This window comes from Populus alba, chromosome 8, assembly GCF_005239225.2.
Source record: "Populus alba chromosome 8, ASM523922v2, whole genome shotgun sequence".
NCBI classification, from domain to species: domain Eukaryota; kingdom Viridiplantae; phylum Streptophyta; class Magnoliopsida; order Malpighiales; family Salicaceae; genus Populus; species Populus alba.
In genome coordinates, this window is record NC_133291.1 from 5,529,228 (window position 1) to 5,591,417 (window position 62,190).

Consider the following 62,190-nt stretch of genomic DNA (forward strand, 5'->3'; position numbering starts at 1 on the left):
TTCCCTGTGGCATGAGCCTGAATACCAGTGAAGTCCTGCAACAGAAAAGTTTAGTGAGCAGCCTAAATGTGAAAATCAATTGTAAAAACTGGAACAATTTTAAACACAAGATGCATGACATTAATCAGTTTCAATAAAAATATTTATACCTCCCACCACTGTTAGTACCCGATGAGAAATCAGGAGCAGCTCTATATGAGGCAGCAGGACGAAGTCCAGCAGTCGTGTGGCTAAGTGTCTTGCCAGTAATGAGTAAGAGATCAACTGGAGCTGAACCACAATCAGCTAAGTACCAGCGACCATTTGGGTCACAAACCTAGGGGAGAAAAGCATTTAAGATGGTATAAAACAGATTGTCACTATTACACTAAAACACCTGTCAGAGTGTCGCAAATGAATAATGTTACTCATGGCTTGGGGGAAAAGGAAAAAAGGAAACTTTAGAATTAATTTGAAGCCAGCACAAGTTTGATACTTAGTCAGGAAAAATTCTCCAACACTAAAGAACAATATTTGTTAGATATCAGGAGTACATGTTGTTTAAAAGACAGTAGAATACCTGCAGACCAGGACTGTCTGAGGAAATCAAAGTCAACAATCCCTTCTCAACTTCACCATTAGCCGCTGGCTTCCCTGCCCCAATAGCCCCTTTTCCATTGTGCAAAGAAGTATGAGAATAGGTGGCAACAAGCACCGAAGAAGACACCTCGCCAGCTGGCAATGGGGTATCATCAAGCAACTGGTTGAAAACACTGCAGTCAACATAATTTGCAAGCTTCATATCATTCATAAGAATCTTAACCAACACAAGCTTTCAAAATTAAATATCCACCACCGTCATCATCCTTACTCGCTTCTTAAACGAAGATGTCTTGCTATTGCACATAAAGCAGAGCGCGCTGCCTTTCCCATACACCTAAATATTTCAGCCATACATGGCGGAGACGAGTCCCAATCTTCCACTGGCCTGCAACACATTTATAAATTATAACACCTAATTACCCACTCGAAGTTTTAACCTTCACACTAATTACACACAGAACCATTTAAAGTTTCCAACTTTACACCAATCGCACACTTCTAATCAAAATACACACTAATTAAACAAGCATTTTTACCTTCCAGCTCTGTACATATAAACCCCGCGGCCGCTACAACCTTTAACGACACCGTTTTGAGACCGACTCCTAAAATACAGCCTTGCAGCCTCGAGGCCACATCGCATAAGCGAGGCTTCTTCACTCCCCAATTCAATAACAGCAGCGTTGTGCCTCATTAAAGACCCCGAAAGCGCATCCACCGCCCGCACGTAGGCCCCGCCAGGAGCCCCATCGTAGGGAGAGATATCAGAGAGCCGGACCCTAGCCAGTGTGGGAGCTGGGTCAGCGGAGTGGTGAGCTGCGGATGCTATAGGGAAATTACATGATCGAGGGCTGGTGGTGGGAGACGGTGAGAGGAGGAGGAGAGAGGGGCCAGAGAAGAGGGGGTTGGGATTGAGTGTGGGAGGGAGTAGCTGGGATCTATGGCGGAAGTGGAGAGAGGGACAGGGTGTGGTGGTAGTGCAGTGGAGGTTTGCTGGTGTTTGGTGTTGGTGGTGGCGGTGGTGATGATGTTGGATCATCATCATCAAAACCATTAATCATTGTTTTGTGTTTAACTAAGCTTGTTTGATTTTTGATGGGGAATGGTAGAAGAAAATTAGGGTTTTGAATTTGAAGTCGTTGTTTATGTTGTTTTTTTCCTCCAAATGACAGTAGTGTGGTAAAAGCTAATAATCTTTTTCTTTCTTCCCGGGGGAGGGGGTGGGTGTTTGGTTTTGTTGATTATGGATTGTGCTGAAGCGTTGGCTGAGAAGTGTTTGTTAATTTCATTTCTGAGGTTTTAGAATTTAGATTTTGTTACGAGAAGAAGAACATACACACGAGAGCGGAGGCGAGGTGAGGTGAGGAGGGTGCATGGAGGGAGGGAGGGAGGATGAGGGACCTCTATGTTTTACACCTCTTTTATTACTAGTTTTTGTTTTTTCAGCAATTAAACTAAAACAATTCCTCATTCTTCTTTTATCCGAAATAAATTGTGCAAACCGGCTATTATTTTATTTTTTAAATTTATTTTTAATATTAACCTATCAAAATAATTTAAAAACACTAAAAAATTTAATTTTTTAAAAATATTTTTAAAATATAAAAATGAACAGGTCTAAATCAGACTTAAGCTAAATAATTAAATTAATTAAGATTCAATTAGATTATAACACAAAATCGAATACATGTGGATCACTAATAATCTAGTCATCTCTAATAAAAGAATTTCTAATAAACCTAAAATTTGTTATCTAGACGGCCAATCTGACCTTCCAATTTTTTAGACAAAATTGTGCAATACTGGCTACAAGATAGTAGGTTCCAGCAATGAGAGTTTTTTTCTTCTTTTCTTAAATGATAAAGAATATTTTGAGGTTGTCTTTTCGGCATTTTCAAATTAAGTAGACTTTAGACAAATCGCAAGCTTTAATGAATGTTTTTAAGAGAAATCTCGGTTAAAATATCTCGGAATATCGAAATCAAGGATAACCAAAGCTTGTATTTTCCTAATGAAGTTAAAAGAAACTAAAATATTGTACTTTTCAAAAGGAAAAAATGAGTGCTTTTTTTTTTTTTTTTAATCCGAGCATAAAAGAAATCTTTTTTCTTGTCAGCATAAGTCCGGAACCCAACCCCAATTGGAAGCAGGTGGCATACACAGATAACTGCAGCTGTGTAGATGCTTAAAAAAGAAGCAAGCATGCGTTGACCGATTGATTTTGTTTGACTTTGATGTTTTATGTGTTATCTCTCTTGACTGCGGGACTATCGCTGCCTCATTTCTCTTGACTGTCTTTTGACAAGGAAACATGTGGGGATGGCTGTGAAGAGTACTGCAAAATCGAGATACCCAGAGGTGTTGTTACCTTCTTCATCATTCAGTCGTCAAGAGACTGGTTAGATTGAAGCAATCAAAAGCCAGGAGGAAGCAGCTGCAGCACCTGCTTCCGCTCCATATCGGGCTAGACGAATGAGGCGACACTAGAATATAGAAGGAGACTTCTTTGTAGGTAACTTAACAATAAGAGATTATAACTTAACAACTGATGATTTTTCTTTAACAAAAAAAAAAAAAAAAAAAGCTGGTCTAACAATAAGAGATAATACGGTCTTTCTCTTTCAACAGTGAATCTTTGTTCTAAGACTTTTATCAAACACATTGTCTGCAGTTTGTGTTCGAATGGAAGTCTCCTCCGAAGAAAAAGATCTACTGGTACGCTCGAACAAAAAGATCAAAACAAATAATATTCTCCAAGGCAGCGACATGGATACATCTGATTCTATGAATGTAGAGAATGATGCGAGGGGAACTTTCAGCTACAAAGAGTCTCTCATTGGATCGGCTTTTCAAGGACAATCAGATTTCTCTATTCCAGAGCAGGAAGATTTTGCGTCTGATGATGATGAGGAGGATGAAGAGGAGGAGGATTGCCCAGTTATTAGGCTCTCTATGGAGGAGAAAAAAAGAATCAGAGAACCATGGCGCCAAACCTTAATCATAAAGGTGTTGGGGCGTCGTGTCAGTTATACCTTCTTACTGAAGCGACTACAAATCATGTGGAAGATTCAAGGTGATATGAACTTGGTGGATCTCGGTAATGATTTCTTCCTAGCTAGATTTTCTAACAAAGAAGACCGGGAGTTTGCCATGTCTGGGGGACCTTGGATGGTGGCAGACCACTATCTTACAATGCGATCTTGGCACCCAAATTTCGACCCTAACGTGGCAACCATTGAAAAAGTAGCAGTGTGGATTAGGCTACCAGATTTGGCAATGGAGTATTATGATACCGCAGTGTTATGGAAGATTGGGAACCATATCGGAAAGACTTTGAAGGTGGACAGAACAACCTCTGTGGGCATGCGTGGAAACTATGCACGCATATGTGTGGAGGTAGATCTCACTAAACCATTGTTATCCAAATTCAAACTAAGACGTAGAATTCGACGCATTAGCTATGAAGGGTTGCACATGATTTGTTTTGGTTGTGGTCAATATGGACACAAACATGATATGTGCCCCTTTTCCATGAATAAGGAGGATCGTAACGATGAGCAGCAAGTCTCATCGAATAATGGGAAGGGAAGAGATCCAACAGTTCCAGCTGAGGATACAGTGGTCAGACCAGAGGTGGCGGAGAATTACGGACAGTGGATGGTGGCTCGTAGGGTGGGGCGAAAGTTTAGTATGAAAACAGATTCCAATCAACTCCGATTGCCCCAATCTTTGGAAAATCTCTCACAAGGTGGTAAGAGGAGTAGCCTACGAGAGAAACTTAAGGAAACAGCAATTGGGGGAGGATCACGCTTTAATGCGCTTAATGGTTTATATGTAGAATCCCACGATTTAGGGAGTCGGGAATTGCGGGCAGAGATCCCAGGACCAAGCAAGCCAACGGGTGACAACAGATTTTGTAAGGAAACTATAGACATGGTGAATTTTAAACATGAGGAGAGAATAAAGGCACAGGGTAAGTGGGTGCCTAACAGAAAGCATGAGGTTGGTGGTTCTAATATGCAGCAGACTAATCATGAGTTACAACCAGGCAGAAAGATTAATTCACAGAGGAATACCCAGTTGCCAGACCATGTTCATAACGAACGCACCCCTGTTCAAAAACAAATTATCTTGAGAAACCCAAATCAATCCGCCTCTAATATGAAGAAGAAACTCCTTACTGCAAATGAAGAGATAGAGATTGTGGGTGTTCTTCGTGGAAAAGATTTGAATGTTGAGCCTTTCAAATCTCATTCCCGGCGACCTCCAGATTGTGAGCCAGTGTTAGAGGTAACTTTGGGGGAGTCCACAAATATTGAGGTCAGCGAGGAACCAGAAGAGGATGAAGACACGAGAATGGCTGAAGACGAAGATGAGACAACTGAGGTATTGGTTCGTGGCCATATGGGCTGCACGTAATTTCTCTATTTTTATCCTAATTTATGATGAAGATTATGTTTTGGAATTGTAGGGGTGCGGGCAGTAATCGTTTTTGTTCCTTAGTGTTGAATTATAAGCGAATCCATAATTTTAATGTGTTAGCTGTGGTTGAAACGAGAGTTAGTGGTTTAATAGCCGATCGAGTGATTGGGAAATTGAATTTTGAAAACAGTGTTAGAGTTGAAGCAGTGGGAAGGTCGGGTGGCATCTGGTTATTATGGAATGGTTCTAAGGTTGATTTGAAAGTGTTAAAAACCGCCAGACACCTCATCCATGTGGTCTTTGATGAAGGGGGTCCATGTCCTTGGCTATGTAGCTTTGTATATGCCAACCCGAATGATCAATTAAAGAGAGCTTGTTTTGAGGATATCAAGGATTTAGCGAGCTCTATTTCATTACCGTGGATGATTGTAGGTGATTTTAATGAGGTTATGGGGGCGGCAGAAAAGAAAGGGGTGCACCAATTGATATGAGGAGATGTTTGAGGTTTAATAAGTGGGTGCAAGAGTGTGGGTTTATTGATTTGGGTAGTTTGGGGCCAACATTTACCTGGAGAGGGGCAGAAAATAGAGGTTACGGGAGAGTATTTGAGAGGTTAGATAGAGGATTTAGTAATCAATCTTTCAGAATCCAGTTCCCAGAGCTTAATATACGTGTACTGCCTAGGGTGAAATCAGATCATCACCCATTGTTAGCTGATTTTATGACCAAGTGTGACAATGGTCAGAAACTTGTTAGGCCCTTTCGTTTTGAAGTGGCTTGGACAACACATGATTCCTTTGCGGATCTGTTAAAGTCTGGATGGAGGTCTGGTTCAAACTTCATTACTGCCTTAGATAATCTAACTTTGAAGTTGAAGGATTGGAATAGGGAAGTTTTTGGGAGTATTTTTCAGCGTAAGAAGAGAGTTCTGGCTAGGCTTGGAGGTGTTCAAAAGCATTTGAATGGGGGACATAACAGTTTTTTAATTAATCTGGAGAAGACTTTGTTGAAGGAATACAATCGGATTTTACAACAGGAAGAAATTTTTTGGGCCCAAAAGTCTCGGTGTAATTGGATTAATTTTGGGGATAGAAACACATCTTACTTCCATACAAAAACTATTATTAGGAGACAGAGGAACAGGATTGGGTGTCTGAAAGATTCTAGTAACAATTGGGTGTGGGAAGAGGATCAACTCAAAAAGTTGGCAGTAGATTTTTATAAACACTTGTTCACGGGAGATGAGGTTTCAAATGATGATATTTCCTTTTTTTCGGCTTTCCCTGACTTGGAGAATAGTCACAGTTCTGGTCTTCTTGAAAAGGTTTCGGATGAGGAGATTCGCAAGGCTGTTTTTGATATGAAGCCTCTTAAAGCTCCCGGCCCTGATGGTTTCCAACCTTATTTCTTCCAGACTCAATGGAGTGTTGTGGGGGGTGATTTATGTAGGTTCATTAAGGAGGTTTTTGCCAACAAACAGGAGGTTGCGGAGGTGAATTATTCATACCTGGTGCTCATTCCCAAAGTTCCGAAACCTGAATATATCCACCAATTCAGGCCAATAGGGTTATGTAATGTAATTTACAAAACCCTCACAAAAATTTTGGTGAACAGGTTAAAGCCACTTATGCAGAAGCTTGTTTCTATGAACCAAAGCAGCTTTGTTCCTGGTAGGCAGATTGTTGATAATATCGTTATAGCACAGGAAATTATTCACTCTATGCGGAATTTAAAAAGGAAAAAGGGGGTGATGGCTATTAAAGTGGATTTGGAAAAAGCCTATGATAGGCTCCGTTGGGATTTTATTAGAGACACCCTTACATTAACTGGAATTCCAAGCAGCACAGTGGATCTTATTATGAAGTGCATTGAAACTACATCTTTAAGCGTCTTGTGGAATGGGAGTCCTTCTGAAAAATTCCTCCCTACTAGAGGAATTCGTCAAGGGATCCTTTATCTCCTTATATTTTTGTGTTGTGTATGGAGCGTTTGTCTCAATTGATTCATAGGGAAGTTAGCCTGGGTAATTGGAAACCATTTCAAATTGGTAGAGAAGGTCCAAAAATTTCCCATTTATGCTTTGCTGATGATATGCTTTTGTTTGCAGAAGCAAGTGAGGGGCAATTGGATAAAGTTCTTGAATGTCTTAATCTGTTTTGTTCTGCCTCTGGTCAACGAGTGAGTGTTGAAAAGACCAAGATGTTTTTCTCTAAAGGTGTTTCACGTTCTGTTGTTAGATCACTTAGTTTCAGGAGTGGGTTTGCTGTTACTCAAGACTTGGGCAAATATCTGGGGGTCCCTCTTCTTCATCAACGCATTACCAAGCAAACATATGGTTATATTATAGAGAGCTTGCATCAGAAATTGGCGACATGGAAATGTAAACAGTTGTCTCTTGCTGGTAGAATCACTTTATGTAAGTCAATTCTAGCTACTGTTCCTTTATATCCTATGCCATCCAGTTTATTACCCAAGTCCATTTGCTTTGAAATTGAAAAAATATGCTGAGGATTTATTTGGGGGGACAGCATTGAGGCTAAACGAACTCATCTTGTTAACTGGAAAACTCTTTGTCAACCAAGAGATGAGGGAGGTCTGGGGCTGAGAGGAATGCACTCTATGAACCGAGCTTTTATAATGAAGCTGGGATGGGGTATCATTAACGACAATACTAGTCTATGGGCTTCAGTTTTCAGAAGTAAGTATATCAGATCTAGTGATACCATTCCTAAAGTTCAAGCTAAGCAGAAAGATTCTCCTCTTTGGAAAGCGATATGCAAGGAATGGTCTCATGTGATTAAAGGCATTTCTTGGGCTATTGGCAATGGAGAAAACGTCAAGTTCTGGGAGGATGAGTGGTTGGATGGCTTTGGTTCTCTTGCTAGATATGCGTCTCAGGATCTATCTGAGGAATTGCTCAACAAGTCAGTGGCAGAAATGGTTTCCAGCAACAATCAGTGGAGATGGGATGTTTTTGCACACCTCTTGCCAATGAATATTGTGATGACTCTAGCTAGCTATCCCCCTCCACATAGGGAGCCAAATGAGGACCAGCTCTTTTGGAACCTTTCCATGAATGGTGAGTTCACTATTAAATCAGCTTATTTCTCTCTTATCAACTCTTGTGATAATCGGACCCATTTGAAGCCTTTATGGCGACTTGTTTGGAGATGGAGAGGTCCTGAAAGAATTAGATCTTTCCTTTGGCTTGTTGTCCATAATAGAGCTATGACCAATGAGATTAGATATAAAAGACATATGAGTAGTTCCCCTAATTGTCATTGTGATAGCGGTGATATTGAGACCATTTTACATGTGTTAAGGGACTGCAGATGGGCTCGGGAAGTGTGGCTGAAAATCTTGAATCCTTGTGATACTGATGGTTTTTTTGCTGTGGATTTACATGTATGGTTGTTGTCTAACTTGTCAAGCATAGTTATTACAAAGGAAGGTTGGTGTTGGTCAATCTTGTTTGGTGTTACTGTGTGGTTCCTTTGGAAGTACAGGAATTGTCGCATTTTTAGGGAGACTCCAGAAGTGGCAGGGCATCCTTTAATGGCTATTTGGGGTTTGACAAAAGAGATAATGGGCGCTGGACACCATGAGGAGCTTAATACTTTGATTTCTAAGAAGATGAATGTTGTGGGATGGAAATACCCCCCTTCGAATTGGATGAAATTAAATGTAGATGGATGTAGTAAAGGCAACCCAGGTTTAGCAGCGGCGGGAGGATTAATTAGGGATTGCATGGGCTCTTGGATTAGAGGTTTTTCTATTAATACTGGGATTTGTACTTCAGTTCGTGCTGAGTTATGGGCGGTGATTACAGGGCTAGAGTTGGCTTGGTCTTTAGGCTTTCGCAAGATTATTTTGGAATCTGATTCATTGGTTGTGGTGGATCTGCTCTTGAAACAATCCGTGAAAGCTGATGCTAACTTTGCCTTGGTTAACAGAGCTCGTGAAGCTCTAAGTAGAGATTGGGAAGTCCAAGTGCAACATTCATACAGGGAGGCGAATGCTGCTGCTGATTGGCTTGCTAACTATGGGCTCTCCAGGAATCCCCTTTTTAAGGAGGATTCGACTATCAATGACCCTCCAGAGGGCTTGTATTGGTTTTTATACTATGACTTGATTGGAACGGTGTTCCCTCGTTTAATTTAATTTTGGGCTTTAGCCCCGATTTATAACAAAAAAAAAAAAAAAAAACTTAACAATAGTCTCTCCCTCTCTCGTTCCCTTTTCTGGGTATAGCTGAAACGTAATGCGAGGCTTATATTTTCAGACCAATTTAGTGTTTGATGATGCTGGTGTTCATTCTATAAGTTTTGTTATGGGATGAGGCAACGTAGTTTATTTTCTTTCTGATTCGTTTTGCAGATCACACATGCATAGATTGCGATGCCTGCCGTTGGATGGCTCCAGGAATCCTTCTATATTGATTCTGGGGAGGAACGCCTCAAAGCTCTTCAGGTGCCTTTGCAATTTGATTCTTTAGTTGCTGTTTTAGCTAACTTATGTAGGTCATTTACTTTTCAGACAAAATTTCCTATCAGCATCTGAATACATCGCCCCTCCCCCATCCATAGTTGACTAGTTTGGGAACCAGTTATCTGCCTTGGTTGTTCAAGGAAATACTATATGATCTTTAAGAGTTCTCTTCTAGGAGAGTTATAAAAAGTTAGTGGATGCGTATAAGTTGGCTGCTAGTTTTTGGATGTCCACTGGGGCGTGGCGGCGGCACTCCCTTCACGGAGGAAGAAATGCAACAATGGATTCTTCTGGAAGGAGGGCTTTAAGGCTTCAAATCGAAAATGGTTTTGAAGTTATTGATGATGACCTGGAGTGGAAGTTGGCTAAGCTTTTATACTACATTTTTGTCCACATCAATTTTTCATTCAATCAAAGGAAGATTCTACTGCATGGAGGATGAGAAGAGTAAGAGATATGCTTGTCTGCACAAGTTGAGTTTCTGGATTTTCTAGTGCATTCTTAAGCCAGGGGTTTACGTACTTTGCCGACTTTATTCCATTTTTTCTGATCTTCTGCCCCCGATTTCTGTCTGTAGCTCAAAGGGCTTTGCCTCATTTTATCCAACTGTAGCAAACCTTTTAGCTTGTCTTTGATCGGCTTGATAAAAGTTTGACCTTTAACATTACTGATTGCACAGAATTTGATCCAACTGTACTGGTCTAACTGTTAACCTTAAAATGTTTTACATTTTAGGCCTTACTTTCTTGTCCAACGAGTTCAGTCCATACCGAGAAACCTGCCCCAGATTTGTTCAAGCACAGAAGACATTTCCTACACCAATTGATCAGCAGAAAAACACCGGTAGCTTTTCTTCTGCATTCATATTTTGTACATATACACTATCACTCGAAAATTCAAAAATGTCGCTTGAGCATCTATATCAGGTCCTGGTTTAATCATGACAAGCACCGTATAATAGCCTCTGTACCAATTGTTCCAATCAAGCTGCATAAAAAGAGATCGCTTCTTTTCCTTCTTCATAAAAAGTAGTATTATCTTGGTGGATCTAAACTTTTTTCCTTATTTTCCTAAACGAAATGAAAGCAAATCGTACTCATTCCCTTTTCCCTTCTTATTTCCTCGAATCTTTTTCTCTGTCTCGCTTTCTGTATATCTTCCATGGTCAACCTTTTTCTGTTTTTGGAAACAAATTTCTCTGAAAACATAGGTTGTACCACTGTAGTAATTGCTTCGTGTTCGCATAGCAGCGCTTTAAGCATACTGATATATTGCTTCCAGTTAATTTCTGCATTAGACATCAATGACAGTGTCTCTATCTCATGGTTGGTGCAAGGATCAGTCTGCTTATTCTACAAGCCACTGAAGATATTCTTCACTGGGGACCATCTTCTGATGACAGAAACAGGGCTGAACATTTGCGAGAGATGCAATAAATGTTGAGGCAGTTTAAGGTCAATTATCCAAATTAGAAGGCAAAACCAATTGTTCCAACCAGATGGTCATAGTTAGCATGAAAACAACACTAAAAAAATGAAAACTAACATCACTAAACAATAATAACTGGTGTGATATAATATTCCTTGAGTAGAATTGGTACTAGTTCCTGGAGAAGAGTAAAACTTTTCGAAAAGATAAATTTTCACAACAAGGACTATATCGCAGCCAAGGGTATCATTCTTTGAGCACAATACGTTTCTAATAGCTTCTATCTAAACAATCATATTTTATTATCATGCTTTCTATTAAATGTGCACTCAATCATACGGGTGTTTGGACATAACTAGTTGTGATTGGGCTTGACAAGCCGCATGTTGGGTCCAGTGCTTGGCAAACCCAGCCATAGATGGGTTTGGCAATATACCTGGGCCAGGCATGTTATGTATGACATTAAATAAACTTAAGAAATGATTAAATTTAACACCATCAATTTTATAGAGTTTTAAATAAAATTATATATGAGTTATTTATCAATAAATAGGCTTAATAAAACAAGTCTATACTTTATTAAGATCATTACATATATTAAAGTCTTTCATGGCCAATCATTGTTTCATCTTTTAGCTTGATAAATGAGTGAAATACAACTTATAAAGCAACATAAAATATCACAAAGATTAAGTTACACCCGACCTCTTTTCTCTATAAAAGGATAATTTATAAGTTATAAATACACCATGAAATCTTTAGAATAAATGTTCACGATTTTCATTCTCTACTGCATATATACTTTAAGAGTATCTTTCTTTAAAATATTATTGTATTTTTTCTATTTAAAATGATACTTATTTAAATATGGAAGAGTTTTTTCCTCTAATAAAATAGATATTTTTTAGTTAGTTTCTTTCATTATCCAAGGAGAAAATTGTTTACTATTTATTTTGGTTGAATATCAGCTAATTTGCTTCATTTTGAAAGTAATTCAAGTAATCACATTTTTTTCATCTATTTAATTATTTTTATAACAATAGAAGATGAATGATGGATTAGAGGAAGCAAGACAGGGGATGTTGACAGCGTGACTAACAGAATTAATTGCCAAAGGAAACGTCATGGAAAAGATAATAACATCAATATCAACACCATGAACGTGGAGATCAATGAAACTGACATCATCTCCCAGATGCATCAGTCGTGCCCAAAGTATTGCATCATATTTGGATTTCATTGCCCATTTTCACAGTACTTGTTTGGACTTGAAATGTTCGCTTTTCCAGGGACATATGAAGTCAATAGCAGGACTCACAAATTCCTCAATTTCGTGCATGATTCTTTGGTTAGACAATTCCTATAGCAGTTAGCATTCAGAGGTTTAGACTATATGTGGAATCCTCAACAGAACTGGGAGCTTGATCTCGAATGTGAATTTCACGGTTTCGATTCCGCTGTAATTTGCCGGTAGCCATCTTCTCTGGCAATTCTTTTTTCTGTTATTAGTTTGGATAGATGCTTTCTCAAGCTGCCCCTCCCAAGAGAAAACATAATTTGGCCCTCTCTAAGAGAGATCTCTGTGCTGCACTGAGGTTGTTGATGATATTATTCAGCCTCGTCTCTCTCTGCCCTTCCATTGAGAATTTTGTTATGTTTTGGTGTCAGGGGCTCAAAAACCTTGAACTTTCTGGTTTGATCAACCTCGGTGACGTTGAAGTGTTGAACATTCTGTATCATGGCGAGAATCAGGAGTGCCACATTGATCTAATCGCTTGCAAGAAGAACATTGAGGTGGTGAAGCTGTGATGACCTTGCTTAACAAAAAGAGCATGTAAAGACCCTTATTTAATCCCGAAATCCCTTCCCTTGGGCGTGTTCTGCCTAGACGAGTTCAAGTCAAGGACCTGAAAATCTCCGTTTAAAGACTGGTGAAAGGCACCATTGATACTCCAGATGCGCTCCCGCTCAAATATGCAGCCTCCGAAACTTTCTATTTGAGATTTCTGAGCGCACCAAGAGCTGCTGTAAGACTTTTCTCAACACAAAAGCTCGGTACCTTTTGTTTTCTAAGAAAATCCTTGCTTTGTATGATATGATCGCTTGTTTCCTTGAAGATTTGATATGCTCAAACTTGCTTTGCTGCTATCAAAAACTTGAAGCTAAGAGTCAATCGATCAGGATGTAAAGATGTTTTTTTCCTGGCAGGAAAAAGATACGACTGTTTGTGGATGGCTTGCTTGGAATAATAGACTGGGTTGATGATGAAATTGAAAAGATCTTCGCACCGACGCTAATGCACATGGCTAAAAGACAAGATTGTTGCATATCTCATGGTAAATGTTGACGGCATGACGTTGAGAGGCAATGAAAATGAGGACCACGCAAGGACCGGAGATCGAAAGGCACTCCGAGCACTTAAATCCACAAAATTTAATTTCAAATCCACGTAAAAATGAATGAATAAACATTTTATCAATTACAAAGTGCAATTTCGGCACTCTGCAAGCTTATGGAGCTGAGAGCCGTTATCTTGCGGAGTGGCAGCAGCATCACCGGCAAATGTGCTTTCTACAAACATGTTGATCAACCACAAGCCACTACAGATATAAAAAATGCATATCAAGAATTAATAATATAGTGCCGTGTAGCGAAGCAGATTCTTCAACGCTGCTGGCTTTTATATATTCACATAATGTATAAAGCAAGTGTCCTCGTTAACAGGCAAAATCAATGCGGGAACTGGAGTTTTGTACGTGCATGGGGAAAACAGATAAAAAAGAGGCTAAAGGTAGATTTCCAAGCATGATATAAAATTCTGAGGAGCTTGAGAAGCAATTTATGGGAGGGAAAACACAAACTGTCCTTTTTCTTCGTAAATGAGTGTGTGCTCAGAAGAAACCACGACAGCAGCAAAACAAAATCATAACATTGATTCTTACAAAGGTAGTATTTTTTTTTACATTCTATGCTTTGTAATGAATGAATGACAAGTAACAAATTTGTATTCTGTGAAACACTCGAAAACCTCTCTTGTCATGAGCAGAAAACCCTGAAAAAACCTCGCCACTCAAGCTGAAGAAGCAAATAAATTGGAGAACACTGGAGCTATGATAAATAACAATGCAGGGAAATAAATATCGAGAAAATGGAATACCATGAAACAAAATTGATGGAAAAGAAAATAGTGCATTCACAGAATGAGATGTGGAGACAGCAGCAGGATCCAAACCTGTAAAAATGAGTGCATCTGTTTCAATTTATGCTAGTGGAGCAGGTATACTACGTAGCAGGTAAAAGTTTGTACTGATAAGAGTCTCTCATAAAAAAAAATCATTCTTACCTGATACTACTTTTGCATCCTCCCTGAATTTAGCCTTCCAACTAAAAGACGACATCAAAAAACATTTTCTTTGAGAAGCACACTCTGTAAAGGAAAACATATAGAAAACTAGAGAAGAAAGCGAACTGGCCAATTCAATCAGGCATCAACTTTTGGGGGCAAATGCAGCTAGAGCACTAGCATGTGCAGGCGAGAGGTTACTTAATAGAGGTTGCATTTGATGACCATAGAGTGAAACCAGGTGTGAGAAAGCTCTTCCTACTTGAGCCTTGACTTCAGGTGTTTCAACTGGAGAAACCACAACCTGAGCAAAAAGATTGACCAACTCTGGAACAAGTGCAAGGATCTGCTTTTCGTATATAAAGAAAGAAAAACAAAGAGCACAGCTTTAGTGATCGAAACACAACTAAAAAAGCAGATAAGATTAGTATATGTCTGTGTACTGTTACTTTCACCACCTCATAAACTATTTCAATGATCTAATAAGTTCACCAAACAATCTATTAGCTGTATCCATCTGAATGATGTGTACACACAGATACAAAATTACCTGTTTGATTGGATGACAAAACAAGAGTATAGACACAACTGTAGACAGCCATGGACTCTTCACGATCTTCTTTTAATGGAAGAACTTTCAGGAAAACTGGAAGGACCTGAGAAGATTAACCCAAGAGATTTAGCAGTCAAGATTTATGAGGAAGAAATAAGTAAGAATATTAATGGAACAGACTGGAATGTTAAACCTGATTTAATGGTACAGACTGGGGATGCGCCATTATCATCCTTGCAACTGCACCAGCTGCATTATCCCTGACAGCGTCATCTGGCTCTGACTCTCCAAATAATGGGAAGAGCCCGCGCAATGTATCACCATAATATCTGGTGTTGGTGAAAGAAAAAAACTCCAGCAACATAAATGAATGGGCTATGTAATGATGAAATCAGCAACAAAATAGTTCCTTCTACCTTTTAAGACAACTTTCAACATAATTAATCACTCACAAATAAACTGTAGTCCCACACTATCCAGCAGCCACAACATAAATGTAGATTACAAAAGGCAGAGCTCTTAACTATCAATCATGGCAACATAGAAAAAAGAGGGGAAATGGGTAAGTTTATTGGGTTATGCATGCATAAGGATACTTCAAAGTTGACCCCCACCATTTTTTGCACAATTCTCCAACACAAAATGCAGCATTCCTCCTGTTAGTTGCATTAGATGATGCGAGTTCTTTGATTGCTAAGGGCATCACTCTCTCTGAAATATGAGACAAGCTTTCAGAAAATATAGAAAAAATATCAGAACTGCCAAATAACCAAACCTTGAATGAACAAAAAAGTGTCATGTTGCAATAAAAGTACATCAACATAATCCGCAATTGGAGCACCCATGCCTGAGCAACTTCTGCAAGGCAAGCAACCACCATAGTTCGATCTTGCAGAGGGCGTGAAGCTTTCTGCACTTTCCAACCATCAAAATGATAAGAACCCAAACGAGTCTTAGCACAAGATGACAACTAACTTGCCAAGAGGATCAATTAATAACACACCGCAAATTTCATCAAAAGGTTCAAATAGGTTTGCAAAGATGGGTGCAAAATGAGAGCCCATGGACTCTGCGAATGCAGGAAGAATGTCAGAAACAGCATCCATAAGCACTTCATCATGTTCCGTGTCATCATCTTCCATATCACTATCGTCTTCCAACTGCTGACAGGCTGACTCCTCTTTTAGCAATAGCAAAAGTCGCATCAACAAGCCGAGACATATCTATGATCAAATCACATTAAGAGCACAGCCCATTAAGATGTTTTATCTGCATCTAAGAACTTTAATTTCACGAGAGAGGGAGAGGGAGAGGGAGAGGGAGAGGGAGAGGGGGGGGGGGGAGCAAATACAGCCATGCTTACACGGTTCAATAGCTGCATAACCATAATCCTTGATGATCTCTGCCACACTCGTACAAGCTTGAGCAACTACTTCCTTGTCATCATCTCCGGTCATAGTTTTGATGTAAATATCCATCACAGTATCTGCTTGTATGAAGATATGTTAATTGGAATTTATTCACCACTTAAAACCAGGATATTTGTTCCTGGCAGATACAGACTTTATAAGCCACTATCAAGCCATGTCCTCACCAAGCATTTCTCTTGCTTTTGCCGGTCCATCCTGCATAACAAGAAAGCAAGATTAACATTTTACTAGTACAGACAACCAAACCATCACAGTCAGAATTGAAGAGAAGTGTATTTGGAAACTAGTTGTATGTCTTTTCACTTCATCTTGTACCAAGGATAGACTGGAATTAAGTTGAGAATAAGGTCAGCAACATAACAAGGGAGGACATGGAAGAACTCATACAAACCAAAATGGCTCCACCGATCTATTTTCTTTTCAGGTTTTTATCCCAAGAAACAAATTAAATTCCAACTGAAAACAAAAATAAAAAATGCATGGCCAGATTGTATGAAAAGTGCAAGTTGTTATGTAATATTCACAAGTCATCTGTCCATGGTGTGGCAAAGGGAAAAGAGATGGGGCTACATTAAGACAAGAAAAAGTAAAAGATATTTTCTAAAAACATCAAAGAAAGACAACAATAAGTAAAGGGCTAATGCATACTCACATTTTGACTCTGGAAGATTGGCATGTGCTGCAGTCAAAAATAGCTGTATGGAATCACATAATGGGATTAGTATGATTTCGGCGAGACTTAGTGTGTTATCTATTGTAATCATAGAATATTCATTCAATCTCTAACATCTTTGCTATGAACAATACAGGCTTACAGAGCTTAAATCCCACAGGCAGCGTGTGATAAGACAAGTCATGCAAGAATTAATAGCAATAACAAACATCAGGGTGACACGCTAAAATTTGTCTCTAATCTTTCAATCTCTTTTGAATTGCCAAGGAAAAAAAGATGCCCACATTTTTGTTAAAGTTCCCATCCACTCTCCTCTCCTAAGAAAATGACTTGTTTTTCATATAATTATTGTTATTGCTATCTCATGGTGATCTGCTTCCACTTAAACAATCAAAAGAGTTCAATTCGATAACAGACATTAGTTTGAATGGGGAAATGGAGCAGCTGGGTATGCATTAACACAATATCATCAACAAGCCATATGGTTGTCACTCACACTTCAAAGCAATGATAGCCTGAAGCCGAACATCTTCATGGAAATACCCTGAATGTCTCACCAGAATCCTTGATGTCTCCTCCAAATAGCTTAAAACAATTAAAGAATTCAAGATGTAATACTTTATTTGTTATTTAAAATTCAAACCTCAGCATGATGATAACGGAAAATAATTCTGGGAATAAGGAGGATAGAAAATGGATACGGAGAATAAGAACTCTTTGTGTGAAGTGCATATAAGCCAAGTGCTTGAGTTGCAGCTGCCTTTTCATCCAGCACTCCTGTTCTTACACTGATATTCCGAACTCTTGGCTCATCATGAGCTTCATCATCAGATGAGACTCCACCAAATCCATTGATATTTCCATCATCAGATTCAATGATGTCCACTGCAGAACCATCATCAAGATTGCAGGAAGCAAATGCCAGGGGTACAACATGAGGAAGATACTGTTCAAAAAAATATCATTACATGTGAACATGGATTTATGCAAAGGACCATACAAGTTTATTTCCATGGAAATAATTAAACCTGTGCAAAGCTATCATCCATAATTTCTGCTACATTGCTAAAGAATCCATGAGTATACTCCCGAAGCTCACTGAACTCCAATCCAAAACCCTGAGAAAATACAGAAAAAATTAAATTTCTAAAAGAACATGCTGCAATTGTTAAAGAGAAATGGTAATGTCATTACAGAAATTGCAGCTTCCATGAAAGGGGGTAGAATTGGTTCCATCCTCACTCTCCCAGCAGACATGGCCACTATTCCTACAAGCTCAGTAGCCCTTGCTCGTGATCGGAGATCTTCATCGTTGGTAAGCACCATGAAGGATTTCATTAACTCAAGAACCCTTTCAGAATAAGGAATGAAAGCTTGCTCAGCAGCAGATGCAACTGAACCGATTGCAGACTGCAAAAACATTACTTGGTAAAATTTATAAATATAACCAAAAACAAAAGGCACAGAAGTTAATTACTAATTCAGTTTAATCACATGATTTGCCAGAGCACATGAGATGCATCTTCCTTACCATGCATGTCTCCTGCAAATTACGAGGGCTATTTTGGAGGGCTGCAAGAAGCTTCTGCATCAAAGGATCAAGGAAAGGAAGAATTTCTTCACCCATGTCCTCACAAAATGCTGCTAAAGCGTAGTATGACTTTTCCTATCCAAAATCAAATAAAGAAGATCATATGGAGTAAAAGAGTACTGTTTATACAAGTGCTGTGCAAAATGTGATTTGCATGATAACTTGATGGTATTCTTATGTTTACCTTTACTTCATCCGATGCATCCTCAATAGCATTTAAAATGCAGGGAAGAACACTTTCATAGTGGGACATGATTTCAGGCTGTAAATGCTCTGCAAATTGACCAATGCAAATGATGAAGCCCTCTAACCATTTGTTCTGGATCCCTCAAAGCCCCTAAGACAATATGAAGAATGGGTTCCAATTTATCTTTCATCAACTCCAGACAACCCTCTGAAACAACACCTAAAGCTGTAACAGAAGCTTCCCGGAACTTTGGGTTTGCACTCTGACTACTTAGAGAAGCAAACTCAAAGACAGGAGGAAAGACTTGCTTTGAGAGGTTCAAAGACATAGTGTCAATCACTTCTGCAGCGGCTCGATCAGGAGCGAGATCATCATCTTCAACAGAATCAGTTGATTCTGCAAGCAAGGGGCACATCACTTGCAGAATGGGGATGACCAGCTTATACTTTTTCAGGGAACTGTATTTGTACTTTGCCAGCCATGAAATTATCTGAATAGCCTGATATGAAAAAAGCAGAGGAAGTGGGGACAAGATTGAGAAAAAAAGGAGGAATTTCTGTGTCTCAACTACACATGTCAACTAAATTCAGATGTCTAAGCACACATGTTTTGATCCACCTATCTAACCTGATGACGTGTGTTGGATTCCAAATTTTGACTAGAGCAAACTTCAAGAGAGAACTGCACAATGGATTTAACAGAATCTCCAAGAAGAGGTGCGGGAGATTCAATCAGCTCATCAAAGATTTCAAAAGCAATTATTGCAACATCCTCATCACCAGATGAAAGGCATTGTCTAGCCACGTTTAAAATGCTTGGAATGAACTGGCGAAATTTGACCTGCACATATACATGGCTTGAATCAACGCTTGAAAATAGTGAGGGACAAAAATGAGCCTCTCCAGTGTCAGAAAATTAGTCATCTCTTTTAAATTGCTTTTGCCTAGGATATTTAGACCTTTCAAGATTGCTGCTGAGTATTGAATAATCCAAAGCAGAGTGCAGGCGTTGTGATTGATCCAACTCCTATTTTTTTACTTGCTCACTTAGAGTTGTATTTATTCCCATTATGTGATTGCATCATTGCTAAGATTACCTATTATCTAAAGGAGAGGGATTGAAAGGAAAACAGTGGTTCATTTGGGGCTGTTCAGGGTTCAAGGACCATCTAAACAGTAATTGTGAATAGCAAGGAGCTAATTTGAACTTTGATATGTTTTATTCTAGACATTAAGAGTCTTGGTTGAAATATTATGCATTTCATTTTTGAAGCATGGTAATAATACAGTGATGTGCAAAGTAATGTCAAAAGACAAATACTACAACAGATGACAGAGGACACAAGACAGGTGCACATGGAGTAAAAAGATAAACCAGAAAATCAACAATTAAAAAGTAGTTGTCTAGATTCTGCTACGAGCATAAAAACTGACCACTTCATCCCCGTCATTTGTAAACTCGAGAAAAGATCCCACTGCCCTGGTAAAACATAATAAATTTTAGCAAGCAACCATACAATATTTGTTTGTTGATGAAAACAGGAGCACCAAAAACATCTAAAAAACGCTCAGCCATTACTTGAGAGCAGCAATTCTAACACGGTTGCTAGTATCATCCTGCAGACACTTGAGCAACAGAGCTTGCAAATCTGCGAAATGAGGTTGAAATGCATTCCCGATAGTTTCAGTTAAAGAGCTGAAAAGGATCAGTGCCACCTTACATCACCAAAACAAAACACAACCAATAAGTAATCCTTTCAATTCTGGTAAAACAGTAGAGACACATAAATTATCACAGAGAGTGGGAGAGAGAAAATTACACACACACACACACACTTGTTATAAGTAGGAACAAAAATGTATTGCCCTGATCATGCTCAACAATTCTTGATCAGGCTAATCTTGCATCAAAGTATCAACCAGGTAAAACAATGAATGCGAAAAGAAAATGTTCTTACTTCTCTATGATCTTCCTGTGCACTTTGGCTACATTGGAACAAAAAGGGCAACAAATCAGGCCACTCTCCAGCCGGAACTGCGTATTTGGCAATTATACTCACCACATTCGCACTAGCTCTCCTTACTGGAGGACTACAAGATTGAAATAACAATAATTAAAACATTTTTCCATGATTATTATTCATCAGATTAAAGAAGTGAAATTGAATAATCAATACCTGTGTTCCATGGTGATGCTTTCAATGAGAGATTGCTTGACGAGGAGTTTGAGTGGAGGAGAGAGTTTGGCCCAGTGGCCAGTGATCTTCTTGCGGAGGAGGACGGCGGCGAGTTGGCGAACATTGGGAGTTTTAGCGGTGCGAAGATGTTGAGCAAGGGCGGGGACCACTTGAGGATCTTTGGCTAGCCTCTTAATTTGCTCCTCTGCTTGCCTTCTGGCATCGTTGTCTGGCATCAAGAATTGAATCAGCAGCAGTTCAAGTGACTGTGACATCCTTCCTTCTCTCTCAGTGTAGTGTGCTGTGCTGTGCTGTGTTGTGCTGTGTTCTGTTTCTGTAAAAAGGAGAAGAGATGGCGGAAGGGTATGGCTATTGCAGTAAAAGGGTTTTTGGTATGGGTTTTGCTTTGCTTGGTATTTAGGAAGTATTTGGCAGTTGGTACAAAACGATTGTCTATAATTTGATTTTTATTATTTTTTAAAAATAAAAAATATAATTTTAAGTATAAAATATTTTAAAATATAATATTTCAAAACAAACTCTTAGTTGAGGTGGTTTAAATATTTTTTTCTTAAAATAATTATTTTAGTCCTAGGTTTTCAACCTGATTTTTTTGAGAAGATGGATGATAGTTTTATGTTAACGGTTAGGCTAACATTATTATGTCTTAAAAAGTTTTGGATGCTAATTTGATTGATATAAGATCGAAATAAGTAACATGATTGGGTCAACTTCTTTTATGATTAATAGTTAAAAGAATAAAATAAATGATTAACAATTAAACTTTAATTTAAGTAAATTTAGATTCAAAATAATTACTAGAGACAATAATAACATGCGCGTGCGAAAGTGGAAATAAAATGAATTGTTGGATTTCTGTATGTTTTCAGTTACATATCTATTGAGTTTGTTAATAATAACCTTACTTGATTATAGAAATTTATGCAAATGATTACATATTTTGATGGCGATGCCTGTAAAGTTTTTTTTTATTATTATTAAATTCTATTTCAATCACTTTTGTAATTTTAAATTAATCGAGTTGTCATTAGAATAATGAAATATAATGATTTGGAGAAAATTTTATATAATTTAGAAGGTAATTAAGATAGTGGCAGTGTTGTACTTCATTTTAAAGGAAATTTCAACTGTTAAATATGATATTTTTATTAAAATAATTTAAAAATATATTTTTTTAAAAAAATAATTTTCTTAAACTCCTGTTGAAACGCCCCACGTACACTCTAGATCAAAGAAGGTTGGATCTATAGCCTTTATTCTATTTAATTTAAATAGTTTGTAGTCATCGTTCATTAATAAAAACTAGATATAATAATTGAAAAATCACAAAACTGTAGATTAAATTTGAAACAATAAAAAAAGTTAAAGTCACATTTTGCATTTTCTTAAATAAAATTCTTCGTATCCGTGAGAAAAGTTTTCTATGCCCTCCGATTGCAAAATATTATTTTTTTAATGATCTGAAAAGTTAAAACCGGAAGAGATTTTGGATAGGTATGGTTTGTAATAGTTTATTTTTGTTTTTGTGTTTTAAAAATAATTTTAAATAATTTAATTTTTTTATTTTAAATTAATATTTTTTTAATGTTTTCATATTATTTTGAAGTGTTAATGTCAAAAATAATTTTTAAAATATATATAAAAAATATTATTACAATATATTTTTTAATAAAATTTTTTTAAAAAAAACAACCATAAATATGTTTTTTAAGCATGTTATTACGGCAAATAATGAATGGCACAGTTTTTGTTCAATTTTTTTTTACTATCTTTATTGCAGATTTATATTATTGATGCTTGAGAAACTTTTTTTTTCATTTATTGTATTATATAAAAATATTATTTGCTGGACACGCTAGGGACACATTAATTACAATACGATTATTTATATATTTTAATTTAAATATGAAAACATAAAATAATCTTATAAAAATATAATTTTAAAAAAGGAGTTGTGCCTGCTAGTTTTTTTTTTTTTTTAAATAAAATAAAATAGAAGAAAACGGTGTGCGCTGCATCCTCGGAGTGAAGAGACGCGTTTTCTGTCATTATTATTCATAGGAATCTAAAATACAGGCAATCAATTCCAGTTCAATATATCAGCATAATATCCTGAAATATGTATCAAGCATCAAATAATTATTTTTAAAACATATTTCACTAACATATTCAAACAACCAATGAGAAAATTATTTTCTTAGATGATATTTTTCAGAAACAAATGCATCCTTGGTTCGGGGAATATAGTTGATGATAATTCGATAATTGAAGGATTAATTTGAGGTTATACTTTTTTTCCCGACAAAATTTGATGTTTCACTCTTACTTTCACCCTTCCCTTATAAAATTTCTCCATAGGCAATTCTTGCATGGAGATTGTCATGATCTAATAAAGAAATACAGAAAAACAGCCGTTAAGATTGCGGGACTCACAAAAATCGACGGCCTTCACTTCTCGTGCCACATTCGATGGCATTTCCCATAACAATCTGCCATCGTCGTCTCGCATTTCCGGCAAAACCCACTGCCAGAGCGAGCGAAGCAGAACCATTAATGGCTGCCTCTTAAAAAAACAATCGTGGATTTCCTCCAGCCAGCTAAGCTCCCTGAACTCTCTTCCTCTTCTCCTTCCCCAACAGATCCCCTAAATCTCATAAGCAAATCCAAATACAAATCCAGACGCAACCTCAAGCTCTGTTCTCAATCAGTCTCCAATTCCAAAGGCAACAGCACTCCTCACTTAATTCATTTTCAATTTTACTTTCCTTAATTTGTTTTTCATTTCAATCCAGGTCCCTCTGGTGGAGGACACGCGGCGAGAAGTGCTAGCGGGGGAGTTAGAAAAGGCGTCTTCCAGGAATCTGTGTAAATTTGTGTGGAAAGTGAGAGACGAGCCAGCTATATATCCACCGCATCATTTGATGATTTTAATATCCTGAATTCAACTCAGTTTTACACGCTCAAGGCTATTATTATTGGACAGGATCCTTATCGCGGTCTTGGTCAAGCTATGAAGCTGCTGCATCTGTTGCCCAGAGAGACGCGAATGCGGAGAAGAAGGCTTTCTTTTCCTGCGCCTCAAGGGGTTAAGGCACCTTCCAGCCTTGTTAATACATATATTCAAGCAGGATTTGGGGTGTTCGATTCCGTTTCATGGGAATCTGGAGAAACGGGCTGTTTAGGCTAGATTTGTTGAACAAATTATATGTGATTTACTTTTTTCTTCTCTACAATGTAGACGTGCAAGGTTTAGATGTAAAGAAGAAGAAGAGGGTTTTGATTGATTTGGTTCTTATCTTATCACATTAAAGAGGTGAATTGGAAGCACGAATCAGTTGAGAAATTAAGTCAGTAGTAAACTCTGGAATGAAATTAAAGATTTGTTCTTTTGTTGCGGCTTCCTCATATTTTTTGTTTCAGGGTGTTCTATTGCTCAAGGCTGTTCTCATTTCTCAATGGTAAGATTCTTCATCGTGCCAATTTATTTCACAAGGAGTTTATTCTAGTTTTAAAACTCTGGCTTGGAACGAAAGGTTGATTTAAAACCCGGAATTGAAACCAGTTAAAAAAAAAATAGAGGAAGAAAAAATCCGGTTTGACCTGGCAACCCGGTCAAGACCCGACTACAAACCTATTAATTTTTATTTTTTTTATTAAAATGATATTGTTTTGATTTAAAAAAAATATTTTTAACTTAACGGACCTGATAATCCAATTATAACTCGAAACATGAACTTTGAACCGGGCCCACCACTGACCAGTTATTAAAACAATGCTTGCTTCATGCTGATTCTTTCATTTTACAACTTTCTGATCACTGCACACTTGGGATGAATTGAATCAGTGGGCAGAAATCCTCTCATAACCAATGCAATAATTTTTTAATTGTTAATATATAATTTTTCATAAAATAACTGTTAATAAAATTGTGGCAAAATCATATAATTTTAATAATTTTATTTAAAGAGCATTTTATAATAAAATATAAAAAAATAAACAATTAAATAAATAAAAGGAAAGGAATTGCAAAAAAATAGTTTAGGCCTACACGCTGTCCTGCTAAATAAGGAGGTGATTGTGAGTGTATAAGGTAAGGTCCATGCATTTAGTCTATTATAATAATAATAAGAAAAAAAAAAACCTAGGTGTGTCTAGGGCCTCTAGGCCCAGGAGACAAGATTCACGCACTTGTACTTCTTATCAGACAACAAGTTGCCTGCTTCGTCTTTTTTTAAATGAATGGACCACAGGTCGTCTGACGGACTACCTGTTGTCCTCTACAACTATTTTTTATGGCTTAAAAATCAAGTGGAAATGTTTTGATCCCAAATATGAAATTATTTTTGACAAGTTAACCTTCAAATATATCACATGAACGTCAGCAACCCGGTGTGTTTGTTTTAGTTTTTGTGGTTGAAGTTGTGGTTAGGTATAACTTAATTATGCATAAAATTCAACCACAAAAGTTATTTTTTCTTGCTTTTTATAGTTTTTTTAGTAGGTCCCACACCCAAACTCAACCTCAACCTCTAAAACAAACACACACTTAGAATCACAAAACACCCTCTATTCTGTTTAAAACTTAAAATTAAACCGAAGCTAAACAAATCTTTATAAATTCTGATTTATTAAAATTTTAATGATATTAAAGGGTCAACCATCATCATCGACTTTTAAGAACCAAATTAATTGATAACAGGATTAATATTTTTTTATGGGAGAAAAGTGGTTGGCTGAGACGCGTCTCTCTTCTTCTTCTTTTTTTTTTTTATGATTCTCTTTTTTTTCTTAGTAATTAAGGACTGAAATGTAATAAAAATAAAATTCAAGACTAAAATGTAAGTACCAAAAACTACAATAGCCAAATAAAGTGAAAGATGCAAAAATTAAAGGTTTTGATTGGTATTCCCCGCAGAAAAAAATGCATAGTGTTTCATTATTTATTTTATTCGTCAAATGAATAGTAAAACACCAATGCTTTTTAGTTTATAACTAGATAAGTGATCTGTTGCCGCGTGTTGAACCAAAATATTTTAACACAAAAAATAATACTCAGTTGATGATAATTTGAGTCCAAATCGAGTTAAATATACTAAAATACAACCCTGGATATGATACTGAAATGATTCACATAAAAAAACAAAAAGAAATAATAAAGTTCAAGTTTTAATGTTAAAAATGAAAACAAAATTAAATAAAAATATATAATGCTAAAATAAAAAAACTCAATTTAACTTAGACTAATTTGATAAACACATAATCTATAGCATGAGATTGAAATAATATTTTTTTTTAAAAAAAAATACCCCGTAAAAAACCAAAATTAAACTAAAAAAAAGGCTCTATATGAATACCAGAATTAATAAAGATAAAAAAAAAAGGCTTAATTATTTTAAAATTAGGATCATAAGAAAACAAACTTCGCCGCATAATCAACCTTCTGAATAAGGAAAGGTGGAATTGCTTGTTGAGGCCATTTCTCATGTCGCCAGCCACAAATTAAGCAAATCAAAACTCAGCTGCTTGCCTTAAAAGTTTCAGATAACAAGATAACATATAAACCACGTTCGGAGCTGGATTAATTATTTGATTTGTGATAAATTACTGATCCTGTTAATAAATCCAACTTCAAAGCCAAAAGCACCCTCCAAATGAGAAATGTACCATTAGGTCAGTCAAGCTGCTTAATCTACCCAATAGAACCATTAATGAATGTGTAATATTAAAAATAATTTTTTTAAAAAAATATATATTATTTTAATTATTTAAAAAAAAAAAAAAAAACAACCCTTAGCCCAAAATCCGACGCTGCAAGAGCAGAGTTGCTCCAAAAACTGAATAACAGATGATATGTCATTGCAAATCGCCCCTCTGCACCTTTTAGTTAAAAGAAGATGGATTAATCATAACAAGCAAGTAACGAGAGCTCTTTTCTCAGTTCTAACAAAACACAAAAAAGCACATCCGTTACATGCTATGGCGCAGTTATCATGACGTTTGCCCACATTCTGGAGAAGCCACAATTAGGAGTTTAAACCATGAAAGACAAAAGAGGACGTCCAGAGAGACACGTTTGAAGAAATAAAAAAAAGGCAGCATGCTGGTAAAATATAAAAGATAAGTGAACAGAGAAATGATTATGGAAGGAAAGTTACTTCTCTTTTAAACTGTCATGCATCCTCCATTCCGATTTCCATGACCATTAATTAGTGACTAGCTATCACTAATCAGTAATCAACATAGTTGAAGAAACTAGAAAACGAAAAAGAACAAAAGAAGGCAACAAGAAAAGAAAAAACAAGACAGAGAGGTTTCACGCCCACTAGCCTCTGCCTTTCTTTCCATCCATCCCATGATCAAGATGAAGTAGAAGACCCATGGGGAGTCATAGAACCATCAACATGGACTTTACTCTCAATCCGGTACCTATCAAAGCTATCATGGCTGCTCCCATTGTTATCGTTATCAAAGCTGTATCCCTCGTTGTGCGTACCAATTACTCTACCCGCAGCTTCCTCGTTAACATTAAAACCACACTTGTTGCTGCTGTTAATACCATAACTATCACTGACCTTTTCTTTCCTGGACCTGTTGTTATGCATCCAAACTTTGAAAACATTTCTATTAACCCCTATCTCAATGCAAAACTGTCCAACATCTCTATCATTGTTGCCCCTCGGCATCCTCCACCCCAACTTCTCAGCAAAAAGGTACATCTTTTCTTTCTGTTCTTGACTAAACTTGGTTCTTGCTCTCTTTTTCCCATGTGGGTTTATCATTACCAGGCTGTGACTTTGTTTCTGGGGTTGGGTATCATCAGGATGACCTGCGCTCAAGGCCAATAGCATGTGAGGTGCAGAAGGGTAGAAAGACTGGGGGATTGGTGATGCTGGGCTTGGACTTGGGCCTGAACTTGTTGAACCTGGACCTGGGCTTGTGGTCCAGTTAAGTGCTGGCGGTGGCGGCGGCACGCGAGTGGTGGTGGTGGGGCCAAATGGCTGGCTTCGGTGGAAGTTGCGGTGGCAGCCACAAGCAGCACATTTGAGGGAGGTAGGGTCTTGAGGAGTAGTAGTTGGCTTAGGCATGAACTCCCCACAGCCATCCAAGGCCAGGCCACCAAAACCTGCAGCATGGTTTTTAAGGCATTCTCTATAAGAGACCACCATATGTTGCTGTGGTGGTGGTGGGAAACAGTGATTTTGGCGGGTCTTGCACGAGCCTTTTGTAAGAGATAAGGCCTTGGTGAGGTGGGTCTGGAGAGCGGTTTCAGTATCCGTGTCCGAGTCAGGGGATTTGGTAATATGGTGGGGGCTAGAGGTCAAGTCCATGGCTTTTCCTACACACTAAAAATGAAGAAGTTGAGGGCTATGCAGTGATGATGATGGTTTATCTGTTTCTAATGCCAAATGTCTCACAAGGTAATGTGTATTGGGGGTTGTGAGGTGGGAGATAAAGATGGTTGATATAGAGGTATACAAGTGTGCAAGGCAAAGGGGCACCCCTCCGAGTCGCAACAAAAAACTTGGTGTTACTCGTGTAATGTCAACTCAAAGCTTCAACATTAGTGTGTGATTTCACCTGTTTAGCTAGTTTTGTTGTGGGCAATCAATAGAATTGGTTCTGCTCTGCTTTGGGTGGTGAAGGCTGAAGAACACGTTCGATGGAAATCAGTGCCTAATATTTGGGTTAAGGCACTTTTCAGAGAGATATGTTAGGTTTTTGGTGTCTGCTGCAATGCAGTCCTGAAAGAACACGTGGCTTGATTCTAAGGGTATACAGTAATAAAGGACAGTATGCCCTCATCATCAGGCACAGCTCATCCCCTGCAGAATATAGAGCTATGATTTTCACGTCAAGGCGTGTATTGGTCTCTCTGCCTACGCAATCGTCTCCTCTTCTGTTTGCACATAGAGTTCAATAAAAGATTTCAAACTTGTTTGCTTCCATGGCAAGAAAGAAATCTACGTTAATTAGAGAATTGTTGAAACATGTCAACTAATTAGCATGCCATGGCTAATTTTTGGCTCGAACAATTAGTTAGCATCGTTTTTATTCATTTCGATGTTACAATATTAAAAGTAATTTTTCAAAAATAAAATGTATATTATTTTAATATATTTTTTAAATAAAAAAATACTTTAAAAATAAGTAAAATTATATTTTCAAATACTTTCTTTAAATAGATAATAGATGAGGTTTTAGTAATCAAAATGGACAAATATCTATCAAGTGGCAGCTCATCATCATGTAAGAAGAGGAACTATAACATAATGGAGGCTGATTTGTTTGCGATGGGAGGAGATTTCAATGGGCAAAGTACCTTAGCATGATTGAAAATTGCACCGACCATCTGAAGTGCTTTCCTTGATCCGCCAGGAACTTCTTACGCTGCTTCAAGGGTGATGAAGAATCTCGTTGCCAAAACAAGGAATAATGTTGATTTAGCTAGAGGTCCACCTATTAATCATCATTTTCCTCTCCCCTCGAAGCATCCTAATGCGGCGGCAGGTCATTTATTTATTTATTTATTTTTGGTGCGATGTATTAGTCCTATCTCCTAATCATAGTGCATTTCTTTTCACTTTTGCTGGAGGAGATTTGCAAACCCCGTTGCTAAACACACACAAAATATACATGTTATTGGGAAATATTGTAATTAGCGATAATCCAAGGAAAATTACATAGACAAATCACAAAAGTTGAAGATGTGATCTTTTGTCTTTTTATACTCTCATCCGTGGTTAATGTTCTCCGATCACGCTTCGTTGGAATCCAAGAGAGAAAAGTCTGCTCAATATAAATGCGATTTATGGGCGTTAATTCCCTCTTCGATATTTGATTAGACGCGAGATTAAGATCATGCTTAAGAGATATAGTTATAGATGGATATTGAGAGATGATGGCGATCTCCAGTTGGAACAAGATGACAAAAGTTGTAATAACAACAGCTATCAAATTACCAACGCCACCCCTTGACCCTAAAACCCTAAAGCCCGCAAGATATGGCCTAGATAGCAAAGAGTCAAGAAAAACTCCTACCAATTGATTAGAAACATTGCCTGACAACAACGATGCCATCATCCATGGAGCATGCGCAAGGTGCTAGAGAGAATGACCCTAGGGTTGCTCCACCGGAACCTCTAATTCCAGGAAAGATTGAGAAAAAAGGGAAAAGACATGCATGCTTTCGTTGTTATTATCACTTCCGGTGCTCTGCTTTTTGACATGAAGTAGTTAATATTGAATGGTAGAAAGGTGAGGTTTCGAGGACGCGTTTAACCTAGACATGGCATCAGCAGCTGCATATCACTGTGGGTTCATGCTATATTGGTGAATTAAGACTTGTTAGACTCGTTTATGATCAGTTGATCATTCACCAAAGTAGCAAGTTTTTTGTTTTTTTTATGTTAGCCGTGGACGGACATGATCGGAACTTGATCCATCCAAGAAAGACCCATGATTTTTATAGAAATGAATCCCTTAAACCTTTCACCTCCCTGATCCCCACCAAAAAGAGAAAAGAAGCAGAAGCAGCAGCAGCAATTAAGGCTGAGGGGATTTGAGTCGAGTTTTTTTCTCGGATGAACATTTGACTCGAAGTTATTATTTTGTCTCGGATCTATTCGATTGCTTGGACAAGTAATAATGAGAAGAAAGAAAGGGATATTGAGAGGCCGAGTCCATGGAAACTCGGTCATGATAATTATTCTTCTTGCATTATTATCTTCCACGAGCGTAGAAGAGAAACAACAAAAAAAGCTAGACGATGACAATCATGTGGTGTCTGAGATCGCAACTCAGCCATATTTTAAAAAAATCTTCAATTTTAAAAATTTTAAATTTTTTTTTCTTATATCTTTATAAATTTTTAATTTTCTGATGCCAAATTTAATTTAATTTTTTAATAAATCCTCAAGCAAAATAATTTTTTTAACGAGTAATTAATCCCGATCATGCAATTAATCATGGTCAGCAGGGCAGATAACGTGGGTATTTGTGCAACACTAGGTTTTGAGGGCAGAAGGGAGGAAATGTCCTTCTGCCTTTATTTCTATATTGGAAGCCTTGCATTTGCCATTCATAAACAAGGGAACCATATTCCATGGTCTCCTGCCCTTTACTGCTGAGGGCCCCACCAGATAATAGGAGCCGATAAACATGTCAGGGACTAAATTTTTCGTTTAGCTTTGAGCTAATTAGAATTGTTAATAGCAGGTTGAATTTTGTTTAGATTTTTTAATTTTTTTTTTAAAAAAAAAATTATCAATTATAGTCTTATAAATTTTAGAATTATTAAAAATTTAATAATTATTAATTTTAAGACCCATAAAATTAATTAAAATACGTGCAAGCTGGCCTGAACATCTATATTAATTAAAAAAAATATTACTTTGAGGAGACTAAGATTACAAAAAATAAAAATCCCTTAAACCAGCCTAAAAAATAAAAAAAAAGAACTATCCTATTAATATTATGAACTAACCCCACTTTCACTCAAATTACCTGTCATTTTTCTTCCTTGTCAAAAATCTCCCTGGACACCAAATGTGTGTTATATTTTGGAAGCATGTGAAGATCTTGTTCTTACACGGCTGTATCCTTAACAAGAGCACATAATTATGGTTATTTAAGGGTGTAGTAATAATTATTTTTAAATTATTTTTTATTTAAAAATATATTAAAATAATATATATTTTTAAATTTTATTACTAGCATTGTGGCATAAAAAAAAATTCAAAACAGTAATTTGTTTTTTTAAACTTCTTTTTTTTATATATAAAAAACAAGTCCACAGCCACAACCAATAAACAATACCAAACCACTAGAGCCCATTGACATTTGTTTGTAAGTACAACAACGGCCTAAAGCCCATTTTCTTTTAATTGGGCAATACCCGGTAAACCTTGCCGTTTCAGGATCCAATCAAGTACCTTCTTTCTGCCGAAAACAAATGCCCTAAATTAATCACTCACGCGCCTCACAATCCCCAAATGGAATCCACGTCGTGGTCAACAAATTCAACGGCGTAGATTGTTTTTGAAAAATACAGTCAAGGATTGATGAGCATCTGCTGGTGATCGAGAATCATCTAACCTTCAAGATTAGGGCTTTATTCGTTTGAAGCTTGAAATCTAAAGTGAAAAGGGATTCTTTATGAATGAATTCACTCTCTGGGTATGGTTATTTTTCTGTTTTGATAAATTAGTTTAACTTGTTTTAGTCTGGTTCACCTATTTGCTGCTCTTTCAAAATAAATGGCAGCTTGAACGGTTTTGAGCTACATGTTACTTGATAGGCAATGTTATTTCGTGGCGTGAACCTGCTTTGTACAAAGTCTCTATGTTTTATATGGAAGGGAAGTTTTGCTCTTTCATTTTGCTTGCTATCGCTTAAATGTATTTGTTAATTGAATACTTCAATTTCGTGTAAAAAAACTTGTTGATTGCTTTTCGAAATTGACTAATCATTTATGATTGGCACAGGCTTTTAAAATCAGTAAGTGTAAGCAGCCTGTAGGGTAGACTTGCCCTTCTGTATTGGTTGCCTCGTTGGAATTTCCCAAATTGCAAACTAGTGAGCATTTAGATTTTCTAGGCTTGAATAGTCATAGTGTTATGATGCGATACTTTCCTAGAAAAGAAGATGGGAGTGGAAATAGGTTAGTGTGGTGTTAATAGTGCTGCTGAGAAACCAAATCCTGCCTCCTCAACTTTTAGTATAATATCTTATCTTTCTTATTCTCTGCGTCAATCCCAATGCCTCGCTTTCTGTAAATATGCTTCAGAACAATTTCCTTAAATAATTCTAAAGATACGTCTTTCCCTAAGTTAATCCATCGTCTCGTTCCTGGTCATTTTTATTAAGGAAATGCAATGATGTTACCAATAATTTTACTTTGTTGGAGACCCAAAGTATGTGCACTGTTATTTAAAAAAGCTTTGTCAGATCAACCAATGTAATCCACCAACCCCCCTCAAATGTGCTCAAACCATACCATGATGAGCCCCTGTTCTATGGCAGTAAAGGAAACTGAATTCTATTGGAGTATATATTTTGCTGCTCATAATCCTGTATATTTTAACTGTGGTTTCAATTATATTCGACCCCAAACTCAGTGGGAAAGATAATTGAAATTTCATGAAGTCTATGATAGGTGGGATGATCCAAAGTAGAAGTGTCGTTTTAGATATGCTTAACCTGTTGTTTTCTTAGTTTTATCAGGTTAATAGCAGCATCATAAATATTATCTACTTTGTGAAAGGGAGAGCATCCTTGGTCATAACAGTGATCATGTTGTATGCCCATATCGATATTACTTCTTAGCTTCTATAGGTAGACATAAGATCTGCCCTGTTTATGTCACATGAAATAAGGTGTGGATTTTCATAGTAGTTCTTAATGAAACACTAAGAATACCTGTAGGTCTACTTCATAAATGTACATAAAATCAGTTGTGAGGCTTCTAGTTCCTGTATGACTGGGTAGGAAGTTTATTTAATTAGTGCTTACGTTTGTTGTGGAGTTGTTGGTGTTCTGGGTTAAGGCATGTCAAGGGTTGAGTTTGAATCAGTCAAAGAATTTTTACCCTCAGTATGTTAAACTGTTAAACAAACTTTGTTAATAAAGGAATATTACTGTAGTCTACAGATAAGCATAAAACTAAGCAAACAGCTGCAAATTTCAAAGAAAGATTGAGGGGAGAAGAAAAAACTGTCTTTTCTTTTCAGGGAGTCATACCATCATCCATTCCGTGTTCATTGGCGGTTGATTATGATCTCAACTTGTGGCACAGAGATGATACTGGCTCTGTGAACATTTTCTCTAATGGCTTTTCTATACACATCTCTCTCTCTCTCTATATATATATAAAACAGAAACTCTTAAGATAAAATAAAACGCTAAATCAATCAACCCATCCTCTTTAGAGTTCTTCAAAATGCAAAATTCACCACCTTCTAGTTTTCTCTGCATTGCTAGAAACTATTCTTTTTCTTTAGCTGTTGACTTGCTCTTCCTGCCTCTGTTTGAAGAAACAATTCAAATATATCAGGACCTGTTGTGGATAGGATCTGATCCTCTCCGTACTCCTCTTTTGTTTGATTGACTTCGATCAAATGTCTTGCTTGCATGCGCTGATTTCTTTGTGTCCATTCCCTGCATATCAACATCCTTAAGAACACGTTGGCTTTGTGGTGCTGTCCCTTGAGCTTTTTGGTTGTGTCTGAGGACCAGCTCTACACTCGTCAAGCCATAAACTTCATCAGGTTGAACTGCTATGAACCCAATACATATAAGAAGGATAAGCACTCTATGAGCACAAAAAACCATTGTTTCTGCTTTGAACAAACAACAAGAGCAGAAGTATTTTGTTTCTGTTTAGAGTAATGAGATGATGAACAGGTCTGAGAATGTGAGGTTTCTATGGTATGGTCCATTCCTGTGGATATAGGTCTGTTATTTATCCCTTGTTGGATTTGGAGGGCTCTTTAAAGCAAAAAAGCAGGGAGGGCCCCAGAACACCCACTGGGATTTTTGATTCACTCAAATCATAAGCCTGCATTCTAAACAAATTAAGGCTGTTATGGAAGAATCTGACAATGATGAATAAAGGAGTTGGAACAATACCCTTGAGAAGCCAAGTATCTTTTTCCATTTGTTCCCCCACATCTCTATCATTTGTTTTGCTTTTGCTATTGAAACAGGCCTACAACTCTCTTGAACTCTTTAACTGTCTGGCCACATCATCCGACCATGCTTACTTGGACATGCACTGGGGACTGATATTTATTCGTAGCCAATGGTCTTTCCAGCTCGGGTCTCAGCTTGGTTCAGCTCAGCTTATGTGGATGCCTTAACTACGTACTTTTGGGGCATACTTTGAGGCAAGCTTTCTACGAATAACAGGGTTTGCTGTTGCAGTTATAAATACATATTCTAATGGTATGAAGATCTTTTATGTATGGGGGTGTTTTGGGAAATTATCATTGCTTTGATATTAAGAAAGGGGAGTTTTGTTTTTTAAGCAGGAGTGACTGGGCAGACATAAGCCACGGGGCCACCTAGAACCAGTAGTATATTGCTACAGTGGCAAATGTAAAGAATCAAACAAGAGGGTGGAGAGTGAGGAATAGAAGAGCCCCCAAAGAAACAAGCTCTTGCTTTATGCCATTCTAAGATCTCCTCCTCACTTTAGAATTCCAAGCTCTCTTCCCTATGCAACAAAAATAACATTACCTGGTTTCTTGTGCTAAATGTGTTTCTTTATGCTTCTTTTCTTTGGGTTGCCAAGTACTTAATCCCCCATTCAATGATTCAGGAAGACCCACTTCAAGCCTCCCTCCCTCCCCTCTCTTTGGATTAATTTGTAATTTTTTCTCGTTTATTTATGAAGACCATCTTTCCCTTTATTCTCTTTTCCTTTACTGTTATTGTTGCTGTTATAATAAAAAGCACATGCATCTAGGAACATTCGAAGGCATATGTTCTTGTACTTTATTAAAATGGCTGGTGAATATTTATGGTGGCTTATCAACGGTGTTTAATCACGGTCCAATAACGCAAACCCAGCTTGAATGTGTTGTTAATGTGCTGATTCTTTGCTTTATATCTTCCAAATAAAAGTAGCGTGGTAAAATCGACTGCTGCTTTGTATTCTTCCCTATCTGCCATAAGGATTAAATCCTCCCTTAGTGGGCGGTGCCATGCATATGATCAATATGCGGATTCATTTGGAGGTCTTGTTTGCTTGATGGATATGAGAGTCCTAATGTGTTTAATCATGAAGTTGAGTGATGAAGTCATCCACATCTGTTTCATCACATTTTGATTCAAATTATTGCTGCTACACTAAACCTGAGCTTTCTCCTCCACTGACTGGATTGGCATCCACCATGAGCACTTAAGAACTGTGCTCTGATGCAATATCTTCGGACAAGTATTATCGCAATTTTTTTTTTATTTGTTTTGTTGCTTTCATGGTCAAGTGGTGTCGTTTTCCAGTCAAACGGGATGCATCGAAGTTCAAATGCTCATGGAACACTCCTTTTCTTTTCCCACTTTTTCTCCAACAAGTGAGTTGGATGAAAGGCTTCGGTTTCTAAAACAAAAGAAATTTTATTTTCATGACTTGCTTTGTTTTTTGGGTGTTTGAGTCCCCACTTTGCATTTGAAATATATTTTCTTAAAGAATAGAGCCGGAAGATATCTTGGGCTGCAAACTCTTTTTTTTTTTTTTTTTTCTCTCTCGAAATATTATTACTTTTTTTTTTTTCCTGAGATTCCTTTTGTTTTTAGCCCTATCTCACTTAGCTTTTCTTTTTATTTTTACAGTAAAGAAGAGGTTTGAAACTTGGTTTAAAATATTATAAGCTATTAGGTGAAGTTAAAATAATGGTTTTATAATCATTTAATAACCCATCAAATTCGTGTATTTCCAACTGTATTTATGATCGAATTACAAGAACGGTAATGCATTCAGATTAAAAAATATACATACCAAATTGATACCTTTTGTATTTTCAAATGTATTTAACCTAAATACCTGAGGGTTTCTTAAACTAGAAAAACTTTGGATGAATATATGAGATGAAAAAAAGAAGTAATTATATCACTTCACATATAATTATGATAAATGGGGTGAGCACAAACACATTTTTAGAATAGTATTTTGACGGTGATTGTTTTTCAAAGTTATTTTTACTTGAAAATATATTAAAATAATATATTTTTTTTATTTTTAAAATAAATTTTTGATATCAACACATTAAAACAATATGAAAAAATTAATTTAAAATAAAAAAATAAAAAATTTTAATTTTTTTTTTAAATATAAAAATAAAATGATTGGGAGAGTTGTCTGATGGTCATGGTCGGCAATGATGTACTTGTTCTTCATTTTTTTTCTCTCTCCTGAATATATAAAGATAATTCATCAATGCGAAATCAGGAAAATTCTTTCATTCAAACCTAGCCAATCAGGAAGAGGATACAAAGAAGAGAAGTGGGTCCTTCTTGGGTAGTACGGGTTGTACTTATTTAAAAAATATTTTTGCGTGTTGTTTTTTTTCTGGAGTTTGTTAACATTACTCTTAATTCATAGGCCATGTCCCCTCTGGTGTAAGATAGGAAGTAGCATTAGCTACAGATTGTGGTAAAAAGAAGGAAATTTTATTTAAATCTTAAAGTGAAACCCTAAACTACAGATTGTGGCTTTGTAGATTCTCGAGGCTGGTCTTAAAGTCGGGACTTCTCTTCAGCACTTTCATTTACAAGCTAAAACAATGGATTGCAAGGACTCGAATCCATATTCCATGGTCCTTTTTTTTTTTTTTTTTTTTTTTTTTTTTTCCATTTAAGCCACCAGTGCCATGTCAGGGCCGACACACAAAAGTGGCAATAGAAGATCGCCTGAGCAGTTTCTGTTAAAGTTAAAGCAAATTTGAGTATGCAATACTTACATATACTCAAAAGAATACTTATGATATGTTCTGCTAGAACGTAATGCAATAGAAGAAGAGAATAAGCACCAATTCCTCCTATAGATTACATTTCCTTAGAACAACTTATCCTTCACTGCAAGTGCATGCATTATTACACATAGTGTCGTAAAGAGCACTCATGAATAGGATTGGAGGACATAGAGTTTGGCATTTATTAAGATTCTGACAACTGGAAGGTTTTCTTGACCTTTCAAGATCATGGAACGGTTTGTAGCACCACCTAACACTACTAATTGAGTGTTTGCAGTATTTAAAGGTTGTTTTTAAAGTATTTTTTATTTAATAATATATTAAAATATATATTTTTAATTTTTAAAAATAATTATTAATATCAATATGTTAAAACAATTTAAAAATTTTTAAAAAATAAAAATAAAAACAAAAACTCAAAATTTGTTTAATTCTCATTTGAAACGCAATATCAAATAAGGATTATCTCAAACAGAGATTATCTTGAATTGTTTATTGGGGTTTTAAGGTCAATAGTGTGCAATTTAAAATGTATGAATTTGAACAAAAAATGAGTATCCATTGACCAAAATAACACTTGATACTATGACAATCACAAATGTAATCTGTCTACCTGGAATAGATTGGCAATGGTCATTGAACTGACAACCATTTTGCGTTGGGATCCAAGTATAACAGGGGACTCCTTCCATGTTTTGCTGTTGCCTTCTTAGGCCAGCCAAAACATGCATCATCAATGAAGTTTTGGGCCTGATAAGATATACCAAGAAGGACTTTAATCTGCATCCTTCGAGATTCCATATTTGTTTTTTCTCGGCCAGTTCCGAAGAAATCTCGAGGACAAAAAGCCACATTGCAGGTTGAATCATTCTCTGGAACAGCTAATCACTTCTTTAGCAGAGGAAGATTCTTGATGAACCCTATCGTAAGCAATATCTGTTCCTAAAGGGACGCCAAAAAGTGAGAGCTGCAAACAGAATGTTACCGAAACACAAGTAAAAGGGAGATGCTGCCTTGTTCTACTTTTTAACATTGTTTTTAATGAATAATAATCATGCCTGGAGACTGAGAGAACATATTCTTGATGCTTTATGAGCAGTTGTTTTAAACGGTCCTATCTTCATTTGGTCATCCACCTGCCATTTTCGAACGCATTTTCTCCCCATCCCCTCCTCCACTTTACAGGGTGCAGCTCGTGTGTTAGATAAAGTACCGATGGGCATGTGAGGAGAAGATGGAGCGAGCACCTGCAGAGGCCAGCTCCATCTTTCCGGCATTCAGCCCTGCTGGTGTCGCGGTCCAAATTGAAAGCCATGCACGATATCTTAAGAGCAGAGGCGCGCCATCAAACCAAGCTTTACAGAGTTCCATTCAATTAAATTGCATCCCTTGCGATTTCTAACCTGGCACGTCAATCTTCCCGGGAACATTTCCACCATGGTGTCGATTGTTTTTTATAAAACAAACACCTCTCCATCATCAACTATGATAATTATGATCTGATGAATCATTTCTTTACTCCATTCTATTATCAGTTCCTTTAATTGTTCCATTTGGGCTACACTACCGCGGGAACCCTCCATCTACCAGTCCCTGTTCTGGCTTCTTTTTATTTCACGAAGACTGGGGCTAACCTAATCTTCATAGTACGATTTCTCCCAAGAACTCGAGCAAGAAGCTCTCACCCCCTTTACACAACTAAATCAACAAGATATTCACAAGGCTGCATAAAATTGCTCGTGCCAGTAGAAAATAAACCAGTTTCAGAGTACTAACAATAAACTCTCAAATCAGGAGGAAACAATTTAAAATTAGCATTGCAAGAAAATGTGTTTAAATTTAAACAAAGTACAAAATACAGGGAGGGGGCGAGGGCATCAGCGCTCATGTTTTGCCAGCAGATTAATTATCCAGCTACTTTCTTTGAACTGGTCACAATATAATGCATATACACGTTTTTAAACAGGACAGATACTGACTGATAGCATTTTGGCCTTGTAAACAGGCCATTAAACATTTTTCTGGATGATATTATTCAACGGCACTCTCTTTCATCCTTCCATTACTTTCGCACAACCACTTTTTTTTGTAATATTAAACAGGTTCCTGGTGAGGAGTTACAGTAGGTCCTGGTGCAATGGTAAACTGCAGACCCCTCTGTTGCCCTGATTGGAGCACAAAAGCAACCTGTGTCGCAGCCAATGCTGCTGCCTCCTGTTAAAACAAATTATTGTATAAACTTCAATATAAACTATTATATAACATCAATTTGATATGAAAAGATAGCATGGACAAAGTTACAGATACAACACAACAGACTAGAACTGAAAGAAACACCAACCTGTCTTTGCCTCCGACGCTGCAAGATGCTGATGGCCCAGGCCATGATGTAACAGGGCAGAAGAAAACCAGCTGCCCGAAGCAGGAAAAGCTGTAGGTGATCAACTGGTTCGTTAGATTGGTGAAACCATGCAATCAAATAAACACTAAACAACAAAGACATGATGATCGTCGTTATCATATAATAGATGGAAATACCAATTCCACTTACAGAAAAAAATGTAGATACGTCATCGTCTGCATCAGAATCTGTGAGAGTCAATGCATGCCGCAAGAGCAGGAGGGCCATCAACTGCAATGTAAGTGAATTTAGGATTAAAACCAAATTTCAATTGTGTAGATAATCAAAGAAAAATGAGAGCTTAAATAAGAAAGCATTAGCAAGAGAAATAGCAGATGCAAGTAACGGCCAGCATGGACACCCAGGTGGTATGCTCAAGCAGCTTCCATGTGATATAGAGGGAAGTTTGTTCAAATATCCAAAGTTTGGTTCAATCGGGTTTCTTTATATTGCTAGTATTCTCCAGGTATTGAGAAAATATAATCATGTGTTAGCAAACAAACACTTCAATATTAAGGGCACGGGGAAAATATCCTTTACTTGTAACAGCTGAACAATTGTACAAATTCACAAAAGATTCTGAATTATAATTCTCACATGGAACCATGAAAAAAGAAAATTTTGACTCTTCAAATGCTATTGGGGGAAGTTATGAAATCAAGGGCTTACGATGGACTAATTCACACAAGGACACAGACACGATGGTAAATACCCTTAATTCATGTAACAAATGATCAATTCACATAAAATTCTGAATAAACTTTTCACACGGAACCATGAAAAAAAAATCTATTAGACTCCTGTGAATGCTATTGGAGGAATTTATAATTTAAGGGCTTACGATAAGAGCAACTGAACGGCAAAATGCAGCTCCACTAGCATTTGAAGTAGCATAGTCATCATACTCTGATTCTAGAAAATGGCGCTCAGCCTCTGCGATTGCCAATAAGCGAGGATCACGCAAATCTAGTTGAGTGCCAGAGATTGTCCAGCCTCCACTGCAAAAAAGATCATGGTCAGAACGTCAAGAAGGCATGATAATGCAAAAATAATCATTGATAGGTAAATAACATTTAAGTTATTTTGATGCACATCAAATTATATGTAAGAGATAAAAAAAAACACAACAATCCTAGAGAAAAAGACAAAAATTAGCACCAACTTATAAGACAACAAACATACAAGAGATTTTAAACATACCCAATATCAATAGCAGTATCTTCAGAGTGTGGTGGATGAGGTGGAGCGGTGTAATCAGGTTGGTAAGGCTATACATCATAGATGAAAAATTAGCAGGGTTATCAAGTATATTATGTTGTAAGTTGAAGAATTAAAAAATTGAATTGAACTACATACAAAATAAATACAAAAACAAACTGCAGACAATTATCCAACACATCAAAAATTGACGTTTAACCTAAAAATCCTCTGAAAAGTTCAGACAACATTCTTCACACACTCTTTCACCCGGTTCCACAAAATCCAAAAAATTCCACCAAAGGTATAGAAGCCTACATTACTTTTCCATATACACAACCACCATACACACAACCACATCCTCCCCTGATAAACTAAGCCTGATATAACACAATGAAAGCCTAGAGTCTCCAACACCACCTGTATGCTTCTTCGGTGTTTGTTTAGTTGCAATTTGATCATTACAGCATACCGCTGCTTTGCTAGTAGGAAGTGAAATCCAAAAATTGCTTCGCATGTTTTCATGTTAAAAATGCATGTACATTCATGAAATGGTGTATGCTATCCAAATCAATAAGGAGCCAAGAATGCAGCCGAGCACAGAGAACAGCTAGAAAACAATATTAAGCGAGCATACCTGATGGCATATCTCACAAGTGATATCACCCTTCTCATTGCACCAGTGCTGGACGCACTTCCTATGGGCATACTGGAAAAAAGAAATTGCAGTCATCATCACATACATAAAAGGTGTATAGGGAAGACTAACATCAATCTAAATGCTCGTAGTATCCGATGCCATTTAAAAAAGAAAAGGGCAAGATGGAAAGACAGGACCTTTAGTCAGATTATCTAAAATGCATCTCATAGGCACAAACATCACGACAAACTAGCTAATACAATCTTCCGAAACAACAAATTCTCGAATAAGATGAAATAAAATTTACAGTGCAAACATGATGAAATGTCAAACGATGTCTTCACAAATGTAAAACACTGAACAAGGGATAAAAAAATCATGCTCTAATCCAACAAGCTACAACTATTATACACCGGCACTGGCTAGCCTTTCCAGAAGTCAATTACAATGAAAACCTAACTTTAAAGAACACAAAATAAGATATTAATTGACCTCTCTAAGCATCAAGGAAGGAGCGACCTTTCCGTTGACCAAAAACCCTCAATTTCATAATATTTAAAATCTTTAAAAAGAACTTAATAAGAAATAAAATCTGTCAAGATTTATTATACCTTGAGGCTGCCGCTGCAAGCACAAGGAGTCTCCAAATTGCTGATGGAATCCTCCTCCTGGCAAATGCGACACTCGCCCCCCTGAATCAACGGCTCCTCCTCTCCTTCCTCCCCTGAAACACGACCATCGGTTCCTTCACTTGCCCTCGAGCACGAGGGCCCGGCGTCGGCTTCCTTAACGATCGCCTGAACAGACTCCTCAGTCACCGGCGGCCTTATGAGTCGGTCAACATCCAACACCACGTGATCACTCATTTGCAATCCCTAATCTCGTTTTCTCCTCTTCAGACTAAAAAATAATAGAAAAGGAAAGAACAAGTAAGCTTATTTGAAACCCTAGGATGACGCTTAGAAACAGCAGATCGAAGGATTTCGGTAGAGAAATTTAAAGATAGAACAAAAACAAAAGAGATTGTGATTTTACATATATATATATATATGTTTTATAGTTGGCTTACCGGTGATTTTTTTTTAAGATTTTGATCTTTAATTTGACGCGAAATGGGTATGTTATTTAGGATTTGTTTGTATATTTAAGCGAGGAAACAGGCAAGACCAGGGAGAAAGTAAGAAAACGCGTTATCTAATATTTTGCAAAACAGGGGGGGGAAGACCGGCGAGCGTGACTTGGAATGGGTCACGGGTAAAGTTTGAGAGGTCCCTTCTTTTTTCTCTTTCTTTGCTACAGTATTAATTTTTTAAAATATTTTTTATTTAAAAATATATTAAAATAATATTTTTTTATTTTTAAAAAATTAATTTTAATATCAATACATCAAATATATAAAAAAATTAACTCTTTTATTATTTTTTTCAAAATTTATCCAACCCGCTTGAAACGCAAAGTCAAACTATTGCATTTGCTAGCACCCCCACGGTATGACTGTTTTTCTCAGACTGTTCACTTACAATAATACCCCCAAAAACTGACCCTCCCATGAATCACATCTCTTTGGATTGCTTTCAACTCTCCCATTAAAGAAATTTCTCAGAGGAAATTATGAAAGCGTCAACGTTTTATTCGAAAAATGAATCATTTTGTTCTCACTCTCTCAGGGTTTTGCTATTCCCTACCGCCCGTGCAGCTCACGTGTCCGCTTTTCTCGTAAATAGATAGACGCATAGACAGGATTTTATCTTTTTTTTTAATTGATTTAAAATTTATTTTAAAGCAAAATAATTATGTCAAGCTTACATTGCATGATGATGTTTCTTGTTTTTTTCTCTTTATTGTGGCGTTTAATTTTATAAATGGGGCATATAATTTCTCTCCCTGACCAAATTATACAGTAACGGAGAATTTGTGAAAAAGCTCATTCATCACGCCGGAGATTTTTCGTTTTGACTCCTCGACTGGAATGCTGGCCATCCGATTCGTTAGAGCACGACGACGACGACCTCATGTGAATGACGTCACCTTTCCCAGGAGTCTCTTTTCTTTCTTTTAATAGGGAAAAAAGAAACAAGATAAGTTGTCAGAATTAAAATAGTATTGCAGTGCAAATATGGGATTTCTCGTCATCTTAGCAGAATTTTGGTGGGTGACAACTGACAAGTGCTACCGATGACGTTAGCTCCGAATACCACTGAACGCTAACAATATTTTCGGTGATCCATAAATGATTGTGAATGCAACGCAAACGATGTTTTTAAAATTTTATTTTTTTAATTAAAAATAAATTTTTTATATTTTTAAATTATTTTAATATACTGATATAAAAAATAATTTTTAAAAAATTAAAAAAATATTATTTTAACACATTTTCAAATAAAAAATATTTTAAACTATAACTGCTTTTACAATTTCAAATAAACCATTGTCTTATTTAATTTTGGTATTTATAAGTGATGTTAAGATGATTTTATTTTTATTTCTAAATACTTTTTAAATATATATTTATTTTTAAAAATATTAATTTAATATATTTTTTAATATTTTAATGTGTTAATGCGTGAAATAAAAAAATATTTTAATTTATTTTAAAATAAAAAATAATATACTATTTTTCCTTCCCAGCTTCCTAGCTAATCTACCCAGGTACCACCTCTTGAAGCTGCTGTAACACGGACACAACTACCCTGGCCGCATGGTTTGGAAAATTCGGTCCATTTATCTTAAGATCTGACCGAGGTGTTTTTTTTTTTTTTTTTTTTTTTTTGGGGGGGTGTAAAAGACAGTTTCTAGAACTAAAACCTTTAATTTCCTCGTTTTATAATCTGGAAATGAACAATGAACGCAAGTCCTATGACGGTGTTCTGTCATCACATGCTATGCTTTGATTTTGACACCAACAAATTACATAATTTATGCTAACAACATTGCGAACATCACAGGCATTGTCGCAAATGTTGACAACAAAATGCACGTAAAATATTATGTAGATACTTACAAATGCCTTGTCATTTCTTTTGGAAATATACATTCGATTTTATAACATACTCTTTGCCATCTTGTGAATACCAAAATTATGTTGGGTTAACCTAAACACTCCAAAAGAATGTTGCGTGGAACCCATGCCTGGTAAACTCCCTGCAACCTCTCGAGTAATAAACTTAGGGCAAATGAATTTGAATTCATAATTATTAAAAACAAACTCAAAACTGACTAATTAAGTTATAAAGATAGGGCTTCTTATTTGTACTCTTGGGTTAGGCTCATCTCGTTTTTGGTTCAATGCAGACTAGAAACAATTGTTATTGATAAAACTGAAGAAAAAATCAATTACCCTTTACCGTTTAAACATGTTTGAGGGAGGTTAATTGTCAAGGGGGTGTCAATTATCCCCACAATTGGTGTTTTTGGAGGAACAACTTTATGCTTCCAGTGCATGGAGAGTAATTTAACCACCAAGCAATATTATTTATTTTTACTCTATCTCCTCCATTTATCTCAGAATAAATATTAAATGATTTTTTTTTTATTTCTCTTATACTGATTATAGTAATGTTTTAATTACTTTTCTCTCTCTCTCTCTCTCTCTCTCTTTCAGATAACAATTTGTCCTTCAATATATTAACAATCAACCATTCATGTACAAAAATTAAAATTATTTTTGTAATGATTACTTCTATAAAAAAATCATATTTAAACCCCATACAAAACACCATCTTAAGCTTCGTTTTTCAAGGCAAGAATTAAGTGTTTTAACTCTCATAGCACTTGTTAAGCATAATCTAAATGCATTTATTCCTTTTCATTTTTATTAAATTTCATTATAAATGATTGTACAGTCTATATTTAATTACGAGTGCAATTGATATGCTTAATGAAATTTTTACATGACAAAAATAATCTGAATAAAAAGACTACTTTTGTAAGCCCCAGCAAGAAATATGGTTAATTTAAATAATTTTTAATTAAATTCTAGGAAGGTGATTAATAATAAGAGGATTTAATAGGCTTATATGAGTGAAGCATGGTCCGTGGGAACATGAAAGCATGAATTATAAGCCCCAAAAGAAAAAAAAGTGATAAATTTTTTGCTACTAGAAAAATGCTTATTTAGAAATTTAAACAAGTTTAGCTAGAAAGGTAGATTGATAATAACAGAAATAAATAGACTGGTAAGTGGTAAGCATGAAATATGGCTTCAAAGGGGGGGGCATGAGAGAAATAAGAACATGTGGGGATGTGAGAGAGGCAAAGAAAAGGCCATGTAAGATAAAGGACCAAAAGGAAAAATAACAAAAACGACATTTACAAATCAACACCTTTTTTTTAGAGAAAGCCGACAGCTTGGAAAGGAGAAAAACCTCTCCTCCTTCATCTTCTCTTCATGATCCTCTCACTCAAGACCCTTGCAGGTACCTCATTCGAGCTTATAAAAAGAGAGAGACAGGTAAATAAACACGGGAGTTAGACTTGTAGGTCTAAGCTGAAGAAGGAAAACACCACCATAGAGAGAGAGGGAGAGAGACTAGAAGAAGCGGCGAGGGAGGAAGAAATTTGGAGCTGAAAAATCAAAGAAGAAAAGGGTCCTAGACATACTCGGTCCATTTAGAGACATTCTTGGTAAGTATTGATGGAAAGCTCCAAATTCTTAAGCTAGGGTTTTTGAACAATTTTGAGAAATTGAGACAAACAAGTAGAGTAGAGATGAAATAAATATGAAATATGAAGTAAATGTTGAGAAATGAAAAAAAAAGATGGATATTGTAGAAGCCCTGGTGTTTCAGTCAAAGAGAAAAAATCCAGGGAAGGGTTTTTCCAAGTAAATTCGTTTACATGCATGTCGATAATTGATGTTGTTAGATATAATTATTGTGATTTTTGTTGAGATTAATGTTTAAAGGTTACCTTAACTTGACTTTACTTTGAATATTCTTGGATTAATGTTTAGGATTGCCAAAAATATATGATACTCCGAATGAAGTGAAACTAGTTAGTGCTGTAAACTTGAGTATACATAGAAATATCATAAAGCAATGCAAAATAACGAGTGATTGAAATGTATTATCATGTGTTTTGGTATGCACATGAACATGCTGTAGCAATGGTTCTAAATTGTGTGTTGATTTAAGTTCTTCTTCTGAATCAGGAGGAACACCGAGGACTAAATCATCGATTGGAATAGATCATGCCACAGGAAGGTCAGGTTGGTTCTCATTTCCCTAAGCTTTATTTAAGTTGATAAAATCATTTAAATTAAATTGTAGGTAATGAAGATCATTTTATGGTTGTTTTCCAAATAAATGGAAATCTTGAGGTTGTCTTTATTTTTTAACGAAGACCATTGTGTTGTTGTTTTTTAAGTGAATGGAAACCAGTGTGGTTGTCTTCATTATTGAATGAAATTCATTGTGTCGATGTTTCCAAATGAATAGAAAACATTGTGATTGTCTTAATGTTTTAATGAAGACCATTTTGTTCTTGTTTCCAAATGCATGAAAACCATTGTGGGTGTCTTCATTTTTGAACGAAGACCATTGTGTTGTTGTTTTCAAATGAATAGAAACTATTGTTGTTGTCTTAATTGTTGAATGAACACCATTGTATTGTTCTTTCCAAATGTATTGTTTGACTTTATTTTGAATGAAGATCATTGTGTTGTTATTTCTATAACGAAAGAAAATCACCATGCTTGTCTTCATTGTAAGATGAGGACTATTGTAAAGTTGCGCCCCTTTCTAAATGGAAACTTTTGGGATTGCCATCAACATGGATGAAGGTCCTTTCAAAGGATAAATCCGGAGTCAATTCTTTATAATAAGATAATGGAAGTCCAAGAGAAACTGAACAAGTTTAAATATCATGTCATGGTAAGTAGATAGGCGCGGAATGTGTCTAAAATTGTGTTGTGGTGATGTATTGTGTGTAATCTAAGATCATATAAGAATCTGATTCATGTTAAGTTGTAAGATGATGATAATTTATAATACCTTGATTTACTTAGATGTAAAAAGATTCTATAACTAGTTTAAAAGATTAACAATTATAAAAGTTGTTTACATTGGTGTGGTATCTAATACCACTTTCTTCACACACACTTTTGCGCGCGCATAAACACATACATCAAGAATAATATTTGTAGAGTTAATTATCATGTTAATTAACATAAGTTATCATATAAAAAATTATATTTGTTAATGTATATATGTTTTATTATTTAAATTGTAGTTATAATCAAATTAAAAAATTTGTGAACAGTTAACTTGATTGATTCTAGTAGATACAACAAAATAATTATGTAACAAAACAGTATGTACACATGTTCACGTACATATGTACACACATATGTGCGTGTGTGAATTCCATATTTTCACGTTAATTGAAAAAAGAAAATTTCATATAACAGGCACAATTCCCGCAACATTATAAGGAAATTACCTGTGTATAAAGAATAAAGTATCCAAGCTCGCGTTTACGTACTTGCCATTTCCATCTAACAGTTGTCTCTATAAACAGCGGCCTAGGTTTACATATCTCCATCGCGTTTCTTAGTCGCTTCAATATTTTGAAAGACGTTGTCCTCTCGACTTCCTTAATTTTGATTTCCTTCTCTGTTCATTTGGGAGTTGTTTTCTATAATTTTGACTTCCCTGAAACATGTCGTGAAAGAAATTACCATGAACAGATCGTGTTCATGGCTAGCTATTAATCCTCTTTTCCAAAGTAGTGATGACTGGTGATGGTGAATTGCCATGAACAACGATCTCTCTATGGGTTTGATTTATCTAATTACATCTTGTGTGACAATACAAAGTGGGATGAATCTGAGGATTTTGTATCAGATTTCAAGCATCATAAATGGATTGTGTTCATGGCACGTCATGTATCTATCTGGCTCGGTGCTTGTATCAAGATAAATGAAATGCCATGAACAATAACAATCTCTTTATATGTGTTCTGATCGCATAATAATGCCTTCGCATCAAGAAGAAAAATACTTGATAGATGACAAAGATTGCCACAAGACAGAAATCCCCCCCCCTAACTTCTTTCTCTTCTATTCCCACTCAGATGGCTTATGGATCGCTCAATTCCAGCATGAATTATGTCTTCATTCTGGAGCTATTCCTTGTATTCATGCCTTGATCTATATCATTCAAATTAAAGCAAGAGCTAGATTTTGAGAATTTTGTGAAGCTTAATTGTCCGAAGTTTCATACTCATAGGTAAGGGCTATAACTGATACATGATATTTCAATGCTATGTTGTTTAATCTCTACTTCATGTAATTAAAAAATGGTTCAAAGTTAACAGTTTTGAAGTAGTCGCCGCGTCTTCACCCGCCTATGATATTTTGTTAAAGCACTGTTCTTGTTTCCTGTTATTCCTTAAACACTACGCAACAACGGGTTTTTTTTTTCTTCTTTTTGATAATTTCAATTCAAGCTTGTTTAATACACCGTCTATTGCGTAGAAAAAGAAGCATTGACAATACAATTTGGCAAGATTTGTGAGTTCAGCCTCCCACTTTTTGGCCTCCAACAATGCCGATGGACACCATTCTTCGTGGCTCGCCAATTTCTAGCGTCAGGATGAGTCTGTACGTACCTTAATGACACGACATTTTCTACCATTCTCACACTTCAACGTACTCGTTCATCCTCCGAGTGTAAAAGAAAAACACCTTAAGAAATGGAAATAGAATCAAAACGCAATATGCACATGGATCTGGAAAAATGAAGTGAATAGATATTAAATAACTCATTTTGATACAACACACTGAACAGCGTCGGGAATAGAGATTCAGAACTCCCCCATCTCAAATGGTTCCTAATTTTGTAGTTTAGGGAACAACGAAGCATTTGCTTAAAAAAAATATTCAGGATTTAAATTCCCGCTAGATACAAAATGGGAAACTAATCTTCTATGCTATATTGTTGTTCTTTAACTAGTTACACTGCGATTTTTGGATCCCCGCATAATATATGCGTTCCCGATAAGTTGGTAAGCTTTAAGAGTGGGTGACTGTGCAGTGAAACAGGGAAGTGTAGAATACCAAACGATGCTTATTGTAATTATACAAGCTTCCACCTGATCCACCAAGCCAGGAAGATGAAATTGCATCCTGCCACAGATGCTATCAACTTTTTCCAACTCGAGTAACTATATACCGTCCCTTCTCTAGATCGTAAACTGTCTTCAACTGGGGCTTCCTCCACTTCGATATAGACCATGCTATAAACATAATTAATATGGCAAAGCCAATTAGAGACAGTAGTGTGGGCGAGTCATCACTGATAATAGTTGCAATCCAGTCAGAGTGCTCCATATCCAAGGCCACATTGGTGTGCAAGATAAAAGCTCCCAACGCCCAATCAAGTGGGATATTACCAACCTGATTAGCAAATTCAATTCTGCAGAGGGACACCACCGGTCATTAGGATTTAAATTATTGAGATAACGATAATAAAATACAATTGAAACGTGAAGAAGTGAACACATGCTCAAAGAGAGTCACTCCTTTGCAAGACTAACTTCATGTAGAAATATGAGCAGTTTCAATTCACAGGGTAATTAAATGATTTGGCAATCTAAGAAGCATATATTTCCGTATTCAAAGAAAATATTATTTGAAAGTGCTGGATGAGAAATTACCTTGGGTCGTCAACTCCAATACCAAGGCTGTCATGAAGTAGGGCAACAATATATGCCGAGGAGAAGCAATAGTGCACCAGATCTTCATCCTTGAACGAGTGGTGTTTCTTCTTCAGCGTTGACCAATCCTCTCCACAAAGGTGTTCTCCAGCTATCATGAGATTGGAAAGAAATGCCCTTTGACCCAGTCCAAAGAACTAATCAATCAAATACGAAAGTTAAAAAATAAGAAAGGGATTTGGAGACATATGATCAGAGCATAATTTAAGCATGTTGGATATGTCATCGTAGGAAAACCTTCATTGTTGTTTCTCCAATGTAGAATGCGAAACATGACAAAAAATTATAATGTAACATAAAAAAAAGGAGGGGGGGTTGTAAAACCTTTGATGTATAAAAAGAAATTTTTCCGTGGCCAAGAACTTCCCCTGAAGCTTAGGTACAAACACTGATCCTATTTGGCAATGCTGATAGGAGCATATCTCTGCATCCAGATAATAAAGCAACTAAAGGAACAGAAAACACAAAATGTCACGCTATAATTCTACTGACAGAATTTCATACCTTTTCCCTTTTGTAACAGGGTTAGTGCAGCTGATCTGCACTCGGAGAAGTTGCCCCTAGAATGAAGAGTCGATACAAATCTGTTCTTTTCAGTCAAAGAACCTGGAGAGAGCTTCAAAGACTCCACAACACGTGAATATCCCTTGGGAGTACAAGGATCCACAAATATTCCCTTCCCAAGAGATTCAGCAGCTGCATTATTGAGAGGATATACAAGAACTTATGTTAAGATATCCCATTTCTAAAACCAATATGCATAATGAACTAGTGCACACTGACTAATTCAAACCAATCAAAGATCCTAGAATTAAAATCAAACAGAAAAAAAGCAGCAGTAACTTTAACAATCCTTATGCATGACCCAATGAACATGCATACATCCTATTAATCTATTTATCTGAAATTACCATGAAAAATATTAATTCCATGCACATCAGTCATAGATATATAATTTATCTGGTCTTATTGTTGCTCCCAATAATTGGTCAAGTGTGTATTAGACTAACAGAGCATATAGGGAATCTCTCTCTCTCTCTCTCTAGATAGATAGATAGATAGATAGATAGATCAAATTTTGATAGATAGAATAGATAGATAGATCAAATTTAGTTTTAAATTGATTCATAAAAAAAAAGTTCTTAGCTTGCATTTAATTCAGATTTAAGCACTTACAAATAAAAGGCACAGCAAACTTACCTGGATGATGGTTTCCTGAGACAACCGATTCCCTCAATGCTTCAAATGCAGCATTCTACAAAATTAAAAAGTTACAAGCTTCTAATACTTAATTTTTTCTCGGATGAATCAATAACCAAACATCAAAGTTCTTCCAATGTGGATAAGTGAAATCAAAAGCAGTCAGCTGCGACACAAAAAGTTTTATAAGAGTTTTACATATTCAAATTTATGCAGTTGATGCCTCGATAAAGATTAAAATACAGCCCATGCAGACAACACTTTTATCTAGCTAAATAAATATATGGAAGTTACTATGCTAGGAATTTTAATTTAAGCTTGTTTTCCCTGGTTTTCTGGTTTAGCGGTTTTCCTTGATTTAACAAACTTTTACCATTAAGAAAGCTATGGTTATATATATTATAAGAATTATTCTTGAGAAAGTTTACCTGTCCAAGATTAAGAAAGCTATGGCTATAGATATTGTAAGTAATATTCCCAAACTCGACAGTACGTGAAAACTCAGGAGGCACTGGCTCAGTTGAAACAAAAGCCACCTGCGACAGAAGCATCAGACAGCAGGCATGGATAAAAAAAATTAGCATTACTTAAAGCATAAAAACAGACAGGAAATTCAAGCAATATAAACTTCCTAAAAATATTTTGCATTGGCCATTGATGGCCAACCGATACAAGGAACAAAAGAAATGATCTTCTCTCAAACCTTTAAACCTAGAAATACAGCAACTAACGCTAAGTACATTGTTAGAACATCTCAAATTTAAATCAGCTCTAACATACAGAACATTTTGCCTAATTCAACAAAAACACAAGCAGCAAGACCTTTCGATGCATGACACTTTGCCCTTGAATGGCCACTCCACATTTCCAACTTCAATTCTCCTTACAATGACAATGCAACTGCTGTATACTCACAGATTTTCAGTGGCACGGCAGAACACCAAAAACAAAAAATATATAAATTTGAGTAAAAAAGATAAAAAACCTGAGCAGAAGCTCCACCAAGTTCAATAATCCCAGTAGTTTCCAAAGGATCACCACCAAGAGTACCCAGCGCATAATTCGCAATAACCCAAGCATACAACCCCTCGTCCGACCCTATTGAGAAAAACAGGGTACTCACAACCAATGCCAATCCTCTCTATAACAATTACCAATATACAAATAAATAAACAAACAAACATTTTGTACCAGTAATAACAGAAGCCCAACTATCCTGAAACTTAAACCCAGACTTCCTCAAAACCCGTCTGCACACGTCTAAAATCCGATCTCGAGCCTCCGAATCAAGCAGCCGCATTCCGGCAGTCGCCAATTAACCTAACCTCAGTCTCTCCCCACAATTCTCTAGGCACTCTCCCTTTCCCAAACTCCACCAATTCCTCCACTGACCCACCTGCACCTTCCGGATCCCCCGCATAAGCCGATAACCCTGGATTCACCTTCATTGCTCCTTCTTCAAAATCAAAACACAACTTTCCCTCCACTTTCAATTCGGTACCCCAATACATGAATCCGGGTACCCGTACTCCCTCCGTCGATTATGATACCGTACATTTTAGAAAACGATTTCGTTTTCGATTTAAAGAGGTAATAACAAGATAAGAGAGCGATTAGAGTTATTATAATAACTAGTTTTGGATTTGGCGTATTTTGAATTTAGTAGATCGGGTTGAGATGGTTCGGCTGTGAAGTTTGATAGAAGGATCCATTTTTTGCTGGTCGGTGGTATTTGAATCGACCCGGTTGCGGGCATGCGGTCGTCGCATCAAAGAGAAGGAATTGGCATGTGAAGGAATGTGAGTTTATTAGGGTTTCTGATGGATAGGAGAGTGAGAGGGCTAACAGAGCACGACGGCCCCCCCCCTCTCTCTATCTCTCTGAAATCCGGCTTTGGGTATGTATTTCGGGCACTCAGGTGGTGGTGGGATTTTACGATGATGGCAAGACGCGTTGACGGGAGATTTTTAAGGGAAAGAGGTTTTTGCGTTCGGTTTTTCTTGCGAGGTCTTTGGGTTCGGGTTGTGGAACTGGTTTGGACCTTTTTTTTTTTTTTTAATTTTAAAATTAAAAAAAGTATTCTCACATATTGTTTACAGAGTTTAATTTAAGGTATTTATGTAGAAATTAATGAAAAATAAATATTTAATTGTTTTTTTTTTTTTATCAATGCAGCATGATTATTTTAATGTTAACAATGAATTGAAAACATTTTATGTAGAATAAAATAAGTCGTTTATATATTTTTTTTCTTACTATTTGTAAAATGATGTACTCTTAGCTTGTTTGATACTTGGTTACAGTTGATTTTTAAATAATTTTTTATATCAAATTACATGATAATGATATTTTTTTATTTTAAAAAAATTATTTTTTGATATTAGCACATCAAAATGATTTGAAAACATTAAAAACATATTAATTTGGAGTTAATAAAAAAATAAAAAAAATTTAAATTTTTTTAAATTTTTTTTGAAATGCAAAAATAAATAGGTTTTTATAATATACATGTTTATGATTTAAAATGTATTTCTCTATGATCAAAAGAAATAAATTCAGCTTTAACTAGACCATTTATTAAGAATAGTTTTCATTTAAATTAATAAATTTTTAATCTTTTAAAAAAAATGCCCTGATTTTCATATCTTCATGTGCATTTGTTTTATTTCATTTAAAATTCGTGTCATCTATATCGATCATGAAACTGTTAATTTATCCAAAAATATTCTGATTCAGTAGACAATAAGTATTTCAATTTTTATTTTTTTTGCGCGCGCGCGCGGTGTTTAGATGAGACAAAAATGTACATTTACATATTTTTCTCACAATTCTTTGGTATTGGACTTCTAAATGTTTTCTTAAGCCACGTGCCGCTGTCGGCAAACTATTATTTTTGACTTTTAGGGTCTTATCGTTTGGTCATTGGTCCTCCCAGAGTGAAGGGGTTTTTCAAAACTGCTATCAAGGAGAGGAGGGAAGGACTGTAGTGATAGCCGGAACCCGGAATTGTTTATTTTTATGTTTTAAAAAATTAGTTTTTTATTTTAAATTAATATTTTTTTATATATTTTTAGATTATTTTAATGAGATAAATTCAAAATTATTTTTTAAAATTAAATAAATATTATTTTAACATATTTCTAAATAAAAAAATATTTTAAAAAAACACTCCATATAAACACTTAAAATCACCTCCTAGAATTCTCCATAGCTTTTTGACCAGCACACCATTGATTTCTTGTTAAGTTTACCAGTCAGCCATCGCGCTCTTTAATCCCCGGAGTCCTTTTCTTGCTTCCTTTTTTATCATTCCAAGGTTAGGTGAAACACGAATGGTTCATGTGCTTCCATCTCAGAAGCAATTAAATTGAATCCTTTTTCTCAGAGGGAATAAAGCTGGACGTGTCAAAATCAAAGGTGTCTTGCCAACCAATCAGTTTCAGTTGCGTTTTCCCAGTTGTGGGTTGAAGGAATTCTACTAGCCAGCAATGAATCGTTGCTTTACTGTATCAATTAATAGAAAGTTGATGTAGATTTAGATACGCACCACGAACACATGCTCTGATGTTGTTGTTCCTCTGTTTCTAGCTCGTTTTAGTGCCCTCTCTAGGCTAGACCTCCAATAATGCAGCCCCAACTGCCTTTTTCTTTCTGCAGTCAAACACGATGGTGATATCAACAGCTTTTAGGGTCCAATTTACAAACGTTTTGGCCAGTTGATTTGTTAATTTAATAAAAAGCTTGATGCCATAATCATATTCATTCAGAGGCGGCCATGGTTAAAAGCCAGGATGCCGTGTCCATGTTATGGCTCATCTGATTCAGCTGCCCAAATGGCTTGAATAAAGTAAATTATGATAGGATCTGATAAGGGAAATATAGTAATGGTTATGGTTTCCATCTTCTGATCCATTTATATGCATTTCATAGGTTTGACAGATACAGAGGATGGATGAGATTTGTGACTTTTATTAACACTTTAACACGGATGGCTCCTACTTGGATTCAACAAGGCATGATGGGATAGATTTCACAATCTGTTGGAAAGTAAAGTGAAAGAATGAAGCTCCAATTTATCCTCCTCCTTTATTTGCTGATAAAAAAGGATGTAGGATCTTGACATCCAATCCAGCCATGTAAATGGACAGTACTATATCTATATCTCGAAAGTCAAACACGATTTCAGAGAAAATTCAGCTGCAAATCATAAAACAAGAGAGATGGGCAAGTTCTGGATTCAAGTTATATTATTCTAGAAAAGAGAAAAAACCAGTAATTCTCTGTTCGGTGGCTCGTGGTTATGATCATCAATGTAAACTCGACAGACCACGTCAGTGTTCAACTTCAAGTCCTAGCAATTGTTGTTTTTGTCGGGCACCAAAACAGTGTTTGTTTTGTTTAGCTTAAAATCTGTCCTCTGTTTTCTTCATGCGATCTTGAATCTGTTTGACAGAGATGATTGGCAGAGGTGGGTTCTCACTCGGATAGCAATTTAACTTCCAAATGCCTGTAAACAGTGTTATGCATTAACGAGTCTTGTCACTGGAAGATCATAGAAAATGCCAGGTCTCCTTTTTCTTTCCCTTTGGTGAAGGTAATATACTAAAGGCGAATCAACGGGATGATACTCTCTGCTAGTAGTGCTCTAAGAGTATATGTTTGAATCTACCACCACCATCAAAAGAAGAAAATGACAGATAAATAGGAAATAAAAACTTAATTTTCTTAACCTCTTGTTGAAAACAACAGACAATATTTTTTTTCTTTTATCTTTTGTAGGGATTTTGTAAAGTATAGTTGTGGTAGTTTTTTAAAATGCTTTTCATGATGAAAATGTATTAAGATGATGTTTTTTTTGTTTTTTTAAAAATTATTTTTAAGATAGTCCATCAAAATAATCTAAAATATAAAAAAAATTAAAATATTTTAAAAACACATTATAAAAAAAAAATATTAAAAAAAAGAATATAATTTGCCACTTCACAATACTTGGTGATAGTACCATACTTCGCAATCTTTGCAGCTACGTGCTCTGATTACCTTTAATGTTACTATAGCAGAAGAGTTCTCAAAGAAATAAGGTGCTGCTATGCGTGTAAAATGCATGAGCAGAAATGATGAAGACGCACGTCTCCATTGTTGAAGAAACCGTAAAGAGGAGGCGCACTAGGGGACGACATGTGAGGGGTCCTGCTTTTGGAAGATGAATAGTAATACTCACAAAATGCCGTGGTGGGAATGACTATCTACTCATCCTCACTATCTCTTATTCTATACCAGGTATGTTTGATTATTGTAGAAACAAAAAATTAAATTAAATTTCGTCATGTGTTTTTATCTTATTTTAATTTTACATGAAATATCAAATAAAATTGAAATAAACAATATGAAAGGTAAATGGATTTTCATATATTTCTTAACTATTGAAAAATTAACACGTGGAACTCTTTTAAAAGCTTTCAAGAATCCTTCATCTACACTTGATAAAGTCTAAACACTCTATAAAAGTTCTTCAATAAAGTATCTTTTTTCAAACAAAGCTCTTTAAGTAAAAGAACTCTCTTAAAAGCTTCTGGATTTTCTTTATCTACGCTTGAAGTCTATAAAGAACAAACTTTTATTGGATAAAACCTAAATACTACATATAAGTTCTTCAACAATACTTTGATGATAACTAAAATAACTTTTTAAATCATTAAATTACCAAATCTTGCCTGCAATACACATTTAAATTTACGTTCTTGCAAAACCATAAATCTTGGTTTAATTTCATAAATAAATCAAGTCATAACATATCAAATTCAAGGGAAGAAACAAATAATTATTTATTCTTTTGTAAAAATAATTTTAAATAAATATTATACCTAATTATATATTTAATAAAAATCAAATAATTTATATACACTGTTTATTTTCAGGTGCTCCAATTTGTTTCTACAGTTAGTTTTCTGTAATTAAATAGATATTACGTCACTGATCTCCCACTTCATCTATAAATATATGCCAATATTTTGAGTAGTGGGCAACAAATGATGGAGTGCCTCAAAGCAAAGGAAGGGGAGAGCCATAGCCAGCTTCCTCATCCTGAGGAGCCACACGTACCGGCACCACCTTCCTTAGAACTTGTTTTAATGGACTCAATGCTTTATCAGGTCTCGCCCCTTCTTCCTCTCTTCGCTGTAACTAAAACCATTTTAAAGATAGACAGGAAGCTTTCTATATATATTAGTAGCATTTTACTTGTGTTTCCATGTTACATTCATCTATTCTGTTTTAAGGAATTCAAAAAACAATCATTTTCTGAGTCATATATATAATTCTAGGATTTGTAGGAGTACTCAGGACAGTGCTTAATACTCAAAGGTGAGCTGGAGATGACTAGAATGATACAATTAATTACTGTCATGTTTTGCAGGTGTTGGGATACTCTCAATTCCCTACGCCTTTCTCAAGGAGGATGCTGAGCTTAATACTGCTTTTTTGTAGTAGCAGTTCTATGTTGGTATACAGGATTACTTCTAAGACGCTGTATGGATTCGGACCCACTCATCAGAAGTTACCCTGATATAGAGAGAGAAAGCTTTCGGATGCAAAGAAGAGCTCTAGTATCCATCTTCATGTATCTTGAGCTATACTTGGTGGCAGTTGAGTTTCTGATACTAGAAGTGACAATCTATACAAATTGTTTCCAAACGCAGGTTTCAAACTTGCCGGGCTATATATTGGAGGTAAAACCGGGCTTTGTTCTGCTTCACTGCCCTTGTGATCTTGCCAACAACATGGTTAAAGAGTCTAGGCATGCTGGCATATGTTTCTGCTGTGGAGTTTCGGCTTCTGTTATTTTGGTTGGTTGTGTTTGGTGGGGTTGGTGCAGTTGATGGTGTCGGGTTCCATGAAGATGTGTGTTCTTTTGAATTGGGGAGGATTACCTACTACTTTAAGCTTATTCACTTTCTGTTACTGTGGTCACGCAGTTTTCCCCACGTTGTGCAATTCCATGAAAGACAGAAGCCAGTTCTCCAAGGTAGTAATTAACCTATGTGGAAAACTGTTTCTTCTCATATTTGGCTTTATGATAATGCAGCTGTGCTAGCGATATCTTTTCGGTCCAAATTTTATGAGTGTGTGTGTGATTCTGACCTCTCTTCTGTATTCTGTCCTTTGCAGGTCTTACTCATCTGCTTCGTTACAAGCACCATCACTTATGGATCAATGGCCGTTTTAGGCTACCTCATGTATGGAGAATATTTTGAAGTCTCAAGTGACCTTAAACCTACCAATCAGAAAAATCGGTTTCAAAATTGGCAATATATACCACTCTTAGTCAATCCCCTGACGAAGTATGCGGTTATTACCGCTCCAATTTCTACTGCTATTTGAGGAAGCTTTTGTTTTCCGCGACAGCAGATGTCTCAGTATCCTCGTCAGAACAGTGATCGTGATCAGCACCGTGGTTGTGGCACTAACAATCCCCTTTTTTGGATACGTGATGGCTTTTATAGGTGCATTTTTGAGGCGTCACTGTCTCCCTGTTGTTACCCTGCCTGTGCTACCTCAGGATTGACAAATCTGCGCGAAGTTTTGGGTTAGAGTTGGGTGTTCATTGTCGGAATTCTGATATTTGGGTCTTTTGTGGGTATAATAGGTACATTTATACTTCAAATCAAACAAATCGCAAAACATCTCTGAAACTAAAAGATGGTGCAATTAAAGCCTACTGACAAGAAGATCGACAGCAGTAACGCAGTCATTTTGCAAAAGCAGCTTGAGGGTTGAAATCTCCAGCAGAGAAAAGAACAATATGGAGATCTTGTATGTTAAAATTTGGATTAACTAGATGTAATATTGCATGAAGATAAAGACTAAATAACTTTTTTTTTTTTTTTTTTTTTTTTTGGTAAAAGACTAAATAACTTGATTGTAGTAGTCTACGCAAAACTAAATATAAATTACAGGTTGGTTTAACCAATTTATCTAAAACTGTTTTTAGCATGATCATAAAATTGCACAGTTACTTTATTAGTTTAAAGATTAAAACTATAGTTTTATGGGAAAAAGCATACATAAATAATATCCTAATCAAAGAAATGCATATTATATTGGTTTTTAAGGAATTTGTATCCTTTATTCTTAAAATTTTAGTGCTCTCCATCACTTTATTATAAAATGGATTGATTGCAATTATCCTTCTAGAATTCTAAAAACATCACTTTAATTAGTTGCACAAGATCCACAAACTATAAAAAAAAATGATATCTCAAAAGATTTTTCTATTAAATACTTGAACTTTAGCTCTAGAATAAACTAAAAGTACAAACAGAGCAAAAAAGCTGGGAAAAGAAAGGGAGAGAGAAGCTTCTTTGTCTTTGCAGCATGCTATGTTTTTTAAAAAACATAATTTTTTTAAATATTTTTTAATGTACTTAATATTAAAAATATATTTTTTTTAAAATAAAAAATAATATTTGATATATTTTAGTAATTAAAAAATACTTTTGAAAAGTAATCGCTACTATAATAACAAACATTTACTATTAAAAAACAATAAATTTTTTAATCTTAAAATAAGACATTTTTTTTTTTTTGAAAATAAAACAATTCAGAGAGAGAGAGTTTCTCTTAGACTATTTATTTATGGATTGGCTAAATAAAAAAAGTTAGAAAAAATAACTCTTTATCTAGTCAAAAAATTAGTTTACATTAAATCAAAATTCAAAATTAAAAACTCGTAAACTGAAAAAAGTGTTTTAAGCCCACTTCATCATTAGATATTTTTTTCTAAAAATTTTGGTGCTTCACGAGTTAATTTTAACTTCAAAATTATATAAATTATAAAAAGAATTTTTTTTTTAATTTTTAATGTGAAATAGAGAGTTTTGTAATTTCATAAAACATGTCAATCAATTATTTTTTTGAAATAAATTTTGATTAACCCATAATTTTTTTTTTTAATTATGCTATTTTTTTTATGTTAAAATTATTTTTGTTAGAGAATAATTTTTAATGAAATTTGAACTTTAGAAAACAAATGAAATCCACTTTTAATTTATTCTTAAAGATGTTGATTAATAATATATTTTAAAACTAATTTCTAAACACAATACAATGCTGCCTTTATATATAAGGTCCAATCATATTTTTCTCTTCAAGGTACGTGTCGGATTTCTGTGAAACTGCATTTTCCTTTTCATTTCCAAGAGCTGGTCAAAAGAAATTCTGACACTGCAGAAATTTGATGTCAATCTTTTGTTCATTTTCCCCAACAGCTAAGAACAAAAATTTCAAACATCGGCCATTAAGACACTATAGTTTCTATCTTCAAATTCTTCAAAAAAAACAAAACCAGCCAAAACGGCATAGGTTCTCCTTACATTAACATCATCTAAAATCGTCATCCTTATTCCTCGATGATCGTCACTCCTATGAAGCCTGGTGCAATTAATAGAGATGATTCACACACAACTAGCCGAGGTATAATCTAGTTGAAATGGCAGATAGTTTGTAAATCCAAAAAATAGGACCAAACTCAAATTCCTACCAACCTCCTACCTCGGACCCACGCACACCCAACTGTTTGAAACAATTTCCAAACCAGACATTGCCCTTCTTTAACTCCCCATGTCTGGCTGCTATTCACGGTCCACTGCCCCTTCTCCAAAAGCCATTTCCTCTTTTCATGCAGAGCTGTTAAATTAATATATCTCTTGCCGGATGACTACTCTTTCCCATCTTTACTTAAAACATGTGCGATCGCTTATAAAAGCCTTATGAACAAGGTAAACGATTGCTATCAAACTTGGGCTAAATTGAGAATACTTATGTCTGCCCTACACTTATAAATATGTACACTGGGTGTAATGATTGGGATGGAACTCAGCGAGTGTCTGATAAAGATATTTAGAAGCCGTTGTGTATGCTAGAAAGTGCAGGCCTATGGAGGCACTGTCTTTGTTTCGACAATTGCAAAACGAGGGTACTTAAGCAACTAATGCTGTTATCATGCCTTAGTGTTTTGTCGTCGTGTGTATTGTGGAAGATGCGTTAGACTCAGTGGTTGTGGTGGAATTTTCATGAATATGTTAAGCGAGGGACGAATTGTATGATTGAGACATTTGCACCGTGTCCTGTCTTTCAACAACTATTCTACCCACTATCATTAGAATGGCTTCGGAGTTGGTGCTGTAATGGCTCCTAAAAAACTCTTCGTTCAACTTATTAAGTTCTCGAAATCTTTCATCGCTTGTAAATGAATATCAAGAGTAGCAGGCTTGGTTCCAATTGGCAATGTTTGTAATTTCTTCGTCAGGGTCGAAATTGGTGTATAATCTGAAACCATTGATGCACATCAGCAGGCAATTGATTCAAATACATCATTAATTTCTAGTCAAAAATTTATTTTCTTCAACAATCATTAAAAGGAAAGAGGTAGTGCTACGAATTTTCTAGTATATTCTGAAGACATTGATGCAACAGCAGCAGGCAATTGATCAATACATCATTAATTTCTAGTCAAAAATTTTTATTTTTTCTTCAACAATCATTAAAAGAAAGAGGTAGTGCTACAATTTTTCTTCTCTCACACTCGTAAAATGCGGTGGCGAGCATGAGAGCTGTGAATTACATAATTTCTTGTACTCTTCGAGTTTTTCAAAGCAAACTCGGTTGTCCGAATGG

General features: G+C 36.0%; 5 protein-coding genes, 2 long non-coding RNA genes and 3 pseudogenes across 8 annotated transcripts in view; 4 read left to right on the forward strand and 6 right to left on the reverse strand.

Annotated features, from left to right (window-relative positions):
- LOC118033547 (uncharacterized) overlaps window positions 1-1,636 on the reverse strand; it is a 6,341-nt gene extending 4,705 nt beyond the window's left edge. Inside the window, exons 1-5 of the mRNA XM_035038561.2 lie at window positions 1,119-1,636; window positions 851-967; window positions 560-752; window positions 150-316; window positions 1-35 (exon numbers count right to left, since the gene is read on the reverse strand). The exon at window positions 1-35 is cut by the window's left edge and continues 140 nt beyond it. Of these exons, the coding sequence (XP_034894452.1) occupies window positions 1-35; window positions 150-316; window positions 560-752; window positions 851-967; window positions 1,119-1,636 (1,030 nt within the window). The remainder of the gene's footprint in view (window positions 36-149; window positions 317-559; window positions 753-850; window positions 968-1,118) is intronic.
- Window positions 1,637-2,771: 1,135 nt separating this feature from the next.
- Window positions 2,772-10,435, forward strand: LOC118033543 (uncharacterized). Of its 2 annotated transcripts, none has more exons than XR_004684876.2 (3): window positions 2,772-3,094; window positions 9,382-9,474; window positions 9,541-10,435. XR_004684876.2 is itself a non-coding variant. In XM_035038558.2 (3 exons), the coding sequence occupies exons 2-3, from the start codon at window positions 3,265-3,267 to the stop codon at window positions 7,184-7,186; spliced, it is 1,779 nt and encodes a 592-aa protein (XP_034894449.1). In that variant the 5' UTR covers window positions 2,797-3,094; window positions 3,254-3,264; the 3' UTR covers window positions 7,187-9,220. The 2 variants fall into 2 exon arrangements, 1 of the variants encoding a protein (XP_034894449.1); XM_035038558.2 differs by lacking the exons at window positions 9,382-9,474; window positions 9,541-10,435 and adding exons at window positions 3,254-4,968; window positions 7,112-9,220 and having other exon boundaries at window positions 2,797-3,094.
- A 3,636-nt stretch (window positions 10,436-14,071) lies between these two features.
- On the reverse strand, window positions 14,072-21,303 carry LOC118033536 (uncharacterized; annotated as a pseudogene).
- Window positions 21,304-27,016: 5,713 nt separating this feature from the next.
- On the reverse strand, window positions 27,017-28,748 carry LOC118033546 (zinc-finger homeodomain protein 11). The gene has a single exon (XM_035038560.2). The coding sequence runs from the start codon at window positions 28,220-28,222 to the stop codon at window positions 27,251-27,253; it is 972 nt and encodes a 323-aa protein (XP_034894451.1). The 5' UTR covers window positions 28,223-28,748; the 3' UTR covers window positions 27,017-27,250.
- A 4,740-nt stretch (window positions 28,749-33,488) lies between these two features.
- LOC140955899 (CLAVATA3/ESR (CLE)-related protein 45-like) lies at window positions 33,489-34,223 on the reverse strand. The gene is made up of 2 exons (XM_073411147.1): window positions 33,949-34,223; window positions 33,489-33,746 (listed from the first exon to the last, which is right to left on the reverse strand). Exons 1-2 carry the CDS (start codon window positions 34,221-34,223, stop codon window positions 33,650-33,652), a joined length of 372 nt encoding a protein of 123 aa, XP_073267248.1. The 3' UTR covers window positions 33,489-33,649.
- Window positions 34,224-34,693: 470 nt separating this feature from the next.
- On the forward strand, window positions 34,694-35,302 carry LOC118033538 (uncharacterized). The gene is made up of 2 exons (XR_004684873.2): window positions 34,694-34,835; window positions 34,922-35,302. It is a non-coding gene; the product is annotated as an uncharacterized lncRNA (long non-coding RNA).
- Window positions 35,303-39,153: 3,851 nt separating this feature from the next.
- On the reverse strand, window positions 39,154-42,836 carry LOC118033539 (uncharacterized). Its single transcript, XM_035038553.2, has 8 exons — window positions 42,671-42,836; window positions 42,213-42,501; window positions 41,599-41,670; window positions 40,965-41,032; window positions 40,606-40,762; window positions 39,915-39,995; window positions 39,705-39,794; window positions 39,154-39,577 (listed from the first exon to the last, which is right to left on the reverse strand). Exons 2-8 carry the CDS (start codon window positions 42,465-42,467, stop codon window positions 39,458-39,460), a joined length of 843 nt encoding a protein of 280 aa, XP_034894444.1. The 5' UTR covers window positions 42,468-42,501; window positions 42,671-42,836; the 3' UTR covers window positions 39,154-39,457.
- Window positions 42,837-45,902: 3,066 nt separating this feature from the next.
- LOC118033548 (uncharacterized) lies at window positions 45,903-47,093 on the forward strand. The gene is made up of 2 exons (XR_004684877.2): window positions 45,903-46,224; window positions 46,751-47,093. It is a non-coding gene; the product is annotated as an uncharacterized lncRNA (long non-coding RNA).
- Window positions 47,094-49,330: 2,237 nt separating this feature from the next.
- Window positions 49,331-53,352, reverse strand: LOC118033542 (probable apyrase 6; annotated as a pseudogene).
- A 4,196-nt stretch (window positions 53,353-57,548) lies between these two features.
- On the forward strand, window positions 57,549-59,409 carry LOC118033544 (amino acid transporter AVT1I-like; annotated as a pseudogene).
- The last annotated feature ends 2,781 nt before the right edge of the window (window positions 59,410-62,190 follow it).

Bases quoted from the DNA above. Each gene is read 5' to 3' on its own strand.
- LOC140955899 (XM_073411147.1), bottom strand. From the start codon at position 34,223: ATGGTTTTTTGTGCTCATAGAGTGCTTATCCTTCTTATATGTATTGGG. The intron at 33,747-33,948 runs GTCCTGATATAT...ATATATAGAGAG, and splicing joins TCAGATCCTATCCACAACAG to AGAGAGAGATGTGTATAGAA.
- LOC118033539 (XM_035038553.2), bottom strand. From the start codon at position 42,467: ATGAGTGATCACGTGGTGTTGGATGTTGACCGACTCATAAGGCCGCCG. The intron at 41,033-41,598 runs GTATGCTCGCTT...TATGATGTATAG, and splicing joins CTTGTGAGATATGCCATCAG to CCTTACCAACCTGATTACAC. The intron at 40,763-40,964 runs GTATGTTTAAAA...TCTTTTTTGCAG, and splicing joins GATACTGCTATTGATATTGG to TGGAGGCTGGACAATCTCTG.
- LOC118033546 (XM_035038560.2), bottom strand. From the start codon at position 28,222: ATGGACTTGACCTCTAGCCCCCACCATATTACCAAATCCCCTGACTCG.
- LOC118033543 (XM_035038558.2), top strand. From the start codon at position 3,265: ATGGAAGTCTCCTCCGAAGAAAAAGATCTACTGGTACGCTCGAACAAA. The intron at 4,969-7,111 runs GTATTGGTTCGT...TTTTGTTTGCAG, and splicing joins ACGAAGATGAGACAACTGAG to AAGCAAGTGAGGGGCAATTG.